Consider the following 72,089-nt stretch of genomic DNA (forward strand, 5'->3'; position numbering starts at 1 on the left):
ATCAACTCTGTGAGGAGGACAATGTACCACTTATGATGGATATGTTTCTATGTTGCGAACAAGACATCACCTGTTAAACTTGAGCTATTTTGGGATACTGTAAAATGGACACACACATTGCATGCTCTGAATTCATTTTTAGAAATGAACTATTGATCAAGTTGGATTGAAACCCTTCAGTGCCTCACTTCCTCATTCTGTGGCTGAACATTGATAAATGGTGCCTGCGAGGGACTTTCTCGGTTTATCTCGGTTAAAAAACAGCTTTCCACTGAAGAGTACATACTGTACGACCAAGCAGCCAGCCATGCAGCCATGCGCGCAGTCAGTCAGTTGACCACTCACAATGTTATTTTTTCTCCCAATAAACATCTGAAGCAAAGTAGCCTATCTAGGATGCCTTTGTCACAATACGACAATGACATCAGAGAACTGCCTAAAAGGTACATTTTCTTGGAGACATGAGATCTGAAGTCTTTCTTTCTCTCTCATAACTACACTCTTAGGTAAAAGGGTTCCAAAAGGGTTATTTGGCTGTCCCCATAGGATAACCCTTTTTGGTTCCAGGTAGAACCCTTTTTGGTTTCAGGTACAGTAGAACCCTTTTGGGCTCCTTGTAGAATCCTCTCTGGAAAGGGTTCTTCATGGAACCCAAAGGTGTTCTACCTGGAACCAAAAATGGTTCTTCAAAGGGTCCTCCTATGGGAACAGCCAAAGAACCATTTTAGGTTCTAGATAGCAAAACCATTTTTTAAGAGTTTATTATGTATCCTAAAGCTTCAAAAGAAAACACAATGAAAGTGGGGAGAAGAACAGCTCATAGGCCAACTAAAGTGAACTACTGTAAGGCCACAATAAATCATTAACTTTAATAATGCAATGATACAACAACACAAATCTAGCATTGTCTGGTTTCAACCAGCAACATTTTAATGTATTACAGAATCATGATACTGCTGATTTACTGGAAACTTCTCACAGGCATGCCAGTTAAATTATAACTTATAAAATAGGTGGGAGGCAGGGGCAGGCATGGCTGGAGTCGGAATCAGGAGCAGGTCTTTGAGTTGAGTTATGTTTTTTTTCAAAGAGCAAAATACCATGGAAATGGGCATGCCCTTTTCAGTAGAAATTCATACTACCACATATAGACAGCATTGGCAAAACTAGGCAACAATAACCCCCAGCAGCACATCTTACCTTGAATACAAACTGCTTTGAATATCCCTTACGAAAAAAAAACACATGAATTTCACATGATCACGTGCTTCACATGATTTTATGTGAAGTTAACGTGGTAACATGTGCAACGTGATAACATGAAACTACACATGACAACATTTGAGCACGTGGAAACATGATCTCATGTGAAATAAATGTGACATGTGGAGGCAATATTTGAACATGTGATACCATGAAAGTACACATATGACAACATTTTTGCACATGTAAAAACCCAGGTGTCAAATGTCATTAAGAATATTTTACTTTACTTTAAAAGGCTTATTTTACATTAATTCATTTAAACAGTGATGGTCCCTGTCTTGTTGTCTTGTTCCCGATTTGTTCCAGGCATGCCCACAATAATGTTTTTAGGACATTCTTAGAACATTGTGTCATGGTCCCCTGGAGGCTTTTGTCTAGTTAAATCTACAAGTTATTGTCGTTTTTAAATTAAGGTGCTAATTTTAAAAGACAGTATGCTGCTGTACACTTGGGAATGCAACTCAGAACCTCTTGGTTGCTAGCTACCTGAAGCTCGTACTGTGCCACCAGGTCTGTGGACATAACTGAGATTGACCATACATATATTGGCAAGAATATATTTTTGCACTTTGCCTAAAGTACATACAACAACTTCAAGGTGTTATTTCTATAAAATGACAGCATGCTGCTGTATTCTGATTTCAATTAGTGTAAAAAAATCTTGCATAATTTTGTAGTGGCCACACTTGGGACATAGCCTTAAATGGGATATTAACTTATAACCTCTTGGTCGCTAGTAACCTGAAATGTCCTGCTACATGTCCTGCTACACCACCAGGTCTGTGAGGATAAAACAGATACGGCCACAGACTTATTGGCAAGAATAAATTTCTGCACTTTGCTAAAAGCTGCCCAGAATCAAGTAAATAATTGTCCAATTATCAACGTAAAACTAGCAGTGCGCAAGGACAAAGAGTATACACAAATGCTTTGCGGATTTTAACTTGCAAACTTTTGGTTGAGTGTATCGATCTTTCTGTAGTGCCATCAGGTTCATACTTGTTGCTTCGAACATATATTATTAACACACCAAAAATAAGGTTATGGTTAGGGTACAGTGTTGTTCACTGGTGTACAAAAACATAAAAGGTACACTTCACAGGTACACATATGGTACAGTTCGGTAAGTTGTAGGTATAATGGAAAATGTTTCCACCCAATAAGGTACGATCATCACTGCACTTTGATAGGTGGGAGCAATGTACTAGTTGACCTCATTAGTATATTTGTGGGCATAGTCAAATATATGTGGGGTGGGGGGACAATGCAAATAGTCCAGGTAACCATGATTAGCTGTACAGGAGTCTTATGGCTTGGGGGTAGAAGCTGTTAAGAAGCCTTTTGGACCTAGACTTGGCGCTCCGGTACCGCTTGCCGTGCGGTAGCAGAGAGAACAGTCTATGACTAGGGTGGCTGGAGTCTTTGACATTTTTTAGAGCCTTCCTCTGACACCGCCTGGTATAGAGGTCCTGGATGGCAGGTAGATTGGCCCCAGTGATGTACTGGGCCGTACGCACTACCCTTTGTAGTGCCTTGCGGTCAGAGGCCGAGCAGTTGCCATACCAGGCAGTGATGCAACCAGTCAGGATGCTCTCGATGGTGCAGCTGTACAACTTCTTGAGGATCTGAGGACCCAAACCTTTTCAGTCTCCTGAGGGGGAATAGGCTTTGTTGTTCCCTCTTCACAACTGTCTTGGTGTGTTTGGACCATGATAGTTTGTTGGTGATGTGGACACCAAGGAACTTGAAGCTCTCAACCTGTTCCACTACAGCCCCGTCAATGAGAATGCTCAGTCCTCTTTTTTCCCCCTGTAGTCCACAATCATCTCCTTTGTCTTGATCACGTTGAGGGAGAGGTTGTTATCCTGGCACCACATGGCCAGGTCTCTGACCTCCTCCCTATAGGCTGTCTCATCGTTGTCGGTGATCAGGCCTACCACTGTTGTGTCGTCGGCAAACTTAATGATGGTGTTGGAGTCGTGGCTGGCCATGCAGTCATGAGTGAACAGGCAGTACAGAGGGGACTGAGCATGCACCCCTGAGGGGCCCCCATGTTGAGGATCAGCGTGGCAGATGTGTTGTTACCTAGCCTTACCACCTGGGGGCGGCAGAGGGAGGTGTTTAGTCCCAGGGTCCTTAGCTTAGTGATAAGCTTTGAGGGCACTATTATGTTTAACGCTGAGCTGTAGTCAATGAATAGCATTTTCATGTAGGTGTTCCTCTTGTCCAGGTGGGAAATGGCAGTGTGGAGTGCAATAGAGATTGCATCATCTGTGGATCTGTTGGGGCAGTATGCAAATTGGAGTGGGTCTAGGGTTTCTGGGATAATGGTGTTGATGTGAGCCATGACCATCCTTTCAAAGCACTTCATGGCTACAGAAGTAGTCATTTAGGCAGATTATCTTAGTGTTCTTGGGCACAGGGACTATGGTGGTCTGCTTAAAACATGTTGGTATTACAGACTCAGTCAGGAACATGTTGAAAATGTCAGTGAAGACACTTGCCAGTTGGTCAGCGCATGCTTGGAGTACGTGTCCTGGTAATCAGTCTCACCCTGCGTTCTTGTGAATGTTGACCTGCTTAAAAGTCTTACTTACATTGGCTACGGAGAGTCATCCGGAGCACATAGTCATCCGGAGCAGCTGATGCGCTCATGCATGCTTCAGTGTTGCTTGCCTCGAAGCGAGCATAGAAGTGATTTAGCTCGTCTTGTAGGCTCGTGTCACTGGGAAGCTCGCGGCTGTGCTTCCCTTTGTAGTCTGTAATACTTTGCAAGCCCTGCTACATTCGACGAGCGTCGGAGCCGGTGTAGTATGATTCAATCTTAGTCCTGTATTGACTCTTTGCATGTTTGATGGTTCGTCGGAGGGCAAAGCGGGATTTCTCCGGGTTAGAGTCCCGCTCCTTGAAAGCGGCAGCTCTACCCATTAGCTCAGTGCGGATGTTGACTGTACTCCATGGCTTCTGGTTGGGGTTTGTACGTACGGTCACTGTGGGGACGACGTAATCGATGCACTTATTGATGAAGCCAGTGACTGATGTGGTGTACTCCTCAATGCCATCGGAAGAATCCCAGAACATATTCTAGTCTATGCTAGTAAAACAGTCCTGTAGGTTAGCGTCTGCGTCATCTGACCACTTCCTTATTAATCGAGTCACTGGTGCTTCCTGCTTTAGTTTTTGCTTACAAGCAGGAATCAGGAGGATAGAACTATGGTCAGATTTGCAAAATGGAGGGCGAGGGAGAGCTTTGTACGGGTCTCTGTGTTTGGAGTAAAGGTGGTCTAGAGTTTTGTTTTCCTCTGGTTGCACATTTAACATGCTGGTAGAAATTAGGTAGAATGGATTTAAGTTTCCCTGCGTTAAAGTCCCCGGCCACTAGGAGTGCTGCCTCTGGATGAGCATTTTCCTGTTTGCTTATGGCCTTATACAGCTCATTGAGAGCAGTCTTAGTGCCAGCATCGGTTTGTGGTGGTAAATAGACAGCTATGAAAAATCTAGATGAAAACTCTCTTGGTAAATAATGTGGTCTACAGCTTATCATGAGATACTCTACCTCAGGCGAGCAAAAACTTGAGACTTCCTTAATAGTAGATTATGTGCACCAGCTGTTGTTACAAATATTCACAGACCGCCACCCCTTGTCTTACCAGAGTCAGCCGTTCTATCCTGCCGATGTAGCGTTAATGTGTTAGTTAATGTGCTCTGCTGTATTCTGTTCATGAACACTAAACCTTGTTAAAGAGATAGCCTGCAGAGCTCTATCATACTATCCAGGTCTGTGCCCAAACAGTTTGAGCTTCTACTTCTAAAAATCCACCTTTCCAGAAATAAGTCTCTCACTGTTGCCGCTTGCTACAGACCCCCCTCAGCCCCCAGCTGTGCCCTGGACACCATATGTGAATTGATTGCCCCCCATTTATCCTCAGAGTTCGTACTGCTTGGTGACCTAAATTGGGATATGCTTAATACCCCGGCCATCCTACAATCCAAACTAGATGCCCTCAACCTCACGCAAATTATCAACGAACCTACCAGGTACAACCCTAAATCCGTAAACATGGGTACCCTCATAGATATCATCCTGACTAACATACCCTCTAAATACACCTCAGCTGTCTTCAACCAGGATCTCAGCGATCACTGCCTTATTGCCTGCGTCCGTAACGGGTCCGCGGTCAAACGACCACCCCTCATCACTGTCAAACGCTCCCTAAAACACTTTAGCGAGCAGGCCTTCCTAATTGACCTGGCCCAGGTATCCTGGATGGATATAGATCTCATTCTGTCAGTAGAGGATGCCTGGTTGTTCCTTAAAAGTAATTCCTCTCAATCTTAAATAAACATGCCCCATTCAAAAAATACAGAACTAAGAACCGATATAGCCCCTGGTTCTCCTCATACTTGACTGCCCTTGACCAGCACAAAAACATCCTGTGGTGTACTGCATTAGCATCAAATAGCCCCCGCGATATGCAACTTTTCAAGGAAGTTAGGAACCAATATACACAAGCAGTCAGGAAAGCAAAGGCTAACTTTTTCAAACAGAAATTTGCATCCTGTAGCACTAACTCCAAAAAGTTTTGGGACACTGTAAAGTCCATGGAGAATAAGAGCACTTCCTCCCAGTTGCCCACTGCACTGAGGCTAGGAAACACTATCACCACCGATAAATCTACAATAATCGAGATTTTCAACAAGCATTTTGCTACAGCTGGCCATGCTTTCCATCTGGCTACAACTACCCCGGCCACCAACTCTGCACCCTCCGCTGCAACTTGCCCATGCCCCCCCCGCTTCTCCTTCACACAAATTCAGACAGCTGATGTTTTGAAAGAGCTGCAAAATCTGGACCCCTACAAATCAGCTGGGCTAGACAATCTGGACCCTTTCTTTCTAAAACTAGCCGCCGAAATTGTCGCAACCCCTATTACTAGTCTGTTCAACCTCTCTTTCATAACGTCTGAGATCCCCAGAGATTGGAAAGCTGCTGCGGTCATCCCCCTCTTCAAAGGGGGTGACACTCTAGATCCAAACTGCTACAGACCTATATCCATCGTGCCCTGCCTTTCGAAAGTATTTGAAAGCCAAGTTAACAAACAGATCACCGACCATTTCGAATACCACCGTACCTTCTCCGCTATGCAATCCGGTTTCCGAGCTGGTCATGGGTGCACTTCAGCCACGCTCAAGGTCCTAAACGATATTATAACCGCGATTGATAATAGACAGTACTGTGCAGCCGTCTTCATCGACCTGGCCAAGGCTTTCGACTCTGTCAACCACCGCATTCTTATTGGCAGACTAAATAGCCTTGGTTTCTCAAATGACTGCCTCGCCTGGTTCACCAACTACTTCTCAGATAGAGTTCAGTGTGTCAAATCGGAGGGCCTGTTGTCTGGACCTATGGCAGTCTCTATGGGGGTGCCACAGGGTTCAATTCTTGGGCCGACACTTTTCTCCGTGTATATCAATGATGTCGCTCTTGCTGCTGGTGACTCTCAGATCCACCTCTACGCAGACGACACCATTTTGTATACATCTGGCCCTTCATTGGACACTGTGTTAACAAACCTCCAAACGAGCTTCAATGCCATACAACACTCCTTCAGTAGCCTCCAACTGCTCTTAAACACTAGTAAAACTAAATGCATGCTTTTCAATCGAACGCTGCTGGCACCCGCCCACCCGACTAGAATCACCACTCTCGACGGGTCTGACCTAGAGTATGTGGACAACTACAAATACCTAGGTGTCTGGTTAGACTGTAAACTCTCCTTCCAGACTCACATAAAGAATCTCCAATCCAAAGTTAAATCTAGAATCGGCTTCCTATTTCGCAACAAAGCCTCCTTCACTCATGCTGCCAAACATGCCCTCGTAAAACTGACTATCCTACCGATCCTTGACTTCGGCGATGTCATTTACAAAATAGCCTCCAACACTCTACTCAGCAAATTGGATGTAGTCTATCACAGTGCCATCCGTTTTGTCTCCAAAGCCCCATACACTACCCACCACTGTGACCTGTACGCTCTTGTTGGCTGGTCCTCACTACATGTTCGTCGTCAAACCCACTGGCTCCAGGCCATCTATAAATCACTGCTAGGCAAATCCCCGCCTTATCTTAGCCCATTGGTCACCATAGCAGCACCCACCCGTAGTCTGCGCTCCAGCAGGTATATCTCACTGGTCATTCCCAAAGACAACACCTCCTTTGGCCGCCATTCCTTCCAGTTCTCTGCTGCCAATGACTGGAACGAATTGCAAAAATCTCTGAAGCTGGAGACTCTTATCTCCCTCACTAACTTTAAGCATCAGTTGTCAGAGCACCTTACCGATCACTGCACCTGTACACAGCCCATCTGAAATTAGCCCACCCAACTACCTCATCCCTATATTGTTATTTATTTTGCTCTTTTGCACTCCAGTATCTCTATTTGCACATAATCTCTTGCACATCTAGCATTCCAGTGTTAATACTATTGTAATTATTTTGCACTATAGCCTATTTATTGCCTTACCTCCATAACTTGCTACATTTGCACACACTGTATATATATTTTCTGTTGTATTTTTGACTTTATGTTTTTTTACCCCATATGTAACTCTGTGTTGTTTTTATCGCACTGCTTTGCTTTATCTTGGCCAGGTCGCAGTTGTAAATGAGAACTTGTTCTCAACTGGCTTACCTGGTTAAATAAAGGTGAAATAAATAAAAAAGTAAAAAAATTAAAGGCTGACATCAAATCAAGCTTTATTTATACAGCACATTTCAGACATGGAATGCAACACAATGTGCTTCACAGGAAAAAACAAAATACAAATAATGAAATATTTACAGCACAACATAAAAGGATAAAAACTAAAGAATAACAATCAAAATTGAACGACTAAAAAGCACCCTAAGGAAAAGCAACGCTAAAAAGCTGTGTTTTAAGATCTCTTTTTAAAATATCCACAGTTTTGGCCCCCCTCAGATTTTCTGGCAGGCTATTTCAGAGGCTGGGGGCATGCCTCTCCTTGCGTCTTGGTCCTAGGCTTTGGGATAGTTAAAAGGCCAGTGCCAGAGGACTCGAGGGACCTACTGGGTACATCACTTAAAAGCATGTATGACATGTATTGGAGTGCACAATCATGGATTGATTTAAAAACCAATAGCTCAGTTGGTAGAGCATGGCGCTTGCAACGCCAGGGTTGTGGGTTCGTTTCCCACGTTGGGCCAGTATGAAAAAATGTATGCACTCATTAACTGTAAGTCGCTCTGGATAAGAGCAAAAATTTAAAAAATAAAAATTTAATATAAAAAATAAAAAAACATCTTAAAATTAACTCTAAAACTCACAGGCAGCCAGTGCAGAGACCTTAAAACCGGTGTAATGTGTGCTCTCCATCTGGTCTTGGTCAGTACCTGTGCTGCAGCATTCTGTATGTTTTGCAGTTGACCAATGGCTTTCTTAAGTAGAGCAGACAGGAGAGCATTACAATAGTCAAGACTGCTCGTAATAAAAGCATGGATGAGTCTCTCTGTATCAGCCTGAGAGAGAAACGGCCGCACCTTGGCAATGTTCCTCAGCTGGTAAAACGCTATTTTAATCGAAATTGAGTTCAGAATCTAAAATAACATCTAGGTTTTTTACCTGGTGTTTTATCTTTATTGCCCGTGAATTAAAATGTGGGGCCAGATTCTCTCTCTATGCTTTGGCTCCAACAATAAGTACCTCGGTCTTGTCTTGATTTAGCTGGAGGAAGTTGTGAGCCATCCAAGTATTTAAATCACTAATACAGTCCAATCAATTATCCATGGAGCTAAAATCCTCTTGTGACACAGAAATGTAAAGTTGTGTATCATCTGTGTAGCAGTGAAAATCTAGATGACCCTTTTTCAGAAGGGGTTTCACCATAGCAGTTTTTATGCAGTGGTGAAAGTGCCTGTGAACAGGGAGTGATTAACAATAGCTTGGACTTCTTCAGATATGCAATTAAAAACTGTTTTGAAGAAGGTGGTGGGGATAGGATCGAGAAGGCAGGTAGAAAGCTTCTGTTGTGATATCACTTTCCTGAGCATGTCTGTGTCAACCAGGGAAAATAAATCCATAGTGCCTTTGCGTGGTAGGCTAGTGCACATATCAAACTTCTCATCAGATCTTGCTTGACTGATACCCAGCCTAATGTTTGTTATCTTATCTCTAAAATATGCCGCAAACTCATCACAATTAGATGTGGAGGAAAGTTTGCATAGGTTTGCGGGGGGTAGGATTTATCAGGCCATCAATGGTTGAGAAGAGCACTCTCTAATTAAGTGATACCAAACAGCTACAGTTGAAGTCAGAAGTTTACATACACTTAGGTTGGAGTAATTAAAACTTGTTTTTCAACCACTCCACAAATTTCTTGTTAACAAACTATAGTTTTGGCAAGTCAGGTTAGGACATTGTGCATGACACAAGTAATTTTTCCAACAATTGTTTACAGACAGATTATTTCACTTATAATTCCAGTGGGTCAGAAGTTGACATACACTAAGTTGACTGTGCCTTTAAACAGCTTGGAAAATTCCAGAAAATGATGTCATGGCTTCAGAAGCTTCTGATAGGCTAATTGACATAATTTGAGTCAATTGGAGTTGTACCTGTGGATGTGTTTCAAGGCCTACCTTCAAACTGCTTAACATCATGGGAAAATCAGAAGAAATCAGCCAAGACCTCAGAAAAAAAATTGTAGACCTCCACAAGCCTGGTTCATCCTTGGGAGCAATTTCCAAACGCCTGAAGGTACCACGTTCATCTGTACAAACAATAGTACGCAAGTGTAAACACCATGGGACCACGCAGCCGTCATACCGCTCAGGAAGGAGACGCGTTCTGTCTCCTAGAGATGAACTTACTTTGGTGCGAAAAGTGCAAATAAATCCCAGAACAACAGCAAAGGATCTTGTGAAGATGCTGGAGGAAACCGGTACAAAGGTATCTATATCCACAGTAAAACAAGTCCTATATCGACATAACCTGAAAGGCCGCTCAGCAAGGAAGAAGCCACTGCTCCAAAACCGCCATAAAACAGCCAGAGTACAGGTTGCAACTGCACATGGGGACAAAGATCTTTTTGGAGAAATGTCCTCTGGTCTGATGAACCAAAAATATAACTGTTTGGCCATAATGACCATCGTTATGTTTGGAGGAAAAAGGGGGTTGCTTGCAAGCCGAAGAACACCATCCCAAACGAGAAGCACGGGGGTGGCAGCATCATGCTGTGGGGGTGCTTTGCTGCAGGAGGGCCTGGTGCACTTCACAAAATAGATGGCATCATGAGGAAGGAAAATTATGTGGATATATTGAAGCAACGTCTCAAGACATCAGTCAGGAAGTTAAAGATTGTTCGCAAATGGGTCTTCCAAATGGACAATGACCCCAAGCATACTTCCAAAGTTGTGGCAAAATGGCTTAAGGACAACAAAGTCAAGGTATTGGAGTGGCCATTACAAAGCCCTGACCTCAATCCTATAGAACATTTGTGGGCAGAACTGAAAAACTGTGTGCGAGCAAGGAGGCCTACAAACCTGACTCAGTTACACCAGCTCTGTCAGGAGGAATGGGCCAAAATTCAGGATTAAATGTCAGGAATTGTGGAAAACTGAGTTTAAATGTATTTGGCAAAGGTGTATGTAAACTTCCGACGTCAACTGTATATAATATTTCATTTATGGCTAGTCACCATGTCATTGTAATATTCAATTCCCTGATACACCATCAGGTCAGTGAGTGTGCAGTTAGCTACAGTAAATTACTGTGAATTCTTCAATAACCCATCTGCAACTGGATGAAAGTAAGGTATTGAAAATGTAACATTAACTTTCTGTAAACCAGCTGCCATTAAGCTACTGGGAAATGCACAGTAATCTCTTAACAGTACAGCTCTTGATTGTCACAAGTTCTTACAAAGATTGCAGAACTGACAGAACTGGAACACTTCAGGTGACATTTCACATGTGAAAACATGATCACTTGAAATTCATGTGTTTTTTCTGTAAGGGTGAGGACTATGATAGGATTTTTGTAAGATGTTCTGAAGACATTTGTTTTACCAGTCGTCAGGACGTCACGTGATGTCCCTGTTGGTCCCAAACCATTATAATTCAAATAATGGTATGGTTGTTTAAAGTGAGTGGTACGCTGTTCAACTAAAATACTTCCCCATCTGGGAATTGAACACACGACCTCTGGATTTAAGGTACGCTGATCTTTATGTTGCACCACAAAGTCTGTAGCATTAATACACTGCTCCAAAAAATAAAGGGAACACTTAAACAACACATCCTAGATCTGAATGAATTAAATAATGTTATTAAATAATTTTTTCTTTACATAGTTGAATGTGCTGACAACAAAATCACACACAAATTATCAATGGAATTCAAATTTATCAACCCATGGAGGTCTGGATTTGGAGTCACCCTCAAAATTAAAGTGGAAAACCACACTACAGGCTGATCCAACTTTGATGTAATGTCCTTAAAACAAGTCAAAATTAGGCTCAGTAGTGTGTGTGGCCTCCACGTGCCTGTATGACCTCCCTACAATGCCTGGGCATGCTCCTGATGAGGTGGCGGATGGTCTCCTGAGGGATCTCCTCCCAGACCTGGACAAAAGCATCCGCCAACTCCTGGACAGTCTGTGGTGCAACGTGGCGTTGGTGGATGGAGCGAGACATGATGTCCCAGATGTGCTCAATTGGATTCAGGTCTGGGGAACGGGCGGGCCAGTCCATAGCATCAATGCCTTCCTCTTGCAGGAACTGCTGACACACTCCAGCCACATGAGGTCTAGCATTGTCTTGCATTAGGAGGAACCCAGGGCCAACCGCACCAGCATATGGTCTCACAAGGGGTCTGAGGATCTCATCTCAGTACCTAATGGCAGTCAGGCTACCTCTGGCGAGCACATGGAGGGCTGTGCGGCCCCCTAAGAAATGCCACCCCACACCATGACTGACCCACCGCCAAACCGGTCATGCTGGAGGATGTTGCAGGCAGCAGAACGTTCTCCACGGTATCTCCAGACTCTGTCACGTCTGTCACATGTGCTCAGTGTGAACCTGCTTTCATCTGTGAAGAGCACAGGGCGCCAGTGGCGAATTTGCCAATCTTGGTGTTCTCTGGCAAATGCCAGACGTCCTGCACGGTGTTGGGCTGTAAGCACAACCCCCACCTGTGGACGTCGGGCCCTCATACCACCCTCATGGAGTCTGTTTCTGACCGTTTGAGCAGACAATTGCACATTTGTGGCCTGCTGGAGGTCATTTTGCAGGGCTCTGACAGTGCTCCTCCTGCTCCTCCTTGCACAAAGGCGGAGGTAGCGGTCCTGCTGCTGGGTTGTTGCCCTCCTACGGCCTCCTCCACATCTCCTGATGTACTGGCCTGTCTCCTGGTAGCGCCTGCATGCTCTGGACACTACGCTGACAGACACAGCAAACCTTCTTGCCACAGCTCGCATTGATGTGCCATCCTGGATGAGCTGCACTACCTGAGCCACTTGTGTGGGTTGTAGACTCCGTCTCATGCTACCACTAGAGTGAAAGCACCGCCAGCATTCAAAAGTGACCAAAACATCAGCCAGGAAGCATAGGAACTGAGAAGTGGTATGTGGTCACCACCTGCAGAACCACTTCTTTATTGGGGGTGTCTTGCTAATTGCCTATAATTTCCACATGTTGTCTATTCCATTTGCACAACAGCATGTGAAATGTATTGTCAATCAGTGTTGCTTCCTAAGTGGACAGTTTGATTTCACAGAAGTGTGATTGACTTGGAGTTACATTGTGTTGTTTAAGTGTTCCCTTTATTTTTTTGAGCATTGTACATCTTTGGACTTAGCAAAAGAGTACCATCTGCACTGCTATTTTAGTTATCATTTTATCTGACTGCTCTCATCATTGATTTAATTTACTTATTTCAGCAATTTGAAGTTTTTCTGTATAGTTGTCTAATGTTGGTGGGGTATATTATTATGTTTCAATGTTATTGCTGAATCACTATGATAGTTTTTCTTGAGTGTATTTTTAACAAAGCTGAGATTTACTGTTATTTACACAGATTTGGTGGTGCAGCAGAAAGATTGGAATGCTGTAAACCAAGCTGTTGAGAGGTCAAATCCCAGGTGCTCTTGTCCTTCTAGACCTGTCTGCTGCCTTTGATACTGTGAACCATCAGATCCTCCTCTCCACCCTCTCCGGCGCGGCTCACTCTTGGATTGCGTCCTACCTGACCGGTCGCTCCTACCAAGTGGCATGGCGAGAATCTGTCTCCGCACCACGTGCTCTCACCACTGGTGTCCCCCAGGGCTCAGTTCTAGGCCCTCTCCTATTCACGCTATACACCAAGTCACTTGGCTCTGTCCTATCCTCACATGGCCTCTCCTGTCATTGCTATGCAGACGACACACAACTAATCTTCTCCTTTCCCCCTTCTGATAACCAGGTGGCGAATCACATCTCTGCATGTCTGGCAGACATATCAGTGTGGATGACGGATCACCACCTCAAGCTGAACCTCGGCAAGACGGAGCTGCTCTTCCTCCCGGGGAAGGACTGCCCGTTCCATGATCTCGCCATCACGGTTGACAACTCCGTTGTGTCCTCCTCCCAGAGTGCAAAGAGCCTTGGCGTGACCCTGGACAACACCCTGTCGTTCTCCGCTAACATCAAGGAGGTGACCCGATCCTGTAGGTTCATGATCTACAACATTCGGAGAGTACGACCCTGCCTTACACAGGAAGCGGCACAGGTCCTAATCCAGGCACTTGTCATCTCCCGTTTGGATTACTGCAACTCGCTGTTGGCTGGGCTCCCTGCCTGTGCCATTAAACCCCTACAACTCATCCAGAATGCTGCAGCCCGTCTGGTGTTCAACCTTCCCAAGTTCTCTCACGTCACCCCGCTCCTCCGCACACTCCACTGGCTTCCAGTTGAAGCTCGCATCTGCTACAAGACCATGGTGCTTGCCTACGGAGCTGTGAGGGGAACGTCACCTCCGTACCTTCAGGCTCTGATCAGTCCCTACACCCAAACGAGGGCATTGCGTTCATCCACCTCTGGCCTGCTGGCCCCCCTACCTCTGCGGAAGCACAGTTCCCGCTCAGCCCAGTCAAAACTGTTCGCTGCTCTGGCACCCCAATGGTGGAACAAGCTCCCTCACGACGCCAGGACAGCGGAGTCACTCACCACCTTCCGGAGACACTTGAAACCCCACATCTTTAAGGAATACCTGGGATAGGATAAAGTAATCATTCTACCCCCCCTTACCCCACCCCAAAGAAGAAGAAAAAACATATTGTAAAGTGGTTATCCCACTGGCTATAAGGTGAATGCACCGATTTGTAAGTCGCTCTGGATAAGAGCGTCTGCTAAATGATGTAAATGTAAATATTGAATAAAAATGACTGTATAAACATATACAATGTAGTCATGTGTGTCAAATATGTAAGTTTAAACACTGTATGTTAACTTTTGCTTTGTTTTCACATGTGAAATGTCACATACAGTGGGGAGAACAAATATTTGATACACTGCCGATTTTCCTACTTACAAAGCATGTAGAGGACCAGGCAAGGAGGGCATTAATCAGAGAGGCAACAAAGAGACCAAAGATAACCCTGAAGGAGCTGCAAAATAAGCAAACACGTTTTGTGTTTGCCAAAAGGCATGTGGGAGAATCCCCAAACATATGGAAGAAGGTACTCTGGTCAGATTAGACTAAAATTTAGCTTTTTGGCCATCAAGGAAAACGCTATGTCTGGCGCAAACCCAACACCTCTCATCACCCACGAGAACACCATCCCCACAGTGAAGCATGGTGGTGGCAGCATCATGCTATGGGGATGTTTTTCATCGGCAGGGACTGGGAAACTGGTAAGAATTGAAGGAATGATGGAGGGCGCTAAATACAGGGAAATTCTTGAGGGAAACCTGTTTCAGTCTTGCAGAGATTTGAGACTGGGACGGAGGTTCACCTTCCAGCAGGACAATGACCCTAAGCATACTGCTAAAGCAACACTCGAGTGGTTTAAGGGGAAACATTTAAATGTCTTGGAATGGCCTAGTCAAAGCCCAGACCTCAACCCAATTGAGAATCTGTGTTATGACATAAAGATTGCTGTACACCAGCGGAACCCATCAAACTTGAAGGAGCTGGAGGAGTTTTGCCTTGAAGAATGGGCAAAAATCCCAGTGGCTAGATGTGCCAAGCTATAGAGACATACCCCAAGAGACTTGCAGCTGTAATTGCTGCAAAAGGTGGCTCTACAAAGTATTGACGTTTGGGGGGGTGAATAGTTATATACGCTCAAGTTTTCAGTTTTTTTGTCTTATATCTTGTTTGTTTCACAAAAAATACGTATTTTGCATCTTCAAAGTGGTAGGCATGTTGTGTAAATCAAATGATACAACCCCCACCAAAATCCATTTTAATTCCAGGTTGTAAGGCAACAAAATAGGCTGAAAAAAACCTTTTAAGTTCTAGGTAGCACATTTTTTTCTAAGAGTGTACTGATTGTCTTTCCTCTCTCTCTCCATCTTTCCCCCTCTCTCTTTCTCTCCATATTTCCCCTCTGTCTATCGCTATCCTTCTCCCTCTTTCTCCCTTTCTCTCTCTCTCTCCATCCCTCTCTCTGTTCTCATCCCTTCCTCCCTCCCTCCCTCTGTTTCTCTCAGTGTCTCCTAATCCCAAAGCCATTTAAAGGGAATAATTCCATCAGGTCTTTTCTTTTTTTTTAAAGATAGAAGGAACGGCAAAGATTAAAGCAACCAGTCAAATCATCTCATCACCATCATCAACACAGAATCACATCAGAGTGAGTGTCACGCTCTGGCTCCGGGACTCTGTAATTTGAGCCAGGGTGTGTTCATTCGTTGGGTGTATTTCTATGTTTGTATTTCTGTTGGGTTTATTTCTATGTTTGGTCAATGACTCCCAATCGGAGGTAACGAGTGTCAGCTGTCGGCTCGTTATCTCTGATTGGGAGCCATATTTAATCTGTATGTTTTCCTGTGGGTGTTGTGGGTTTTTGTTCCGTTTCGGTATGTTTAACCGTTGGACTTCACGAGTCGTGTTTTGGTTTGTTCGTTAATTAAAATAAAGTCATGTTTGTATCACACGCTGCGCCTTGGTCCGCTTCCTGTAACGACGATCGTGACAGTGAGCCAGTAGGAGCAAAGCATTTCAGTGTAGAAATCAGAAGAGACTGCTCTCACTTTCAAATCCCTGTCACATATGAGCTATTTTAAAACCTGCCTGGTTGCAAAACAGGAACACACGATTGGAGTAGCGGTTGGAAAAATATATATACATGCAAAATGGAGAGAGAGAGGCAGAGTGAGAGAAAGATGGAGGGAAGAGGCAGAGAGGGAAGAGGCAGGCAGACAGATATATATATATATACAGTGGGTGTCACGCCCTGGCTCTGGGGACTCTTAAATGTTGAGCCAGGGTGTGGATTTTCTATGTTTAGTTTTCTATGTTTTTTGTTCTAGATCGTTTAGTTCTATGTTGGCCAGGGTGGTTCCCAATCAGAGGCAGCTGTAGCTCGTTGTCTCTGATTGGGGACCATACTTAGGCAGCCTGTTGGCACCAGTTAGTTTGTGGGATCTTGATCCGTAAAGGTTTGGTGTGTGTAACCTCAGGACTTCACGTATCGTTGGTTTGTTGTTTTGGTTTTGTTCGTGTGTTAAGTACTAATTAAAGATGTACGCTTATCAAGCTGCGCCTTGGTTCCACGAGTCATCAGTCAACGTACGTGACAGAAGATCCCACCAAAAAAGGACCAAGCAGCGTGTCCAGGAACAGACAGCCTGGACTTGGGAGGAGATCCTGGACGGGAAGGGATCCTGGACTTGGGAAGAGATTCAGGCCGGAATGGATCGCCGTCCTTGGGAGGAGACTGTGGAGGCGCGCTACAGAGAGGAGCAGCGGCAACGCAGAGGGTACCGGCCGAGGAGGAAGCCCGATAGACAGCCCCAAGAAAATGTTGGGGGGGGGCTAAAAGGGTGGTTGGCGGAGCCTAGAGTTAGAGCAGAGCCAACTCCCCGTACTCAGGCTAGGAAGCGTGAGACTGGGCAGGCTCCATGTTATGCGGAGCCACGTACTGTGCCGCGAGTGTTCCGGCACAGTCCTGTACGTCCGGTGCTAGCACCACGCACGTGTCGTGCTAAGATGGGCATGCAACCAGGACGGGGTGTGCCGGCTCAACGCTCGTGGCATCCAGTACGCCTCCTCGGTCCTTATATCCTGCGCCAGTGCCACGTGCTGTAGCGCCAGTACGAGTGCACAGCCCTGTATGTCCTGTGCTGATGCCTCACACATATTGTGTGGAAATAGGCATTCAGCCAGGACGGGTTGTGTCAGCTCTCCGCTCCAGACCTCCAGTCCGCCTCCACAGTCCGGCCCGGCCCGTTCCGGCTCCCCGCACCAAGCCAGTGGTGCGTGTTCCCAGTCCAGCCCGGCCTGTTCCTTCTCCCAGCACCAAGCCAGTGGTGCGTGTTCCCAGTCCAGCCCGGCCTGTTCCTTCTCCCCGCACCAAGCCAGTGGTGCGTGTTCCCAGTCCAGCCCGGCCTGTTCCTGCTCCCCGCACCAAGCCAGTGGTGCGTGTTCCCAGTCCAGCCCGGCCTGTTCCTGTCCCTCGCACCAAGCCAGTGGCGCGCGTCGCCAGCCCGGTCCGGCCTGTTCCTGTCCCTCGCACCAAGCCAGTGGTGCGCGTCGCCAGCCCGGTCCGGCCTGTTCCTGTCCCTCGCACCAAGCCAGTGGTGCGCGTCGCCAGCCCGGTCCGTTCCTGCTCCCCGCACCAAGCCAGTGGTGCGCGTCGCCAGCCTGGTCCGAGGGACAGGAACCCCCGCTCCACCGGGGTCCGGTCCAACTCCAGTCAGCGGATCCACGCCGGAGCCAGAGCAATCCGCTCCACCGGTGTCCAGTCCAGCTCCGGCCAGCGGCTCCAGTCCGGAGCCAGTAAGGTCTGGTCCACCGTCGTCGGGTCCAGCTCCAGTCAGCGGAGCCAGGTGGTGGTCACGCCCGGAGCCTGTTGGCAGCCTGTTGGCACCAGTTAGTTTGTGGGATCTTGATCCGTAAAGGTTTGGTGTGTGTAACCTCAGGACTTCACGTATCGTTGGTTTGTTGTTTTGGTTTTGTTCGTGTGTTAAGTACTAATTAAAGATGTACGCATATCAAGCTGCGCCTTGGTTCCACGAGTCATCAGTCAACGTGCGTGACAGTGGGGAGAAGAAGTTTTTGATACACTGCCGATTTTGCAGGTTTTCCTACTTACAAAGCATGTAGAGGTCTGTACTTTTTATCATAGGTACACTTCAACTGTGAGAGACGGAATCTAAAAATCCAAAAATCCAGAAAATCACATTGTATGATTTTTAAGTAATTCATTTGCATTTTATTGCATGACATAAGTATTTGATCACCTACCAACCAGTAAGAATTCCGGCTCTCACAGACCTGTTAGTTTTTCTTTAAGAAGCCCTCCTGTTCTCCACTCATTACCTATATTAACTTCACCTGTTTGAACTCGTTACCTGTATAAAAGACACCTGTCCACACACTCAATCAAACAGACTCCAACCTCTCCACAATGGCCAAGACCAGAGAGCTGTGTAAGGACATCAGGGATAAAATTGTAGACCTGCACAAGGCTGGGATGGGCTACAGGACAATAGGCAAGCAGCTTGGTGAGAAGGCAACAACTGTTGATGCAATTATTAGAAAATGGAAGAAGTTCAAGATGACGGTCAATCACCCTCGGTCTGGGGCTCCATGCAATATCTCACCTCGTGGGGCATCAATGATCATGAGGAAGGTGAGGGATCAGCCCAGAACTACACGGCAGGACCTGGTCAATGACCTGAAGAGAGCTGGGACCACAGTCTCAAAGAAAACCATTAGTAACACACTACGCCGTCATGGATTAAAATCCTGCAGCGCACGCAAGGTCCCCCTGCTCAAGCCAGCGCATGTCCAGGCCCGTCTGAAGTTTGCCAATGACCATCTGGATGATCCAGAGGAGGAATGGGAGAAGGTCATGTGGTCTGATGTGACAAAAATATAGCTTTTTGGTCTAAACTCCACTCGCCGTGTTTGGACGAAGAGAAAGGATGAGTACAACGCCAAGAACACCATCCCAACCGTGAAGCATGGAGGTGGAAACATCATTCTTGCTTTTCTGCAAAGGGGACAGAACGACTGCACCGTATTGAGGGGAGGATGGATGGGGCCATGTATCGCAAGATCTTGGCCAACAACCTCCTTCCCTCAGTAAGAGCATTGAAGATGGGTCGTGGCTGGGTCTTCCAGCATGACAACGACCCGAAACACACAGCCAGGGCAACTAAGGAGTGGCTCCGTAAGAAGCATCTCAAGGTCCTGGAGTGGCCTAGCCAGTCTCCAGACCTAAACCCAATAGAAAATCTTTGGAGGGAGCTGAAAGTCCGTATTGCCCAGCGACAGCCCCGAAACCTGAAGGATCTGGAGAAGGTCTGTATGGAGGAGTGGGCCAAAATCCCTGCTGCAGTGTGTGCAAACCTGGTCAAGACCTACAGGAAATGTATGATCTCTGTAATTGCAAACAAAGGTTTCTGTACCAAATATTAAGTTCAGCTTTTCTGATGTATCAAATACTTATATCATGCAATAAAATGCAAATGAATTACTTAAAAATCATACAATGTGATTTTCTGGATTTTTGTTTTAGATTCCGTCTCTCTAAAAATTACAGACCTCTACATGCTTTGTAAGTAGGAAAACCTGCAAAATCGGCAGTGTATCAAATACTTGTTCTCCCCACTGTATGAAGTGTTCCGAAAACACGTTTTCACATGTGTACTATCATGTGGTTTTTCTGTAAGGGTTAACTCAATGACAAACATCTTTAGAAAAGTATGATCCTCGATGAAAGCATATTGGCATGATCTATTGAAACAAATCTAAAGATGACTTACAGCACCAACAGAGCATGTAGAGGCCTGTTTCATACTGCCTATAGAAAGTTACTCTTCCAACCCAATACATTCATGATGCCCCAAGTATCAATAAAACGTGATTCATATCCCTGCTAATGCGAGACAAATGCTAAAGTACATATTTGCTCAAGTCACACAAACTGTAAATCTGAATGTGTTGTTTGAAGGGGAACTTTCAGCAAATTTTGGATGAGTAGTGGTACAGTATGTGCTTAAATATGTCTTGTTAGTTTTGCTTACATTCATAAACAGTTTTCTGGGGAAGTTTGCTGGAGTGATGGGATGATAATTCTGCATTCCTATTGGAAAGGAATACAACCACAGGTTCTGACTAAATGGTCTGAGAACAGTTTATAGGTTACAAATGCAATGCCCTGTTTAAATTCCTGCATAGTAGGTTGTAGTATGAAAGGAAAGCATAACCCCACATAACACCAAGGGCCCCCAAAAGGGTAGGGCCGGCTCTGACTGCATGTGTAGGTATGGATGTGGATACCCAGACCCGTGAGCCACTGCAGCCCCTCATGATAAGTTCAGATGTTTTTTGTGTCCCCCACCCATATCAACGTTGCCCATCCCTAAACTATATCATTGGACGTTGTTCTTATTATACTGTATATCAGCTGAAACAGTAACATAAACTGAACCATTTATTTTCTACTTACTCAGGATTTTACTGTCTGGCAAAGTCTGCTATAAAAGTGTGGTTTGGTCTTCTAAATTCAATACCTTATTCACTAAAATAAAAATGTATGAATTGGTATTCCCCATCCTATTATGCTACATTCCAATACACTATTGCCACCTAGTGTAGATATGGACTAATTACCATAATATTACACACTGTAATACAGTAACTGTAGGGCATGCTATACCGTATCACAAACAGCAGAGGGTGCAAAGGGATTTGAAACAATTATGTAAGTAAAAAAATGTAAAAACACTTACAAATATATACTTACAAAAACACCATAGTAGAACTCAAGTGATGAAGTAGTTTAGTAGGCTAAATGCATTGTAAGCCGGCAAGGAGGACATGAGGAATCAAGGAAATACAATTGAGATTCTCTCAAAGACCCCAGCCTACATTTTCTTGGAGACATGATATCTATAGATTGCTTATTAAAATCCTCTAGATGACAGTGTTTTACTACTATGCACCAAGTGTTTTTCTCAACCCTCTCCTTTCTGAGTCCTATTGAACTCAGTACTTCCCGATTGTGTGTTCTTTTCTGCCCTAAGTATGCACTTGTTTACTTTCCTTCATTGATTTACAGTAAAAGGAAAGGACTGTTATAGTGGAACTTACACAAATCCAATGGTTTGAAATGTGTGGGAGAATGGAAGGAATGCCAGTGCCAGGAGAAAGGTAGGAATTGGGACACAGGGTCTATCACAGTAAAACTCACTCAGGCCCTCTAGGGGTCACCATGTCCCTGATTGAGAATTGGTGTTGTGAAGAAATGTACCAGTTTGCATTGTATAATAGGCCCACATTTACAAGTACAAATATGACAGTTCTTCTGATTGGTTGGTGTCAGTTAGAAAAGCATTATCGACAAAATGTTCAATTTTGTGGCTGTGAAAACAGACTAGGGGGTAACCTGTGTAAAACTATATTTTATTGTAAGTACAAGTAGTTGTTATTTCTGTTTACCAAGAAAATACCAAAAAGAGAGCATCTACTTTGTAAACATTGCATAACCGCTACTTTCTAGCCAGTTACATAGTAATTAGTCCTGACTCAACTTCCTGAGATAATGTAAATGACCTGATGGCCCAAACGGCCTGATGGCGTCAGAAAACACCTCAGATTTGTACAAAATTAGGTCTGATTGGAAGGTCAAACAAGGGACTGCATTCTTTGACAGATGATAGGATGATGCATTGTCTCTGGTCAACTCCTCATCTTCCTGTGCTAGCATAGCACATGGGGATGTGTGAAACTTATTCCTCAGTCATAAGTGTCTCGCTTGCGTCGCCTCATTAGCTAGCTTTTGAGGTGGCGCGATCGGCTAAAACACTTGAGGAGGGTGGACACGTGTGTTTGTAAGGCAGAGGTCCTGAGTTTGAGCCAGGTATGGGCGAAATTAGGAGGAAGTGGTACTTGCTAAGCAAGCAGCATGATGTCCTTTACACTAGGTCCAAACACATTCCTCAGTGTCCACTTCAGTAAAGGTGTTCCCAGACAAAACAGACCCGTTGTGTGACAGGTGTTCCCAATCTCCAGACAGATTAGTGCTTGGGGTTATTGTCTTGCTGGAAGATCCACTTGCGGCCTAGTGTCAGCCGGCAGAGGCAACCAGGTTTTTGGCAAAAATGTCCTGGTAGTTGGTCAAGTTTATGATGCCGTTGACCTTAACAAGGGCCCCAGGACCAGTGGTAATACAATAGCCCCAAAACATCAAAGACCCACCACCATATTCTACAGTAGGTATGAGGTTATTTTCTGCATATGTTTCTGTTTTTCGACGCTAAACCCACTACTTGTGTGCGTGGCCAAAGACCTCTATTTTCATGTCATCTGACAATAGCACACATTCCAATCCAAACTCCACGCGTTTACATTTGTTGGATGACATGAAAATAGAGCTCTTTGGCCACGTACACCAGTGGTGGGATTTGTGTCCCCAAAAAATATACATATGCAGAAAATAACCCCATACCTACTGTAAAATATGGTGGTGGATCTTTGATGTTAAGGGGGCTATTTGGCTTCCACTGGTCCTGGGGCCCTTGTTAAGGTCAACTGCATCATAAACTTTACCCAGTACCAGGACATTTTTGCTAAAAACTGGTTGCCTCTGCCAGGAGGGTGAAACTTGGCCGCAAGACAATAACCCCAAGCTCACATCAAAATCCACAAACAAAATCGATATTTTGCAATGGCCATCCCAGTCCCCGGATTTGGACCCCAAGAGGGTAGTCCATACTCACAGACGAAAGATATCAAGGATCTGGAAAGATCCTATATGGAGGAATGGTCTAAGATCTCTCCCAATGTGTTCTCCAATCTCAAACATTTTAGAAAAAGGCTTTGTCGTTATCCTCGCAAGGGGAGGGTGCTAGAGTACTGAAAACAGGGGAGCCAATAATCTTGACCCCTATCTTTTTATTACTTCTTAAACAAAATACACTATATATACAAAAGTATGTGGACACCCCTTCAAATTAGTGGATTAGTCTATTTCATCCACACCCGTTGCTGGCAGCTGTATAAAATTGAGCACACAGCACTGCATTCTCCATAGACAAAACATTGGCAGTAGAATGGCCTTACTGAGGATCTCAGTGACTTTCAATGTGGCACTGTCATAGGATGTCACCTCTCCGACAAGTCAGTTCGTCAAATCTCTGCCTTGCTAGAGCTTCCCCGGTCAACTGTAAGTGCTGTTATAGTGAAGTGGAAATGTCTAGGAACAACAATGGCTCAGCCACAAAGTGGTAGGCCACACAAGCTCACAGAACGGGACCGCAGAGTGCTGAAGCGCGTAGCGAGTACAAATCGTCTTTCCTCGGTTGCAACACTCACTACCGAGTTCCAAACTGCCTCTGGAAGCAACGTCAGAACTGTTCGTCGGGAGCTTAAATGGGTTTCCATGGCTGAGCAGCCGCACACAAGCCTAAGATCACCATGTGCGATGCCAACCATTGGACTCTGGAGCAGTAGAAACGCGTTCTCTGGAGTGATGAATCACACTTCACCATCTGGCAGTCCAATAGACTAATCTGGTTTTGGCAGTTGCCACGAGAACGCTACCTACCCGAATGCATAGTGGCAGCTGTTAAGTTTGGTGGAGGAGGAATAATGGTGTGGGGCTTTTTTCATGGTTCGGGCTAGCCCCCTTAGTTCCAGTGAAGGGAAATCTTAACGCTACAGCATACAATGACATTGTAGACAATTCTGTGCTTCCACCTTTATGGCAACAGTTTGGGGAAGGCCCTTTCCTGTTTCAGCATGACAATGCCCCCGTGCACAAAGCGTGGTCCATACAGAAATGGTTTGTCGAGATTGGTGTGGAAGAACTGGACTGGCCTGCACAGAGCCCTAACCTCAACCCCATCGAACATCTGTGGGATGAATTGGAACACCGATTGCGAGACAGGCCTAATCGCCCAACATCAGTGCCGATCTCACTAATGCTCTTGTGGCTGAATGGAAGCAAGTCCCCGCAGCAATGTTCCAACATCTAGTGGAAAGCCTTCCCAGAAGAGTTGAGGCTGTTATAGCAGCAAAGGGGGGACCAACTCCATATTAATGCCCATGATTTTGGAATGAGATGTTCGACGAGCAGGTGTCCACATACGTTTGATCATGTAGTGTATCTTTCTATGAGTATTTTTTTTTTTTTTACAATTGCATAAAATATAGCTCAGTATGTCTTATTTATTTTATACAGTCTTTTTTGCTAATCTTCATCAAGGGTGTCAATAATTATGGACCCCACTGTATATAGATAGATATGTAATTAAAGCTCTAAAAGGTCATCCCTAGTGCTTGAAAGTCAGCCTACATTCTGCCCCTGTTAAAGGCAGTTGAACCCTCCAATCTGAATAACTACAGGCCTATTTCTAAACTATCGATTCTAGATAAAATCTTGGAGACCCTAGTGTCTAATCAATTAAATAAATATGTATGTGTCAATTACATTTTATCGAAGTTTCAATCAGGTTTCACATACCAGCATGGTAGCTCATGGTTCAAGAGTTACCTGTCAGATAGAACTCCTTGTGTCCAGTTTGATGGCAAGACACCTGATATGTTAACTCTCCAGAAGGGAGTGCCACAGGGCTCTGTACTTGGACCCCTGTTGTTATGTTGGTAGAAATGTGTCAAATGTGAGTTTTCATTTTTATGCTGATGATACAGTCATTTATTGTTGCGCAGCAACACTGATTAAGGCCTTTGAAGATCTGCAGTCTGCCTTTACGATTGTTTAGGGTCAGCTCTGCCAACTGAAGTTGCTTTTAAATGCTGATAAGACAAAGTTAATGGTTTTTACATTTTATTTACATTTTAGTAATTTAGCATACACCTATCTGTGAGCGACTTACAGTTAGTGCATTCATCTTCAGATAGCTAGGTGGAACAACCACGTATCACAGTCATAGTAATTACATTTCTCCTCAGCAAAGTAGCTATCAGCAAAGTTAGAGCTAGTAAGGGGGAAAAAAGTCAAGTGCGAGTGTTTCTTCACGAAAGGCTGTGTTATTTTTTTAATTTAAAAAAATGAAACCTCAGACTCTTCCAAATAACAAACTATCGCCTATGCTCACGACTGTATTTTGCTGGCTGTGCCTACGGCACTTACAGAGTTGGGTAAAAAAGCGTTCCAAGTTTTCTGGCCCTTCCACTTGGAATGAGCTACAAAAGGACATCAAATTGCAGGAGCTCATCTCTTTGAATGAGTTTTAGCTAGGGTAAAAACTATGGTGGACAATGAAATTGGGGACTGTCAATGTTTTGACCCCTAGATGCACCACACCTCCCCAAAGAACTCTTGCCTGCTCAATGTGTAAATGTATGATTTAAACTGTAGTGCTTTGTGTTTTATTTGTTGTAAATGTGTTTTGAAACTTTGTGTACTGCTATTTTGGCCTGGTCTCTTGAAAATGAGATTTTTAATCTCAATGAGACTAACCTGGTAAAATAAATAAATACTTTGTAAGTCACACACCACCATCTGCATTTTCTTGGCTGAGATTTTGTTTTTATTACCATGTTTTTATTTTACTAGACTGAGAGCAGTGTCTTCTTTTTTATGTTTTGGATCATACTGTAGCTAACCTAATTACTTTCTTACTATGGCTTATTCACCTTCTCTTTGCTAGCCTAACGTACAGTGAGGGAAAAAAGTATTTGATCCCCTGCTGATTTTGTACGTTTGCCCACTGACAAAGAAATGATCAGTCTATAATTTTAAATTGTAGGTTTATTTGAACAGTGATAATCCAGAAAAACGCATGTCAAAAATGTTATAAATTGATTTGCATTTTAATGAGGGAAACAAGTATTTGACCCCTCTGCAAAACATGGCTTAGTACTTGGTGGCAAAACCCTTGTTGGCAATCACAGAGGTCAGACGTTTCTTGTAGTTGGCCACCAGGTTTGCACACATCTCAGGAGGGATTTTGTCCCACTCCTCTTTGCAGATATTCTCCAAGTCATTAAGGTTTCGAGGCTGATGTTTGGCAACTCGAACCTTCAGCTCCCTCCACAGATTTTCTATGGGATTAAGGTCTGGAGACTGGCTAGGCCACTCCTAGACCTTAATGTGCTTCTTCTTGAGCCACTCATTTGTTGCCTTGGCCGTGTGTTTTGGGTCATTGTCATGCTGGAATACCCATCCACTACCCATTTTCAATGCCCTGGCTGAGAGAAGGAGGTTCTCACCCAAGATTTGATGGTACATGGCCCCGTCCATCGTCCCTTTGATGCGGTGAAGTTGTCCTGTCCCCTTAGCAGAAAAACACCCCCAAAGCATAATGTTTCCACCTCCATGTTTGACGGTGGGGATGGTGTTCTTGGGGTCATAGGCAGCATTCCTCTTCCTCCAAACACGGCGAGTTGAGTTGATGCCAAAGAGCTCCATTTTGGTCTCATCTGACCACAACACTTTCACCCAGTTCTCCTCTGAATCATTTAGATGTTCATTGGCAAACTTCAGACGGGCGTGTATATGTGCTTTCTTGAGCAGGGGGACCTTGCGGGCGCTGCAGGATTTCAGTCCTTCACGGCGTAGTGTGTTACCAATTGTTTTCTTGGTGACTATGGTCCCAGCTGCCTTGAGATCATTGACAAGATCCTCCCATGTAGTTCTGGGCTGATTCCTAACCATTCTCATGATCATTACAACTCCACAAGGTGAGATCTTGCATGGAGCCCCAGGCCGAGGGAGATTGACAGTTCTTTTGTGTTTCTTCCATTTGCGAATAATCGCACCAACTGTTGTCACCTTCTCAACAAGCTGCTTGGCGATGGTCTTGTAGCCCATTCCAGCCTTGTGTAGGTCTACAATCTTGTCCCTGACATCCTTGGAGAGCTCTTTGGTCTTTGCCATGGTGGAGAGTTTGGAATCTGATTGATTGATTGCTTCTGTGGACAGGTGTCTTTTATACAGGTAACAAGCTGAGATTAGGAGCATTCCCTTTAAGAGTGTGCTCCTAATCTCAGCTCGTTACCTGTATAAAAGACAACTGGGAGCCAGAAATCTTTCTGATTGAGAGGGGGTCAAATACTTATTTCCCTCATTAAAATGCAAATCAATTTATAACATTTTTGACATGTGTTTTCTGGATTTTGTTGTTGTTATTCTGTCTCTCACTGTTCAAATAAGCCTACCATTAAAATGATAGACTGATCATGTCTTTGTCAGTGGGCAAACGTACAAAATCAGCACGGGATCAAATACTTTTTTCCCTCACTGTATGTACGTGTGTGTGCGTGCGTATGTGCGTATACGCTTGCATGCATGCATGTACAGTTGAAGTCGGAAGTTCACATACACCTTAGCCAAATACATTTAAACTAAGTTTTCCACAATTCCTGACATTTAATCCTAGTACAAATTCCCTGTCTAAGGTCAGTTAGGATCACCACTTTATTTTAAGAATGTGAAATGTCAGAATAATAGTAGCGAGAATGATTTATTTCAGCTTTTATTTCTTTCATCACATTCCCAGTGGGTCAGAAGTTTACATACACTCAATTAGTATTTGGTAGCATTGCCTTTAAATTGTTTAACTTGGGTCAAATGTTTCGTGTAGCCTTCCACAAGCTTCCCACAATAAGTTGGGTGAATTTTGGCCCATTCCTCCTGACAGAGTTGGTGTAACTGAGTCAGGTTTGTAGGCCTCCTTGCTCACACATGCTTTTTCAGTTCTACCCACACATTTTCTATAGGATTGTGGTCAGGGCTTTGTGATGGCCACTCCAAATCCTTGACTTTGTTGTCCTTAAGCCATTTTGCCACAACTTTGGAAGAATGCTTGGGGTCATTGTACATTTGGAAGACCCATTTGCGAACAAGCTTTAACTTCCTGACTGATGTCTTGAGATGTTGCTTCAATATATCCACATAATTTTCCTTCCTCATGATGCCATCTATTTTGTGAAGTGCACCAGTCCCTCCTGCAGGGATATAGGATTTGTTTTACTGTGGATATACAGTGGAGAAAAACAGTATTTAGTCAGCCACCAATTGTGCACGTTCTCCCACTTAAAAAGATGAGAGAGGCCTGTAATTTTCATCATAGGTACACGTCAACTATGACAGACAAATTGAGGAAAAAAATCCAGAAAATCACATTGTAGGATTTTTAATGAATTTTTTTGCAAATTATGGTTGAAAATAAGTATTTGGTCACCTACAAACAAGCAAGATTTCTGGCTCTCACAGACCTGTAACTTCTTCTTTAAGAGGCTCCTCTGTCCTCCACCCGTTACCTGTATTAATGGCACCTGTTTGAACTTGTTATCAGTATAAAAGACACCTGTCCACAACCTCAAACAGTCACACTCCAAACTCCACTATGGCCAAGACCAAAGAGCTGTCAAAGGACAACAGAAACAAAATTGTAGACCTGCACCAGGCTGGGAAGACTGAATCTGCAATAGGTAAGCAGCTTGGTTTGAAGAAATCAACTGTGGGAGCAATTATTAGGAAATGGAAGACCACTGATAATCTCCCTCGATCTGGGGCTCCACGCAAGATCTCACCCCGTGGGGTCAAAATTATCACAAGAACGGTGAGCAAAAATCCCAGAACCACACGGGGGGACCTAGTGAATGACCTGCAGAGAGCTGGGACCAAAGTAACAAAGCCTACCATCAGTAACACACTACGTCGCCAGGGACTCAAATCCTGCAGTGCCAGATGTGTCCCCCTGCTTAAGCCAGTACATGTCCAGGCCCGTCTGAAGTTTGCTAGAGTGCATTTGGATGATCCAGAAGAGGATTGGGAGAATGTCATATGGTCAGATGAAACCAAAATAGAACTTTTTGGTAAAAACTCAACTCGTCGTGTTTGGAGGACAAAGAATGCTGAGTTGCATCCAAAGAACACCATACCTACTGTGAAGCATGGGGGTGGAAACATCATGCTTTGGGGCTGTTTTTCTGCAAAGGGACCAGGACGACTGATCCGTGTAAAGGAAAGAATGAATGGGGCCATGTATCGTGAGATTTTGAGTGAAAACCTCCTTCCATCAGCAAGGGCATTGAAGATGAAACGTGGCTGGGTCTTTCAGCATGACAATGATCCCAAACACACCGCCCGGGCAACGAAGGAGTGGCTTCGTAAGAAGCATTTCAAGGTCCTGGAGTGGCCTAGCCAGTCTCCAGATTTCAACCCCATAGAAAATCTTTGGAGGGAGTTGAAAGTCCGTGTTGCCCAGCGACAGCCCCAAAACATCACTGCTCTAGAGGAGATCTGCATGGAGGAATGGGCCAAAAAACCAGCAACAGTGTGTGAAAACCTTGTGAAGACTTACAGAAAACGTTTGACCTGTGTCATTGCCAACAAAGGGTATATAACAAAGTATTGAGAAACTTTTGTTATTGACCAAATACTTATTTTCCACCATAATTTGCAAATAAATTCATTAAAAATCCTACAATGTGATTTTCTGGATATTTTTTTCTCATTTTGTCTGTCATAGTTGACGTGTACCTATGATGAAAATTACAGGCCTCTCATCTTTTTAAGTGGGAGAACTTGCACAATTGGTGGTTGACTAAATACTTTTTTCCCCCACTGTAGATACCTTTGTACCTGTTTCCTCCAGCATCTTCACAAGGTCTTTTGCTGTTGTTCTGGGATTTATTTGCACTTTTCGCACCAAAGTAGTACGTTCATCTCTAGGAGACAGAACGCGTCTCCTTCCTGAGCGGTATGACGTCTGCGTGGTCCCATGGTGTTTATACTTGCGTACTATAGTTTGTACAGATGAAGGTGGTACCTTCAGGAGTTTGGAAATTGCTCCCAAGGATGAACCAGACTTGTGGAGGTCTTGGCTGATTTCTTTTGATTTTCCCATGATGTCAAGCAAAGAGGCACTGAGTTTGAAGGTACGCCTTGAAAAACATCCACAGGTACACCTCCAATTGACTCAAATGATGTCAATTAGCCTATCAGAAGCTTCTAAAGCCATGACATCATTTTCTGGAATTTTCCAAGCTGTTTAAAGGCACAGTCAACTTAGTGTATGTAAACTTCTGACCCACTGGAATTGTGATACAGTGACTTATAAGTGAAATAATCTGTCTGTAAACAATTGTTGGAAAAATTACTTGTGTCATGCACAAAGTAGATTTCCTAACCGACTTGCCAAAACTATAGTTTGTTAACAAGAAATGTGTGGAGTGGTTGAAAAACGACTTTTAATTACTTTTAATGAGTTTTAAACTTCCGACTTCAACTGTATGTATGTGTGTGTTTATGGTTGTGTTTGTCAGTCTGTGTAAATACCTAGAGGAAATGGGACACCGGATGGCTGGAACCCTATGTTGGGAAGGTGGTGGGGTATGGTTCTAAGAAAAATTGAACATATAGACTAGCTGCTATAGGAAATAAAAAAAAATATTAAAAAGAAAAAGCTCCTTCTCTTCTGAGTAAAAATGATACGCTTTATTCTTCCCCTATCTTTATGATCTATCAACTCTTCATCAACTCTGCATCATTTAGTCCTTCCCTAAATGCAGTTGAATGAAATTATACTGAACAAAAGTATAAACGTAACATGCAGTAATTTCAAAGATTTTAATGAGTTACAGTTTATATAAGGAAATCAGTTATCATGCTGAAACATGAGGTGTTGGCGGCAGATGAATGGCACGACAATGGGCCTCTGGATCTCGTCACGGTAGCTCTGTGCATTCAAATTGCCATCAATAAAATGCAATTGTGTTCATTGTCCGTAGCTTATGCCTGCCCATACCATAACTCCACCGCCACCATGGGGCACTCTGTTCACAACGTTGACATCAGCAAACCGCTCGCCAACATGACACCATACACATGGTCTGCGGTTGTGATGCCGGTTGGACTTCCTGCCAAATTCACTAAAACGAAGTTGGAGGCGGCTTATGGTAGAGAAATTAACATTAAATTATCTGGCAACAGCTCTGGTGGACATGCTGCAGTCAGCACTCCAATTGCACGCTCCCTCAAAACTTGAGACATGGTTGGCATTGTGTTGTGTGACAAAACTGCACATTTTAGAGCTTACTTTTATTGTCCCCAGCACAAGGTGCACCTGTGTAATGATCATGCTGTTTAATCAGCTTCTTGATATGCCACACCTGTCAAGTGGATGGATTATCTTGGCAAATGAGAAATGCTCACTAACAGGGATGTAAACAAATTTGTTCACACAATTTGAGAGAAATAAGCTTTTTGTGCATATGGAACATTTCTGGGATCTTTTATTTCAGCTCATGAAACATGGGACCAAGACTTTAGATGTTGCGTTTATATTTTTGTTCAGTGTAGTTTCAGTGCAATACTGTGTAGTCCTAGGCCTACTGTGTTCAACACAGCTTGGCTGTCTGGAAAGGGAACAGTTGGGTGTAAAAAATAATATCCTAAACATGACATGTTATGCATAAGAAATGTATATCTAGACATGGCTATAGGGATATAGGCTATTAGTTTCCAAATAAAAATTACAAAAATGCCAATAAGAGAAGAGACAGTAGGCCTAGTGCACTTGCGAAAGTGAGGGACAACGTAGGCCAGTACTGAACATTTCTCTCGTCTTTTCTACTTCTTGAAAGGCAGGCTGTAGGGGGTTTCTTGTGGGTAATGCATGTTTACTTAGTCGAAGATCCTCTCCGAGACCTCTCAATGCGCCGGAGGGAAGCAACAACCTATTTGAAGGAGTCGTAGCTGTCTTTATGTTACATACATCCAGTCACGCTCAACCCCTTCAAAAATATGTTTTATGTCATATAAACGCTTTAACTGCTAGGCTGCCTGCCGCCCACTGACGTGAAAAACAGGTGTGGTAAGAACAATTTAGCATTAGCTCCACCAGGTGCTTCGTGTAGGGCAGGCTACTGACCCACTGAGAGATTTCAGACCAAACTAACCTTGAACGCTGGTATTTACAGGCTAGGACTCCCAGGTAAACAGTCCGTCTGTTTCAATATCTTGAGAGCGCTCCTTTTGATTTTGTTTCCAACTAATATATTTCCCTGCTGCTGCAAAGGGGAGCGAGATGCGTGAGAGATATAAAAGTAAGGAGAACGCGGGCAGTGAATGCATCCATACTTTTGAGGGGAATCGGGACATTGGAAACGGGCTGTTTAGGAGTTACGACTCACCTATGCCAGGAGAACCTGCCAGCTACTTGGAGGGACCAAATTCCCCTACTGGAGGTATCCTGACAAGTTTGGACCACTGCCATGGGAATGGGCCTACAACACTGGACTCTTCTTTGACAGGTCAGCACAATTTAGTGACTGCCTTCCTTCTTTAATCAAATGTCATTATCTAACCAAATATGATAATTTAAGGAGTTGACGTCCATAAATGTTTTAACTCACAACCTTACTGAAAATGAGAATGCCCACTTCAATTCATCAACTTGTGTTGAGTAGTCTACATTTAGCCAAAAGGTGCAATACACAAGCTTTCTAATAACGCTTTACATCCCAACCTGGTCTCAGAGCATTTCGTATTATTGTGTATGAAATCCAGGACACTCAATTTAGAATGATATGTTGGGTTTTGTATGGTTTGTATTAATTTGTGGATGTACACTACCGGTCAAAAGTTTCAGAACAACTACTCATTCAAGGGTTTTTCTTTATTTGTACTATTTTCTACATTGTCAAATAATAGTGAAGACATCAAAACTATGAAATAGCACATATGGAATCATGTAGTAACCAAAAAAGTGTTAAAGAAATCAAAATATATTTTATATTTGAGATTCTTCAAATAGCCACCCTTTGCCTTGATGACAGCTTTGCACACTCTTGGCATTCTCTCAACCAGCTTCACCTGGAATGCTTTTCCAACAGTCTTGAAGGAGTTCCCACATATGCTGAGCACTTGTTGACTGCTTTTCCTTCACTCTGCAGTCCGACTCATCCCAAACCATCTCAATTTGGTTGAGGTCGGGGGATTGTGGAGGCCAGGTCATCTGATGCAGCACTCCATCACTCTCCTTCTTGGTCAAATCACCCTTACACAGCCTGGAGGTGTGTTGGGTCATTGTCCTGTTGAAAAACAAATGAGTCCCACTAAGCCCAAACTAGATGGGATGGCGTATATCGCTGCAGAATGCTGTGGAAGCCATGCTGGTTAAGTGTGCCTTGAATTCTAAATAAACCACACAGTGTCACCAGCAAAGCACCCCCAAACCATAACACCTCCTCTTCCATGCTTTATGGTGGGAAATACACATGCAGAGATCATCCGTTCACCCACACCGCGTCTCACAAAGACACGGCGGTTTGAACCAAAAATCTCCAATTTGGACTCCAGACCAAAATACAAATTTCCACCGGTCTAATGTCCATTGCTCATGTTTCTTGGCCCAAGCAAGTCTCTTCTTATTATTGGTGTCCTTTAGTAGTGGTTTCTTTGCAGCAATTTGACCATGAAGGCCTGATTCACACAGTCTCCTCTGAACAGTTGATGTTGAGATGTGTCTGTTACTTGAACTCTGTGAAGCATTTATTTGGGCTGCAATTTCTGAGGCTGGTAACTCTAATGAACTTATCCTCTGCAGCAGAGTTAACTTTGGGTCTTACATTCCTGTGATGGTCCTCATGAGAGCCAGTTTCATCATAGCGCTTGATGGTTTTTGCAACTGCACTTGAAGAAACGTTCAAAGTTCTTGAAATGTTCCGTATTGACTGACCTTCATGTTGTCAAGTAATGATGGACTGTCGTTTCTCTTTGCTTATTTGAGCTGTTCTTGCCATAATATGGACTTGGTATTTTACCAAATAGGGCAATCTTCTGTACATCATTCATTTCGTGTAATATCTTACAAATTTGCAAACGTACAATATGTTACGATTTTGCAAAAGGTAAAATATGTTACGAATTTGCAAGATGTTATGATATGTTACAAATTCAAATTTGTTGTGGCTACCTTTAGCTAGGTGGCTAACGCTACAGTTAGCTAGGCCAAGGGTTAGGGTTAACGTTAGAATTAAAGTTAGGAGTTAGGTTAAAGGGTTAGGGTTAGAGTTAGCTAAAAGGTTTAAGGTTAGGGCAAGGGCTAATGCTAAGTAGTAAGTAGTTGTAAAAAGTTGCAAATGAGCTAAAATGCTAAAGTTGTCCGTGATGAGATTCGAACATGAAGCCTTTGAATTGCTAGAAGTTCGCGTTATACGCCACCCATTCCCCCTCCTTTCGTTTTTGCCTTAAGTAACCTACTGTCTTATGTAACCATACCATACCAAACATAACATAACATACTAATTTGAGTGTTCCGGAAATAAAATACTATGTTACATCTAGTGTATGAGACCAGACTGCACATCCAAGTATACTGATTTATAACTTGTTATAAACATGTATGAGCCTTTATATTGTCTTACAAGCAAGGATAATACTGTTGATTGTTCATATACTATACTGTGCAATCTATATGGTTCATACAGTACATGTGGTTCATTTTTGAAAATTACATTGAGTAATATGTTAGGCCTTGCTATTTGGAATGAGTGATACATTATGATAATCTGATCATCAGTTATCACATTTCTTTTTAGACTATCGGTCTGAATTCACAAATAAATTGCATTCTGTTGCAACATGGTTTTATTCATCAGGTCCAAAACGCTCCAACTATGACGGTGAGAAAAGGTACCTAGGAGTCAGGGTCAAAATGCCTGTGAGAGACATGCTTAATAACATTCGCATAGCGAAGGGAGTGTACACCAAAAATATCCAGGTATGACATTGTGTATTCACTGTGGCTAAATTGCTTGGAAGACAATTTCCACATTCCCCAGTCCGATGTTTTGACATATTCACGATTTATCCTTTACGTCTTTCTACAGGGCAACAGCGGCAAGGCATTGAAAGGTTAGAAAAAAACTCTCATTCTATTATGCTTATGTTGTTGGCCTATAACCAAGATTGAACACTTCTGGCAGCCTCCTCTAAAGTGTGACTTGTTCTGCTCTGGAATTAGGGTTGTTTACCTTTTGCAAACATTAAGAGCATAAAGTGTTTGGTAATGGGTGAGGCTGATCACACGGATAACAGTCATAAAATGTAGTCAAGACGTTACTTAAAGTGTGACGAGTACTGAGGATACGAAGAGGCAGGACGCAGACGTAGGAATCAACAATGTAAAGGTGTACTTAACACTGAGCAAGAGAACAACAAAGAGCGAGTACACAACATGACACTAACAATCACACACAACACAACACTGAACAGTCCAGGGCTATATAGGGGTGGTGATGAGGTGCAGGTGCGCTGGAGGTGATTAGGGTGCGTTGGGTTTCCATTCCAGCGTTGCCTAGGTTGTGCCCTCAGACCGGTGGCTCAGTAGACCGGCGAATCAGAGCGCCGGAGGGGAGCAACGGGAGGAGACGTGACATAAAGCCTATGGATATAATGCATAATGATGTGCACATAAAGTATTAGTAAGACATACGCATATTTGACATCTAAGTACTTTTTCATAATAATACAGTATATCACAGCCATCTTGAAAAGGAGACTCGTAGGATACTGATAACTAACAATACAAGTTAAAACGTGTTACTGAATTTCATCATTACAATATGAACATAAATAACACTGAAAACTGTCACAACAACAATTATGTATTATTACACAAACATTTATGTTGTGGGTAAGGGCATGCAACAACAAAGATTGTGACACTCTGGCTCTATGGACGTTTATATTGAGCCAGGGTTGTTCATTTTCATGTGTTTGGGTGTATTTCATTTGGTGGTGTTGGGGATGGGTGAGTTTCATTTTGTTTGTGTCAGGTGGTGATTGGTCGATGACTCCCAATCGGAGGTAACGAGTGTCAGCTGTCGGCTCGTTATCTCTGATTGGGAGCCATATATATTCTGTGTGTTTTCTCCTTTGTGTTGTGGGTTATTGTTTCTTTGTTGCTGTTAGTAGTATTCAGTATAGAACTTCACGGATCGTCATTTGTTGTTTTCTTCGTGGTTGCTTTAAGTTAATAAAATCATCATGTTCACTCCCAACGCTGCGCTTTGGTCCTATTTCATAGACGGACGTGACAGAATAACCCACCAAAAAAGGACCAAGCAGCGCGTCCAGGAGCAAGGGGTCTGGACACAGGAGTTATGGATGCCTCCTAAGGACTTTTGGACATGGGAGGAGATTCGGGCTGGAAAGGGTCCTTGGGCACAACCGGAGGAACATCATCGCCCTCGTGAAGAGCTGGAGGCAGCTGCAGCCGAGAGGAGGTGGTCTGAGGAGGAATATCACCGCCCTCGTGAAGAGCTGGAGGCAGCTGCAGCCGAGAGGAGGTGGTATGAAGAGGAAGCGCGGAGTCGAGGCTGGAAGCCCGTGGTTACTCCCCAAAACATTTTTGGGGGGGGGCACATGGCTTGGGCGCCTGGGCAGCAGGAGGCTGCCACAGGGAGAAAAGGAGAGAGGGCTATCGGATTACGGGAGCCATTGGCGAGTAGAGGGAGGGAAGTTGTTGTGGCACGGCATGAGAGACTGAAGTGTGTTCCCAGTCTGGTCCGGTCCGTTCTTGATCCCCAGTTAAGGCCAGTGGTGGGTGTTCCCGGTGCACGGTCCGGCCTGTTCCTACTCCACGCACCAGGTCCACGATGTGCGTCGCCAGCCGGCCTGAACTGCCCGTCTGCCCAACGCCGTCTGAACTGCCCGTCTGCCCAACGCCGTCTGAACTGCCCGTCTGCCCAACGGCGCCTGAACTGCCCGTCTGCCCAACGCCGTCTGAACTGCCCGTCTGCCCAACGCCGTCTGAACTGTCCGTCTGCCCAACGCCGTCTGAACTGCCCGTCTGTACTGAGCCTACAAAGCCGCCCGTCTGCCATGAGCCTTCAGAGCCGTCCGCCAGACCGGAGCCGCTAGAGCTCTCCGCCAGACAGGATCAGCCAGAGCCTTCCGCCAGACAGGATCAGCCAGAGCCTTCCGCCAGACAGGATCAGCCAGAGCCTTCCGCCAGACAGGATCAGCCAGAGCCTTCCGCCAGACAGGAGCAGCCAGAGCCTTCCGCCAGACAGGAGCAGCCAGAGCCTTCCGTCAGACAGGAGCAGCCAGAGCCTTCCGCCAGACGGGATCAGCCAGAGCCTTCCGCCAGCCATGAGTGGCCAGATCCGTCAGCCAGCCATGAGCAGCCAGACCCGTCAGCCAGCCGCGAGCAGCCAGATCCGTCAGCCAGCCATGAGCAGCCAGATCCGTCAGCCAGCCGCGAGCAGCCAGACCCGTCAGCCAGCCATGAGCAGCCAGATCCGTCAGCCAGCCATGAGCAGCCAGATCCGTCAGCCAGCCATGAGCAGCCAGACCCGTCAGCCAGCCATGAGCAGCCAGACCCGTCAGCCAGCCATGAGCAGCCAGACCCGTCCAGCCAGCCACGAGCAGCCAGATCCGTCAGCCAGCCATGAGCAGCCAGATCCGTCAGCCAGCCACGAGCAGCCAGATCCGTCAGCCAGCCATGAGCAGCCAGATCCGTCAGCCAGCCGCGAGCAGCCAGATCCGTCAGCCAGCCATGAGCAGCCAGATCCGTCAGCCAGCCATGAGCAGCCAGATCCGTCAGCCAGCCATGAGCAGCCAGATCCGTCAGCCAGCCATGAGCAGCCAGACCCGTCAGCCAGCCATGAGCAGCCAGATCCGTCAGCCAGCCATGAGCAGCCAGATCCGTCAGCCAGCCGTGAGCAGCCAGATCCGTCAGCCAGCCGCGAGCAGCCAGATCCGTCAGCCAGCCACGAGCAGCCAGATCCGTCAGCCAGCCATGAGCAGCCAGATCCGTCAGCCCGCCAGGATCCGCCAGATCCGTCAGCCAGCCAGGATCCGCCAGAGCCGTCTAGCCAGGATCCGCCAGAGCCGTCCCGCCAGGATCCGCCAGAGCCGTCCCGCCAGGATCAGCCAGAGCCGTCCCGCCAGGATCCGCCAGAGCCAGCCAGCCAGGATCCGCCATCTAGTCAGGTACTGCCCCTTAGCCCGGTGCTGCCCCTTAGTCCGGTGCTGCCCTTTAGCCCGGTGCTGCCCCTGAGTCCGGTGCTGCCCCTGAGTCCGGTGCTGCCCCTGAGTCCGGTGCTGCCCCTGAGTCCGGTGCTGCCCCTGAGTCCGGTGCTGCCCCTGAGTCCGGTGCTGCCCCGTAGTCCGGTGCTGCCCCTTAGTCCGGTACTGCCCCGTAGTCCGGTGCTGCCCCGTAGTCCGGTGCTGTCCCTTAGCCCGGTGCTGCCCCTTATCCCGGTGCTGCCCCTTAGGCCGATGCTGCCCCTTAGTCCGGGGTTGCCCCTTAGTCCAGGTGGGGTTAGGTGGAGGGTGGTCATTGGGAGGCTACCGAAGCAGGTTGTGACTGTGGTGGGGTGGGGATCACGACCGGGGCCAGAGCCGCCACCATGGACAGACGCCCACCCAGACCCTCCCCTAGTCCTGATGTTGGTGCGCCCGGAGTTCGCACCTTTAGGGGGGTACTGTGACACTCTGGCTCTATGGACGTTTATATTGAGCCAGGGTTGTTCATTTTCATGTGTTTGGGTGTATTTCATTTGGTGGTGTTGGGGATGGGTGAGTTTCATTTTGTTTGTGTCAGGTGGTGATTGGTCGATGACTCCCAATCGGAGGTAACGAGTGTCAGCTGTCGGCTCGTTATCTCTGATTGGGAGCCATATATATTCTGTGTGTTTTCTCCTTTGTGTTGTGGGTTATTGTTTCTTTGTTGCTGTTAGTAGTATTCAGTATAGAACTTCACGGATCGTCATTTGTTGTTTTCTTCGTGGTTGCTTTAAGTTAATAAAATCATCATGTTCACTCCCAACGCTGCGCTTTGGTCCTATTTCATAGACGGACGTGACAAAGATACTGTCAACTTGAAACATGAAACCTGCTGTCAAAATTCCTTATTATATTCTTCACAGGAGAGAAGAAACGGGTAAATACAAATAGAGATGGCAGAAGTAGCAAGGTGAGTGATTTACAGTGCATTATATGAATAAGCATACATGTCTTTTAACATTTCACCAGGTTTGCCTTGCTCTAACTTGGACGGCTCAGCAATCAACACTGGATACTTATTATGTGTGTCCACTGTGTTTCAGAGAAAACAACCTACAAAGAGCCTGGAGGAACTCGCCATAATAGTGGAGGTTTTGGAGCAGGATCTCAAAGCCAGCAAGTCATACAGCCAGTCTAACAAGACTGAGTCACCCGACTACAGTCTAGAGCCCAACGAGCAACCATGGAATAGTCCAGAGCCACTCCAACATGGTCACTCAATGAAGTGCAGTCAGGAAAACAAGATGCCACAACAAGCCCCAAACTACTGTATGTCAGAGCTCAACCTATCCAGCTCTGCAGACAAACAGAACACTAGTGTCCCTCCGCTTAACTCCCATGGAGGGTATATCAACGACGAATCCGACAATATGATGCCCAGTCCAGATTCATATATGTCTTACTTCCCCAGCTGCACCAGTGAATATCAAGTGCCATCTCCCCAAGATTCAGTCTTCACTAGCCCCCAGTCCTCCAGCTATGAGTTAGGTCAGGATGGAGGAAGTGACTACCAGGATAGCTTTAGCTGTCAGGATAGCTTTAGCCCCCAGTGCCAGGATAGCTTTAGCCCCCAGTGCCAGGATAGCGTTAGCCCACATTGGCCAAGCTACATGGGCCAGGATTGGAACAGCACAGCATACTTCTGGACCCAGCTCCAGAGGGAGGAGAGCTTACTGACGGGGGTCTCTGACACAGAGCTTCTGGCCACAGACAAGAACGGAAGGACGTAAGTTGTAATCACAATTTGTCTTTTACCCTTTTCATATTACTGAGCCTTGCTGAGCTGTTGCCTGGTCTTGTTAGGCATTCACCAGAGGTTGGAACAGTGCTGGAAACTAGCACAGTGCGGTTCGGGTCAGCGCAATAGTGTGAAAAGGGTACTGAATCAGTGCTTGCAGACAGTGCTAGGACAGCATAGCTACACCAACTATTCAGAACTTCATGATAATGGTCTATAGCATTTTCACATCACATGACCAAGGGATTATTGTGTTGTCATTCCTGGGAAAACACTTTATCTTAGCCTGTTGATTTGAAATGGTATACCCCGGGAGGCTATAGCAGTATAATGGGTGGAATGTTATGGATGTTCAGACAGAAATATGAGATGATATCACTCAGTTTGTCATTAAAGGCACTGTACAGAGACTATATGTGACAGTATGGTGAATGGATGCTTTGTAGTAATTTAATGAGATATGTTGTCCTAAGATAAACAATAACCTGTTACAGACATATTCGTTTTCCTACAATAATTCACAAACAACAAATGATGCCAAGGTCATACTGAGGGTATCTAATAGGCAGCAGTTAGGTGTTAGTGTTACGTTCCCCAGCAAGAAAACCAAATATTGTCACTCACACAGAAGGGAGAACTAACAAAGAGTCACTGACAACAACCAAAACGAAACTAATGGGGTTTTAGGAGGGGTTCTGAAAGACACTCATGGGGGTGTCCACTGAAAGTTGACTAGCAACAACAACTGGGACCTAAAAGACACCCAACATGAGCGCCCACCACAGGAGGTTGGTGGCACCTTAATTTGGGAGGACAGGCTCATGTTAATGGCTAGAGTGGAATGGTATCAAATACATGGGTTCCATTTGTTTGATGCCATTCCATTAGCTCCTTTCCAACCACTATTATAAGCCGTCCTCCCCTCAATAGCCTCCACTGGCGCCCACTAAAGTTGCCCAAGAAGAGGCAAACAAAAGAAAAACCCACACCAAACTTAAAGACAGGAAGCAAACCAAAGGTGGAGCAAAATGAAAACAGAGAAGATCAGATAAAGGATTGTTTGTCTAGAACTCAAATAGGGAGCGCCAACTAAAGGTGTTAACCCTCCACATCTCTCAAGACAACTGGAACACTGGGCCAGCCACTTTTAAATATCACCTGGGACAGCACAGGTGAAGCACCTTCCGACTAACAAGATGGACAAGCCAGCGCAGGTGTAACACATACTGACTAACGAGGTGACACCAATCAGTGTACTCCCACGTGCTAACGTGCAAACGTCCAACCTCAAAATATATACTGAACAGAAATATAAATGTAACATGTGAAGTAAAAATAAAATAAAAGATCCCCGAAATTTTCCAGACGCACAACAAGCTTATTTTTCCCAAATGTTATGCACAAATTTCTTTACATCCCTGTTAGTGAGCATTTCTCCTTTGCCAAGATAATACATCCACCTGAAAGGTGTGGCATATAAAGAAGCTGATTCAAACAGCATGATCATTACACAGGTGCACCTTGTGCTGGAGACAATAAAAGGCCACTCTAAAATGTACAGTTTTGTCACACAACACAATGCCACAGATGTCTCAAGTTTTGAGGGAGCGTGCAGTTGGCATGCTGACAGCAGGAATGTCCACCAGATCTGTTGCCAGAGAATTGAATGTTAATTTCTCTACCATAATCTGCCTCCAATGTTGTTTTAGAGAATTTGGCAGTACGTCCAACCGGCCTTACAACCGCAGACCACGTGTAACCACACCAGCCCAGGACCTGCACATCCGGCTTCTTCACCTGTGGAATCGTCTGAGACCAGCCACCCGGACAGCTGATGAAACTGTGGGTTTGCACAACCAAAGACTTTCTGCACAAACTGTCAGAAACTGTCTCAGGGAAGCTCATCTGCGTGCTCGTCGTCCTCACCAGAGTCTTGACCTAACTGCAGTTTGGCGTCGTAACTGACTTCAGTGGGCAAATGCTCACCTTCGATGGCCACTGGCACGCTGGAGAAGTGTGCTCTTCACGAATGAATCCCGGTTTCAACTGTACTGGGCAGATGGCAGACAGCGTGTATGGCGTTGTGTGGGCGAGCGGTTTGCTGATGTCAACTTTGTGACAGAGTGCCCCATGGTGGCGGTGGGGTTATGGTATGGGCAGGCATAAGCTACGGAAAACGAACACAATTGCATTTTATCGATGGCTATTTTAATGCACAGAGATAGCGTGACGAGATCCTGAGGCCCATTGTCGTGTCATTCATCCACCGCCCTCACCTCAAGTTTTAGCGTGATAATGCACAGCCCCATGTCACAAGGATCTGTACACAGCTGAAAATGTCCCAGTTCTTCCATGTCCTGCATACTCACCAGACAATAGACACATAATTGTTTGAATGGTTGATTTTAGTGACAAACACAGGAAGAGATATGTATCTAATATTCATTTTGGAGTGAAATTTCATGTTCTTGACATACTTGATAATGAAAAAACTGGATTATTACTTTCAAGCTACCACTGATTCAAATCATGCTCACATTAATTATCATTGGCCAGCCACAGTACACAACTACATTCCCACATTGTTGATGCAGGATTGCCATGATGCAATGTATCATCCAGTACGTTCATGTCAAACTGCACTTTAATGCATTCATGTTGTTAACCATTCGAACTCACAGTGACATTTATGTGGGTACACTATAAATATGTTCATTGCTTCTTTCTTTAGAGCTCTCCACAGAGTTGTGGGTCAAGGCAAGAGGGCCCTTGGATATGTGATTGCCAAAAGGATGGCAGCTCTGAACAGACTGAATGTCAAAGACTCAGAGGGAAAGGTAAATCAAACATTTTCTGTCTCTAATAAAGCCCTTTTGTGGGAAAAAATTCATTCTGATTGGCTGGGCCCAGTCATGTGAAATCAATAGATCAGGGCCTAATTGATTTATGTAAATTGACTGATTTCCTTATATGAACTGTAACTCTGCAAAATCGTTGAAATTGTTTCATGTTGCGTTTTATATTTTTGTTCAGTATAGTATGACTTCATTTGTTTTCTGGTTGTTCAGATTCATTCAGCCGTTCAGATAACTTTGAAGCAACTGTATACTAGTGCTGAGCGATTAGTGCTTTTTGAGGTCGGTTCAGTTTCGGTTCGATTATCTAAAAAAAATCACGGTTTTTCGGTTTCATTATTTTTTGGAACATTAAATGCACTAGGCATTATGTGGGTTGAATGCTGTAATAACACAGAATAAAACAATTAATAAAGTCCCATGATGGTAGTGACTGCCCATTACTGCTTATCACTTATTATCCATAATTTTTTATTCACATTACTTTATTAAAATATTTGTTTTATTTGATAACTTTATTACTTCATTCCAAGTCATCATCTCTATAGAGCTGCTGCCTATGCTGTCTGAAAAAATCACTATTTTAATAGTTCTTCAAAGTAAATAAGGCATACTTTTATGACTGCTGAATACCAACTATCAATCACTTAGATCATGTATTTTCAGGTAGCGATACCTCACACAGCAACTCTCTCTTCTCTCCGTCGACGAGGTCTCCGTGTCTGCTCCACGCAGACCAGACAAGCTGGCGTGTTACATCTCAGTGATCGCACAGTACGGGCTTGATCTGGGAACTGCACATCGAGCTCACAGAAAAAAACAGAACGAAATGGAATTCAAATAATTGAACCGACGTCGGTCAATTAGTTGTTTAAAAACTGAAAAATTACAGAAATGTAATCACTCAGCACTAATTGCTCAGCACTACTGTATAAAATCAGTGATATAGCTTGAGCTACATCAGGATTGCTCACCAATCAAAACAGGAGACTGTCAAATAGTTGATTAAGCCCCTGACTTCTGTTCCCAGACTGCACTTCACCTGGCTGCACAGAAGAACCAACACCTGATGGTGGCTGATCTGATTCGCCATGGTGCCTTTGTGAACGAGAAGGACAGGTGTGGAAAGACATGCCTGCATCTCAGTGGTGAGAATGGATACACTCCAGTTCTGGAGGTAAATACAGCCAACTAAAATGCAATACTGACAGACAAAATCTGTTGTGTGAGCTGAGCTCTTTGAAGGTTAGCTCCGTGAGTTGACTTGAAATAGAGTATTTGAAGTATTTTTGGGAGGTACTTTTTAAAAGTTTAATTTTAACATGCTACCCTGTCATTATGATTATATAATGTATAGCCTACTGCAGCACCTTCACAACCCAGGAAACATGTTTGTCATGTTACTGTGTACAAAGGTAAACAATGGTTAGTTCCCACAATGAAATTGGTACACTGAACCTGTTTGATCTTTCTAATGGTATACATATTTCTTCTTTTAGGTTCTGAAAAATATGATGAAAGAAGGAATTTATGTAGATGTCGAAGCTACAGATAATGATGGTATGTTTGGCTTCCTTGTTTTCATATCCTATTCAGAGCCTTCCATATTAAAATACTCTTAATGTAAGTCTTATATTTAAAGCTGCAATATGTACGTTTTTGGACGAGTTATAGATCTGTCATTCTCATTGAAAGCAAGTCTAAGAAGTGGTAGATCTGTTCTATGTGGGCTATTTCTATGCTTCCCGTTCTTAAGTTTAGTTTTTGCGTCTTTTACTTATAATATTTCACAGCGGTTTAGATGGTACAATTACTTGTTTTGTCACATATACTGAAATTACAATTTTTGAATTTTAGCAACCAGGAAAATGGCGGAGTGATTTCTGCATATTGCACCTTTAAAGGGATAGTTCACTCCAAAATAAAAGATTGTCATATTACATTTACATTACATTTTAGTCATTTAGCAGACGCTCTTATCCAGAGCGACTTACAGTTAGTGAGTGCATACATTATTTTTCGATTTTTCATACTGGCCCCCTGTGAGAATCGAACCCACAACCCTGGCGTTGCAAACGCCATGCTCTACCAACTGAGCTACATCCCTGCCGGCCATTCCCTCCCCTACCCTGGACGACGCTGGGCCAATTGTGCGCCGCCCCATGGGTCTCCCGGTCGCGGCCGGCTACGACAGAGCCTCATATGATTCAAACCTCAAAGTAGTCAAACGTCAAGATGAATCCACATCCCACGGCATAAGTTGTGAGCTATATGCCTCAACCACAAATTAATGGAAAAGATAAGCACCAAATAAAATCATGAAATTACATATTTTCCATTCATTTGGGATTGAGGCATATACAGTGCATTCGGAAAGTATTCAGATCCCTTAACTTTTTCCACATTTTGTTACGTTAGTCTTATTCTAAAATGGATTAAATTAATGTTTTTCCTCATCAATCTACACACAATACACCATAATGACAAAGTGAACACAGGTTTTTATTATAAAAAATATAAAACAGAAATACCTTATTTATATATTTATTCAGACCCCTTGAAATGAGACACGAAATTGAGCTCGGGTGCATCCTGTTTCCATTGATCATCCTTGAGATGTTTCTACAACTTGATTGGAGTCCACCTGTGGTAAATTCAATATATTGGACATGATTTTGAAAGGCACACACCTGTCTATATAAGGTCCCACAGTTGACAGTGCATGTCAGAGCAAAAACCAAGCCATGAGGTCGATGGAATTGTCCGTAGAGCTCTGAGACAGGATTGTGTCAAGGCACAGATCTGGGGAAGGGTACCAAAAAACTTCTGCAGTATTGAAGGTCCCCAAGAACACAGTGGCCTCCATCATTCTTAAATGGAAGAAGTTTGGAACCACCAACAATCTTCCTAGAGCTGGCCACCCAGCCAAATTGAGCAATCGGGAGAGAAGGGCCTTGGTCAGGGAGATGACCAAGAACCCGATGGTCACTCTGATAGAGCTCCAGAGTTCCTCTGTGGAGATGGGAGAACCTTCCGGAAGGACAACTGTTATGATGAGTTCTCTGGCATCAAGGAATTCAGGATGCAAGAAGATAATTAGACACTTAGATGGAGAGTTTATACAATGTATTTAATAATACGTTACCGGATTCAAAATAACAAGACACAAGTCAATTGCCTCTTGATATTTGAATGGCAGACACAGAGATCTCTCCGTTTATATACTACATTGTAAACCAATTCTAGCCAACAGTTGCCAACCATTATTGGGTGACACTCCCAACTACACTGGTATCATCTTGCACCCCAGTCAGGACATTCCATCACGTACTCAATCTAAGATTAACATCAGTGGTCTCCATAGACCTCCTAGCACCCAGACATTGTGGCGCCAAGAGTGACCTATACTAATGGATTGACCTCATTCCTAAAACACTGTATAAACACGTCATATCAATCCCCCTTTTTCTCTCTTTATCTGTTGTAAGTAAAATTCCCCAGATATAACATTACTTAAACCAAACAATTCACATAAAACTAGATATCCCAAAATAAAATATTCTCCAACAGTGGTATACATATGATTGGAGTCTAAACTATTCCATATAACTGAGAATTCATCCCCCTCTACATTCTATATACTCGAATCCAACCACATTCTCAATATATATAATCAACAAAGGTATAAACTCATCTGGATCATGCATGATCAAACATCTCAAACCTATATGGACTCGGTCTGAGTAAAAGATCAATACATGACTAACTAATATATATATATATATATATATATATATATATATATATTCACGCTAGGTGTCTATATAGTCAAAACCTTACTGATATATAAGGGAAAATCCCACATAGACCATACATATATTGTAAATAACACACTTGTATACATAATTTTCACTTATGCTCATCCTCTTAACCAGGCAAACAAATAAAAACATACATACAAATGAATGATTAGCATCATGACATCATCCAAGAAAATACATTGATTCCTGATTATTTCTAAGTTACATGTAAACTACAATAGAAGTAGATTAATATATTCACTAAAAATAACTTCACTTATTTTCACACTGGGGCGCTCTCTGATCGACTGAGGTAGTCACGTTCCCACATTTCGAATCCTGTAACCTTATAGTCAAAGTTATACAATTCCACTATCACATTCCCAAATCCTCAATCAACATTATCAATGGACTCTACACTTGAATAAGATGATATAGATGAAGAATTTGTACTTTCTCTCCCTACATGAATGTTGACTGATACATCTCTAGCTGTAATCATTGGCATGTTAGTAATCGTTTGTACAGATCCCAAAATCAATCCCCAAAATATGGGAAAACAACACCCTATAACTATGGCTACAATAAGTACTATGGCCACCAGGGGACCTAGAATGCTTGCCATCCATGTGCCTATTGAATTACCACTAAAAAACCTTGAAAAGACTTCAATAACGTTCAAATTGCTATATCCCCCTAATATCTTTATCTCTATTAGTATTTCTAATCCCCTCCTGTATTTCTCTAATATGTCCCATAGCTTTAGTTAAATTCCCAAGACCTTCTGATTCTGATGGTAAGTATGTACAACAGGCATCTCCCCCTATAATCGCACACACTCCCCCTTGAGCTGCTGTAAAAGCATCCAATGCTATGCGATGATCAATTGCATATTGTATAATGAGTGCCATTTCAGACCCACTAGTCTTAAAAACAAACTGAGTACGTGTAAATATTCTAAAATCTTGAGGTATGGCGTTGTATCTAATAGCCAAATCAATCGAATCTGAATTCGTTAAATGTACATAACCCATAAATTCTAAATTCTCCCTTTTAGATCGATGCCCCGCAATGTTTTTATGGACAAATTCAACAGGCTGAACCACGTAAAGAAGGTAGTTTAAAGTACACACTCCACCGATACCCCTGAACAGTGGAGGAAGATTAGTCCATGTATTTTTACCACAACACCAAAAGAACCCTGGAATCAGTAGAATTCCTAGTTTAGAAATGCGATAGTCTCCTCCCATGTTCTCAAACATCATGAGACATTGAGAAGCTCTCAAAAACCCAATATCTATTGCTGAAAACTCGTCCCTCTGTCGCCCCTTTACGCACACATCAACACTGGCAGAATGTACATTTCTATTAACATACAGTATACTTATCCATAATTCTAGTATTAACTTCCTCATCAGGATTATAATTACAGATCAGTATCTCAATGCATTCTTAGTCTAAATTACTATAAATTTAGCAGTGTATAGACCTCCTCCATCAACCTGATACCCCAAATAACAATTTTAGATAAGTCCAAATCAATTACGGGCATAGTTGACCAACCCTTCTTTCCCTGGCACTCAATCTTCTGGCATCTCTTCATTATGTTCTTCAGACTAGCTTCATAGTTCAAAGTTGATGACCCATAATAATGTCACAATTTCAATGTCTCCTCCTGAGTAGCTACCACATCTACCCCCCATTATGTCTTGTCCATTTGCCAACCATTATACCACCAACATGAGAGATGTTTTGTTTGAACGGATCTCTCTCCATGCTCACTCCACGTGGACTCCTGTCACACTCCTGAGAGAAAAGGCATGAGAGAAAAGACAGTTGATAGCTTCGATTGGATGCTGTACACCGATTGCTGTCTCTGACTCAGGTCTCTCGGTAGAAGTTGTGCTGGACAGGACCGTATTCAACGCCGTTGTTGCTCCTCTTCAGCCGGTTAGAGGGGGTTTTGAGGTTCACACCGTTCTTGACCGAATTATCCCTGTTATGCATCAAGACACCATCTGTAGTAACCTCGTGAGAGGACAGAACATAACAGTTTAGTTGAGTTCATTTCTAATCCAAGAAATCCATATAAGCATTGACTATATGACAAATTATTATTTTTTTACCAATTATTCTTAAAACCACTTTCCAATATACTCCCCTTATCACCCTGTTGACTTCACCGCAGAGTCACAGGATCAGGAAGTTAGACCTCAAGCCCATCCAGAGAAATCCCAACACTCCACCAGACCCATTCTGATGAGAGTTACATCGAAACAAAACAGAACAAACACAACAATACACTCCTTCATATATCCCTCAAGGTGTGTACACCTCAATCCAAAAACTTCAGAGGACTGGTAATTGCCATTTGGACACATGACTCATAATGTGAGTACAGTAAAAAACAACACTACTACTGGTTTAAAAAAACTAATCGAATAAGAATCAATACCCTTAATAACTCCAAGAAAGAAATAACTTGTATCCATACAGTCATAAGAAAATAGATTTAAGATATCCTACCCTTATTGAAAGGCAATGCCCTCTCATTCTTCCCATGAACCAAAATAAAAATATGGCTATGAACTATAAACTTTTACATAATTAAAATTATTATAAATGACCACATCCATATTATAAATGACCTTAAATTCATCAGCCAATGTCTCTCGGCATTCCATTGAGGGTGATCAAACCACACTAGAAAGTCAGGACAGAGGTCAGAGGTCATTCAAATCCTTAAAAGAAGTGTTTCATTCCATAGTAGTCTAATCACCAAAAACAGTCAAACATTTCATACATTTCATATCCCAGGTGTACAGTAAGTCCTCAGTACAGTTCTTATCAAAATAAATCATGTTTTGAAATAAAACTCACACAGAAAATAAAAACGTCATAAAATTCCATGTGTATAAGATACCTCGGCACTAACCCGAGACAAACCCCACTAAAACCAAAAAATCCTTACCCAACTAACATTTCATAATAGGTGGGTTGTGTGGTTAATTGCAAACCATATGGTAAAAAACAAACAAAAATGTCCTTATTTAATTTGGTAGCTCCCTTTTACGACCTACTCCGGATATCTTCATACTTAATTTCACTAATCACTCTCCCAAGAAAATAGTCTCGGGAAACATTTCAAAGAGAGAGAAAATCACTACCCCCATTCTCCTGGAAGAAAAAGTATACATGTCGTTAACATTCACTCTTAATCAGCAATCCAAAAATTGTAATTACAAACATTATGAAGATAATTCCACTGTACTCCCTCAAATCATTAATCGTTTGTTTCAATCTAATTCCTTGTGACTACTCCAGCATAAGATTACATATAATCTCTCACAAGATGAAAACGACCCAAGGTTCTCTGAGTTTGCAATGAGTATTTTTAATTGATCACCCTTTAGACTCCATTGTCTGTAACTCTCCAACCCCAAAATCGGCTCTATTTCTTCCCATGTCAAACTATCGTGGTCTCGTTACTGGATCAATGTCCAATGACATAGGTAATAGCTGTTTCACCTCAGATTGTTCCTATTACCCCTCTAAATGTAATATTTTATTCATTCGCAAATATAATCAATTTCTTAACGTAAGGAATCAGTGATATTTGATCCCAAGCATCTATTAAAAATATGGTTGAGACGTGGTCTCCTACGTCTCCCTTAACATGCATACTGTAGGGGACTTCCAACAGTCCTGGAAGAAAGAATCCTACTCAAGACACATCAGATAATACCGTGTTCCATTAAGTGGAAGAGACACCTTCTAAAATAAACAAACCCATAACCCCTTTCCGGTACTCTAATCACTAGTGTTACGCAACTATAGAATTGAGTAATAATAATTAGAAATTGTAAAAAAATTCAACTATTCAGATCTCTTCTTCACATTTCCCCCTGCGTCCTTTACATCTCGATATAGCCCAGCAAGCACGACTTTCTTTCACCCGCGGAGTAAAAACATGGCATTAGTAAAGCCTATCCACAAACCACCAATAACTAATAGCATATTTTCATTCACATTATTAGAAGGCATTATTTTAATTCCAATCTACTTCCACAATTCAATTCTACATTCTCATTTCCCAATTACATTAGCTCCGTAATGATAATTAGTTTGATGGAAACCCTAAATTGGCTTTGTACTATGTTATAAAGGACTATGTGGTCCTCTGTAGCTCAGCTGGTAGAGCACGGTGCTTGTAACGCCAAGGTAGTGGGTTCGATCCCCGGGACCACCCATACACAAAAATTTATGCACGCATGACTGTAAGTCGCTTTGGATAAAAGCGTCTGCTAAATGGCATATTATTATTATTATATTATAAGTTACTTAGTTAATTTCCAGACCTTATGGGCAGTTTTTTTCTTACATGTTGTACCCGGACGGAGAAAATGCCTTAAGCCTTAATAGTTATGTCATTAGGTGAAGTCAATTCCCTATGTTTTCCAAAAAGTGGACATACGCCAATCAGTTTCTGAGACTATTACCTAGAGTTTGTAGACAATCATATAATGTTTAACCTTATCTCTATCAAACGATCCATAAACGGCACCAACTCAGAAAACGTTTATTTATTGTTTCCCACCCCTGACGTACGTCTACGTTTGGGTGCGCAAGTTAGTATATTAATATTATTTCAACTTGATCAAATCTCTAGTAATCAATTACACACATATAAATTCATATTTTTATATATTCACAGAATCCATATAGAACGTTAGAAATTCTTAGGTACCCACATCAACCAATCCATTCTTGTTTTTAACAATTCTCAATCGCCACAAATCAGGTTCTTCAAACATACTCCCAGCAGAACCAAAAAAACAACAACTTTAGTTTCCCGGACACTGCCCGTCCTGTCATGGGATCCTCAACGGTTCTCTAACCTTCCGGAAACCCCGGCAAAGTCAAGCCTCCCATAAAATATAGACTTGCCGCTACTTTCTAAAATAACATCCCACTCTCAATACCACCCCGTGATATTCTATGATGGGCAGTGATGTACGGAACACCAAGATAATGTTATATCAAAGCTTATTATCCAAACTTATATCAAATTATCATACACACTTCTATATCTTATTATTAAAACTTCAGATTGCGACTTATTTTCCACATTTATACCACTCTCATATCACATTCACACAATGCTATTCTCAAACACACTTAATCACTATTTGTATAACCTGCAGGAATATTTTCTTCTATAAAAGGGGACAAACTTGGAATGTCAATTCTATCACATTAACATTTTACTATAACTGATTTTAGGATTACATATTTTATTAGCCTGCCTTCCATAAGAATGTATAAATAACCAATCATATATGTCGCTATCATCTTCAAAGTTATCCTCCGTGCTATAAGCTGGAGGGTGAATAGAGTTCGTTAACTGTGGATAAATTCCTTTCATATTGTCAGATCCTTTTATAGACCATGAGGGCTCACTCTTTTCATAAGGTAGACTATTTTGTTCCATTGCCAAATTACTTAACTTCTTAGCTGATTTTTTTTTCTCTTTCCTGATGATATTTCCAGGCCATTGTGTGCTCATTAAATCCCATGCTTTATACGCCTCTTTCATATAATCTAATCCCATTTTGGGTTGCTTACGGCTGTATTGTCAATTATATATTTTCGCGCTATCTGTAATTTATCCCTTTTAAAACTACCATCTTGAGGATACTCATTATCTATCCATGCTGATAAATCACTGAGATATGGTTCCACATAGAAAAATCAAAATTTACTTAACATCCATTCGCCCGGTGTCTGATTTTCGATAGTTTTAGTAGATACATTTTAAATGCGTATTTGTCTGTCATAATTTCGTCATTTCCTTTCTTTCTCTTCGAGGCAAATCGAGCTCTGAATTATTTTTAATTGTGATTGTCTTGCCAGATTCCGTTCTACTGAGTTGGCTCCCCATTTTTGTATTCATTATTAGTTCATGCAAATTAGTAATTAAATATTTGAATCAAATCTCCAACTTGATATCTATTAAAATTGTGTTTGTCTGTTTAGTCATTGGTGCCATGATTCAATATGTTTAATTGTAGCTGCTCGAGTCTTTATGCCATATGAATTATTGTTGTCTCTCTCTCCTGAACGTTTTGAGTAATTCACAAAGGACTAATTCTGTACTTTTTTTTATGACGATTTAACACACCAAAGGCCTGTAACCTTAATCTTTTACAATGCCTATCAAACATTAAGAGACTCCAAACCCAACTCTTTATAATGCTTTTACCCATTAAGGGATTCCTGCGCCCAATCTTTTATAATGCCTTTAAACATTAAGGGACTCAAACCCACTCGTTTATCCTCTGTTCTCTCTACTCATTTATCTGAACGCACGCTATTCTGAATCATAGCACCATGTCATTGTCTAATTTGATATTTCTCCTTACATCCCATTACATAACTCAATACCACTCATCCTTCCCCCCTCAAAAAATAGTGAATTTTAACATTCTTTTCAGTTCAGCTTTACCACAGATAAGCAAATTTCAACACAATCCGAAAAAAATAAAAGTCTGCTTACCTGTTGGTTCGGTCGTCAACTGTATCCTGTTTGTTGGACGCCAATTGTTTACATTTACATTTTAGTCATTTAGCAGACGCTCTTATCCAGAGCGACTTACAGTTAGTGAATACATATATTTTTATACTGGCCCCCCGTGGGAAACGAACCCACAACCCTGGCGTTGCAAACGCCATGCTCTATCAACTGAGCTACTTCCCTGCCGGCCATTCCCTCCCCTACCCTGGACGACGCTGGGCCAATTGTGCGCCGCCCATGAGTCTCCCGGTCGCGGCCGGCTGCGACAGAGCCTGGATTCGAACCAGGATCTCTAGTGGCACAGTTAGCACTGCGATGCAGTGCCTTAGACCACTGCGCCACTCAGGAGTAGTGTTATGAGTTCTCTGGTATCAAGGAATTCAGGATGCAAGAAGATAATTAAACACTTGGAGAGTTGATACAATGTATTTAATAATACGGTACTGGATTCAACATAACAAGACACAAATCAATTGCCTCTTGCTATTTGAATGGCAGACCTAGAGATCTCTCAGTTTTATACTACATTGTAAACCAATTCAAGCCAACAGTTGCCAACCATTCTTGGGTGACACTCCCAACTACACTGGTATCATCTTGCACCCCAGTCAGGACATTCCATCACATACTCAATCTAAGATTAACATCAGTGGTCTCCATAGACCTTCTAGCACCTACCTACCCTAAGCACACAGCTAAGACAACGTAGGAGTGGCTTTGCGACAAGTCTCTGAATGTCCTTGAGTGGCCCAGCCAGAGCCCGGACTTGAACCCGATCGAACATCTCTGGAGAGACCTGACAATAGCTGTGCAGCGACACTCCCCATCCAACCTGACGGAGCTTGAGAGGATCTGCAGAGAAGAATGGGAGAAACTCCCCAAATACAGGTGTGCCAAGCTTGTAGCGTCATACCCAAGAAGACTCGAGGCTGTAATCGCTGCCAAAGGTGCTTCAACAAAGTACTGAGTAAAGGGTCTGAATAATTATGTAAATGTAATATTTCAGTTTTTGGCAAACATTTCTAAAAAACAGTTTTTGCTTTGTCATTATGGGGTATTGTGTGTAGATTGATGGGGGGGGGAACAATTTAATCCGTTTCAGAATAACGTAACAAAATGTGGAAAAATTCAAGGGGTCTGAGTACTTTCCGAATGCACTGTAGCTGGATCTACACAATGTCCAAGAATATGGACTTATCTCAACATAAGACTACTTTTGAGGCATGAAAACATTTAATTTAGAATTAACCGTCCCTTTAAGAATGCTCATTCAATAGACTACCTGAGGGGTCAACAAAGAAACAATACTGCTAACCTATTCAGCTAGTTCTACTCATATCAAAGAAGTTGATGGTTTTAGATTGATGTACAGTGCCTTCAGAAAGTATTCATCCCCCTTGACTTATTCCACATTTTGTTGTGTTACAGCCTGAATTCGCAATGGATTTAAAATAATAATAATCTCACCCCTCTATACACAATACCCCATAATGACAAAGTGAAAACATGTTTTTAGAATTTATTGCACATTTATTGAACATGAAATACAGAAATAGCTCATTTACATAAGTATTCACACCCCTGAGTCAATACATGTTAGAATCATATTTGGCAGCGATTACAGCTGTGAGTCTTTCTGGTAAGTTTCTAAGAGCTTTGCACACCAGGATTGTACAATATTTGCTCAATGTTATTTTCAAAATTCTTCAAGCTCTGTCAAATTGGTTGTTGATCATTGCTAGACAACCATTTTCAAGTCTTGCCATAGATTTTCAAGCAGATTTAAGTCAAAACTGTAACTCAGCCACTCAGGAGCATTCACTGTCTTCTTGGTAAGCAACTCCAGGGAAGATTTAGCCCAGGTTATCCTCTAGGATTTTGCCTGTGCTTATCTCCATTTGGTTTATTTTTTATCCTGAAACACCCCTCCCAGTCCTTAACTATTAGAAGCATACCCATAACATGATGCAGCCACTATGCTTGAAAATATGGAGAGCAATGTATTGGATTTACTCCAAACATAACACTTTGTATTCAGGACAAAAAGTTAATTGCTTTGCCACATTGTTTGCAGTATTGCTTTAGTGCCTTGTTGCAAACAGGATGCATGTTTTGGAATATTTTTATTCTGTAGAGTCTTCCTTCTTTTCACTCTGTCAGTTAGGATAGTATTATTGAGTAACTACAATGTTGTTGATCCATCCTCAGTTTTCTCCTATCACAGCCATTCAACTCTGTAAATTATTTTGTCACCATTGGCCTCGTGAAATCCCTGAGCGGTTTCCTTCCTCTCCGGCAACTTAGTTAGGAAGGACGCCTTTGTCTTTGTAGTGAATGGGTGTATTGATACACCTTCCAAAGTTTAATTAATAACTTCACCTTGCTGCTTTTTTTTACCCATCTACCAATAGGTGCCCTTCTTTGCAAAGCATTTGAAAACCTCCCTAGTCTTTGTGGTTGAATCTGTGTTTGAAATTCACTGCTTGACTGAAGGACCTTACAGATAATTGTATGTGTGGGGTACAGAGATGAGGTAGTCATTCAAAAATCATGTTAAACACTATTATAGTCCATTCAACTTATTATGTGACTTGTTAACTTTTTACTCCTGAACTTATTTAGGCTTTCCATAACAAAGGGGTTGAATACTTATTGACTCAAGACATTTCAGCTTTTAATTTGTAATTAATTTTTTTAAATGTCCCATAAAATATGTGGTATTGTGTGTAGGCCAGTGACAAAAATCTAAATGTAATCAATATTAAATTCAGGCTGTAACACAACAAAAAGTGGAAAAAGTCAAGGGGTATGAATACTTTCTGAAGGCTCTGTACATTGAAAAATCCATGACCACAATGTCTTTGTCATAACCCATGTTTCGTCCATTGTTAAATTCCCCTTTCCCTTACATACTTTGATAGATTTTGGGTGGTTGGTCTTATTCTACACTGCCTCATGTCTGTGATTGGTGTGTATTGCTGTCAGGGCTCAGTGTGTTTCAGTGTGCAGCAGTGGCTCTGAACGTCACCGTGCGAGAGCTGGAGAGAAGTGTGACCCACAGTCAGATGAGACTCCACACACTGCGCAAGGAGCAGATGATGGAAACACTGGAGTGTCTGCTGCAAATGGGAAGCTACCAACACACTCTGGTCAGTGTCTACGGATGATATGATATAGGCTGCTAAAGTTTGGAATCTGGAAGTCATAATGTGTTCATTTAAGTTACCTGGGGTGGCAGGTAGCTTAGTGGTTAAAAGCGTTGTGCCAGTAACCGAAAGGTTAGGTGAAAAATCTGTCGATGTGCCCTTGAGCAAGGCACTTAACCCTAATTGCTCCTGTAAGTCGCTCTGGATAAGAGCATCTGCTAAATGACAAAAAAATAGAAAAAAATAAAATAATTGATTAAGCTTAGAAAGTATTAACTTTGAATGAATCCACACAAAGATATACAGAAGAATCCTGGAGTATTTAAAGAACCATTCATGCTCTGTTTGCTTGGCAGAGTTAAGCCTTAAAGTGCAGGTGATAAAAATGCTGTCAACTACTCTCTCTCAGGATAATCGCTGTGGGGAGAATGCAAATGAAGTGGGAAGCAAAATGGAGTCCTACATGTTTATGCAAGGAGTGGTCTCCAGACCCAGTAAGGTGAGCTACTTCTAAACTTCAGTATTTTTCATATGCTTGCCACGGGGTTTGTAGACAAAAAAAGAGGCCTTATTTACAGTACTCTACATTTCAGTTTCTTTGTTTCACACTGTTTTATTGAACACACAAATGCAAATGATAATTTCTTGCTGTACTAGAAGAATGGTGTTTTTGATTTTATAGGGTCCTCGATTTAATGAATAGTTTCCAGAATGTATTAGATTTATGGTTCTAATTTGGTGTTCATCTCTTTTTTAGGGGAACTACATGACCTAGATGGTGTGTCCATCCACACAGCTCTTCCTTATGAAATTATGTGTGCATCTGCCAAGCGAGGCATGCCAGAGAACTGACAGTAAATGTTTCTGAGTTGTTACAAGCTTGAACTTGTCTTGGAGAAAGGCCAATGTGGTTTAGAAAGCCTTTCATTTTTTAATACCTTAATCTTTGTTAGGTTGCTTTAAAGTGAGAGGTTTACTTCAAGGCAACGTACAAGTCTTATGTAAAGCATCCAAAGTTTTATGTAAGCTAAAACACGATTGTAAATTGAGTGTTTTTGTGGCTTGCGATAAGACTTTGGTTGCACATTAGCTGGTTTCTGTGAAACTTCCACTGTTTGTTACATTAAAGTAACAAAATGTAAATGCAAGTTAAGCTATATGTTATTTTGTGAATGTGATATTCGTGTTGTATGTAATACACACAAGGGAGTCATATTCTTTCATACTTACAGTGGGGAGAACAAGTATTTGATACACTGCCGATTTTGCAGGTTTTCCTACTTACAAAGCATGTAGAGGTCTGTAATTTTTATCATAGGTACACTTCAACTGTGATAGACGGAATCTAAAACAAAAATCCAGAAAATCACATTGTATGATTTTTAAGTAATTAATTTGCATTTTATTGCATGACATAAGTATTTGATACATCAGAAAAGCAGAACTTAATATTTGGTACAGAAACCTTTGTTTGCAATTACAGAGATCATACGTTTCCTGTAAGTCTTGACCAGTTTTGCACACACTGCAGCAGGGATTTTGGCCCACTCCTCCATACAGACCCTTCAGGTTTCGGGGATGTCGCTGGGCAATACAGACTTTCAGCTCCCTCCAAAGATTTTCTATTGGGTTCAGGTCTGGAGACTGGCTAGGCCACTCCAGGACCTTGAGATGCTTCTTACGGAGCCACTCCTTAGTTGCCCTGGCTGTGTGTTTCGGGTCGTTGTCATGCTGGAAGACCCAGCCACGACCCATCTTCAATGCTCTTACTGAGGGAAGGAGGTTGTTGGCCAAGATCTCGCGATACATGGCCCCATCCATCCTCCCCTCAATACGGTGCAGTCATCCTGTCCCCTTTGCAGAAAAGCATCCCCAAAGAATGATGTTTCCATCTCCATGCTTCACGGTTGGGATGGTGTTCTTGGGGTTGTACTCATCCTTCTTCTTCCTCCAAACACGGCGAGTGGAGTTTAGACCAAAAAGCTCTATTTTTGTCTCATCAGACCACATGACCTCCCATTCCTCCTCTGGATCATCCAGATGGTCATTGGCAAACTTCAGACGGGCCTGGACATGCGCTGGCTTGAGCAGGGGGACCTTGCGTGCGCTGCAGGATTTTTATCCATGACGGCGTAGTGTGTTACTAATGGTTTTCTTTGAGACTGTGGTCCCAGCTCTCTTCAGGTCATTGACCAGGTCGTGTAGTTCTGGGCTGATCCCTCACCTTCCTCATGATCATTGATGCCCCACGAGGTGAGATCTTGCATGGAGCCCCAGACCGAGGGTGATTGACCGTCATCTTGAACTTCTTCCATTTTCTAATAATTGCGCCAACAGTTGTTGCCTTCTTACCAAGCTGCTTGCCTATTGTCCTGTAGCCCATCCCAGCCTTGTGCAGGTCTACAATTTTATCCCTGATGTCCTTACACAGCTCTCTGGTCTTGGCCATTGTGGAGAGGTTGGAGTCTGTTTGATTGAGTGTGTGGACAGGTGTCTTTTATACAGGTAACGAGTTCAAACAGGTGCAGTTAACTACAGGTAATGAGTGGAGAACAGGAGGGCTTCTTAAAGAAAAAACTAACAGGTCTGTGAGAGCCGAATTCTTACTGGTTGGTAGGTGATCAAATACTTATGTCATGCAATAAAATGCAAATTAATTACTTAAAAATCATACAATGTGAGTTTCTGGATTTTTGTTTTAGATTCAGTCTCTCACAGTTGAAGTGTACCTATGATAAAAATTACAGACCTCTACATGCTTTATAAGTAGGAAAACCTGCAAAATCGGCAGTGTATCAAATACTTGTTCTCCCCACTGTATTTCTAGGACAGAAAGTGATAATGTTCAAAGCAGTCAGTTTAGGCTTGAAAGTAGACACCAAGTCGCCAATATGTTGTTACACGGGTGAATACTTTCCTATCATACTTCATTACAGAGGTGTGTGGAGTATGACTTTCATTATACGTGTGTGTCTATGTGCATGTATGTTTTTCTTCTATAATGAATACCAAGGTTATCAACAATGTTCTTTATATGTGTATAGGTCTATATGGTGAATGTACGTTAAAGGTGCAACCCATAAGTTCGTCTCAGCTGATGGAGAGGGTCATTGCAAGTGCAAAACAAAAAAAGTAGTGGAACAGGAACAGTCATTGGCCTAAATCAAACTACATTGTACTTTGTGGCGTTTCCACAGGAGACAAATCATTTACGTATTACACCTTTGTTATACATTTTTGGCTGGTGTCATGTTATATTACCAACGGTCATCTCGTACTAGACACATTCAAGGCATGTGGCATTGTGTGTGGTAACAGGTTTTTGAAATTGTATTGAACTGTTTTAAAAAAAAATTATTAAATAGGCTATATCTCAAAGACATTCACAAAATATGATTTACTGTGAACCAAAAAGGTTGCTCTTTATTTCACACAGTAAGTCATTATTGCTCTTTTTGTATTGATGACAGTACAGTCAGAAGGCAGTCAGGTGAACTAGTCCACTAGTACAACCATGAACGTCTAATCTTTGTTGCTTTGATGGTGGAGCTTGGGTGTTAACGCTGAATTCCTTGACTAAAATCCTTTGGCATTTTATAATCCCATTGTTATGCTGGCTGTATATCGCATACTTTACGATACGATAGCACTTTATTAGTCCCTGAAAGGACCTAATTTCTTCACTTAAAAATATTTGGTGGTTTGCAATGCATTGTTTTTGTAAATAATGGTTGTGATATACAGTTGAAGTCGGAAGTTTACATACACTTAGGTTGGAGTCATTAAAACTAGTTTTTCAACCACTCCACAAATTTCTTGTTAACAAACTATAGTTTTGGCAAGTCAGTTAGGACATCTACTTTGTGCATGACACAAGTCATTTTTCCAACAATTGTTTACAGACAGATTTTTTCACTTATAATTCACTGTATCACAATTCCAGTGGGTCAGAAGTTTACATACACTAAGTTGACTGTGCCTTTTAAACAGCTTGGAAAATTCCAGAAAATGATGTCATGGCTTTAGAAGTTTCTGATAGGCTAATTGACATAATTTGAGTCAATTGGAGGTGTACCTGTGGATGTATTTCAAGGCCTACCTTCAAACTCAGTGCCTCTTTGCTTGACATCATGGGAAATTCAAAAGAAATCAGCCAAGACCTCAGAAAAAAAATTGTAGACCTCCACAAGTCTGGTTCATCCTTGGGAGCAATTTCCAAACGCCTGAAGGTACCACGTTCATCTGTACAAACAATAGTAAGCAAGTATAAACACCATGGGACCACGCAGCCGTCATACCGCTCAGGAAGGAGACGCGTTCTGTCTCCTAGAGATGAACGTACTTTGGTGCGAAAAGTGCAAATCAATCCCAGAACAACAGGAAAGGACCTTGTGAAGATACTGGAGGAAACAGGTACAAAAGTATCTATATCCACAGTAAAACGAGTCCTATATCGACATAACCTGAAAGGCGGCTCAGCAAGGAAGAAGCCACTGCTCCAAAACCGCCATAAAAAAGCCAGACTACGGTTTGCAACTGTACATGGGGACAAAGATCATACTTTTTGGAGAAATGTCCTCTGGTCTGATGAAACAAAAATAGAACTTTTTGGCCATAATGACCATCGTTATGTTTGGAGGAAAAAGGGGGAATTGCAAGCCAAAGAACACCGTCCCAACCGTGAAGCATGGGGGTGGCAGCATCATGCTGTGGGGGTGCTTTGCTGCAGGAGGGACTGGTGCACTTCACAAAATAGATGGCATCATGAGGAAGGAAAATTATATGGATATATTGAAGCAACATCTCAAGACATCAGTCAGGAAGTTCAAGCTTGATCGCAAATGGGTCTTCCAAATGGACAATGACCCCAAGCATATTTCCAAAGTTGTGGCAAAATGGCTTAAGGACAACAAAGTCAAGGTATTGGAGTGGCCATCACAAAGCCTTGACCTCAATCCTATAGAAAATGTATGGGCAGAACTGAAAAAGCGTGTGCGAGCAAGGAGGCCTACAAACCTGACTCAGTTACACCAGCTCTGTCAGGAGGAATGGGCCAAAATTCACCCAACTTATTGTGGGAAGCTTGTGGAAGGCTACCCGAAACGTTTGACCCAAGTTAAACAATTTAAAGGCAATGCTACCAAATACTAATTGAGTGTATGTAAACTTCTGACCCACTGGGAATGTGATGAAATAAATCAAAGCTGAAATAAATCATTCTCTCTACTATTATTCTGACATTTCATATTCTTAAAATATAGTGGTGATCCTAACTGACCTAAGACATGGAATTTTTACTAGGATTAAATGTCAGGAATTGTGAAAAACTGAGTTTAAATGTACTTGGCTAAGGTGTATGTAAACTTCCGACTTCAACTGTAGCTAGCTTCACTTCACCTCCAATTTAAAGCAGTTTTTATGTGCACTTTTGTCTTAGTAGTAGTATAGTTGTTAGTAATTTGTATTACACATATAGTAGTATATAGCTGTAGTGGTGTAGTAATTGTATTTTAAATACATTTTTGTTATAGGTGTAAGGTAGGGCTAGTAGTAATTGTAGTGGTAGTGTTGTGTGGCTGCAGTAGCAATGTAGCTGTGACTGCAACAGCATTCATAGGAGTAGTGGTTGAAGTAGTGAAAGATGTGGTGCAAAGAGAGTAGGAGCAGGACTGGCTGGGATAGTACTTTAGTAGGAGTTGTATGGCCTTGGGGTTCACAGCATTCATATGAAGTGCATGAAAACCCTTTTTGTTTTTCTATTACGGTTTTATTATTGTTATTGTTTCGTATATGTATCACTTTCCATATGCGCTTAAACAGGGGCTGAATTGGGACTTTGTAGGTGGTGGAAATGTCCCTGATTTCTATGGAATATATTCAATTTTGACTCTATCCTGTCTACCAACATATGGTGATAGAGCTCAACAATCCCAAATTCAACCCCTGGCATGAATATACAGATGTAGGATCTTTTTAATTTGAGCCAGTTTGCTACAGCAGGAAAATAAACCTGCATCAAAAGGAAATGGGAATTACAATGTGGATTATAATTAATGCACATCTTTGTAGGGATACATTGTTCGTAAGGGAAAATCAAGTGGAATTGACAAACTTCAGAAGCCTTTTTAAACCTTAATACACTACACATTTAAAATTTCCTGCATTGCAGGAAAGTTCTCCTGCAACAGGGTGATGAAATTAAGATCCTACATCTGTAAAGCAACTATTTCTCCCACTATAAAGAGACCATTATCTGTATTCTGGTGTTTGGTATGTAATGTTTTTATATATATTTGTATACATTTTATCAATATAATGGAAATATTTAATTTTTTGGCAGAAGGAGCTAAATGAGATATATGCACAACTCAGACTTTTGGAATTGATTGGATTGGATTTTCAAACAAAAATAATCAAGTTAAGCACAGATCTCAGGTTAGGATTCAGCTAACTTCGTCCCCAGGCTCAATTGCTACCGGTTCGACAGAGAGAGAGCCGGCTGGGGATGAGATTAGGATTCAGCCCATGGTAACAATAGAGTCACGCTAAGATAGTCATCCATGTTCTTTATTTCTATATTTGTGTGCAATTCTAATATAGACTGGTTGTCTCGAGGCTTTGTTGATCAACGAATAAACTGAAAACTGATAGGAGCGCAAGCAGCTATAAGTTTGTTTTAGTCTTGCGGGAGGAGGGTTGTTGAACGAATGATGGGCTGTCACTCACATCTTTGAGGTTATTGATGCCTGAGTATATAAGATGTTACTGGTGGCACACTGTTCCTGTATGGCTACATAGATGGTGCATAGCCCCTTATTAAGTTGATTCATTTATACCACTTTCCATTACCTTTATTAAAGATTAAAGCATTTTTACCTGATGGCCTTTGCCTTGTTTCAGTCTGATGATTACAGTGTTGGTGCCATTCTCACACAGTTCAGCTCTCCATATTGTAAGGGATTCCATAATGTACAATTTGCAGAGTCTTGCTAGCCTGATCCACCATGATCTCACAAGCTTACATTTTCATTCACGCAACCTGGTCTCAGCATTTCGTATTATTCTGTACATAAATCCGAGACACTCCATTTGTGACTCGTTCCAGGAAACTAGGCATATGTCGCACGCTACTACTTCACAGGAGAGGCATTTGAATGTTTATTTTATTATCAAAATGTGTTTTTTTGCAGAAATGCCTTCTGGAACGTGAACTTTCATGTGCCTTAATAACAAACGTGTATGCCATCTGTAAATACGAATAAAGTTGTTAAATTACGAGCCTAGTTGGTTTAGCCACGGAAAAAGACAGGAACCTTCCCGCTAGCCATGATTGGCTGAGATAATGAATGGACTGGACATGCCAAAAGATGAGTTCGGATTGGTCTGCCATATAGCACCTTCTGTCTATAACATGAGCTGCTCAATATGTGCAGGTAATCCTTTCTACTCCAGCTTTTTTGAAAGATATCATGGAAACTTCAAAAGTGTTTCTCTGGATTACATCTTCAAACTAAGGGCAACCATGGCATTCGTGACAGAGAGGGAGAAAGATCTGATGATTCTTATGGCATTGCACACGGTCAGTGTGAACCAGAGTGACTTGACACAATGAGCCAAGCAAGCTGTACAAACAAAACGGAAACGACACAAGACATCGTATTTAATGAAAGGGGTTGCAGTCTGTCGTGAAGCGTTCATCCATGTATACGGGTAAGAGTCTAGCTACATTTTCAGATATTATACGTTTCTAATGTTGTCAGAAAGCCATTTGCATTGCTAGTTATAGCCTAATGTTAGCTAGCTAACTAACATTGAATCTAGTTGGTTAGCTTTAGCTAGCTATGACAATCGGTTTGTATTGCTAGTACTCTATGGATTGGGATTATGGTTTATTGTTTAGCTAGCTACATGGCTAAACAAATGATTCCAAGTTAAAGCGTACTGTTAGCTAGCTAGCTAACATTAGCTGGCTGGCTCACTAGTTAACGTTAAGTGTATGATCTGTGTAGTAATATTATTTGTATCTCAGAAAGCCATTTTCATTGCTAGTTATAGCCTAATGTTAGCTAGCTAACTAACGTTGAACCTAGTTGGTTAGCTTTAGCTAGCTATGACAATCAGTTTGTATTGCTAGTACTCTAAGGGTTCGGATTATGGTTCATTGTTTAGCTAGCTAGTTAGCTACATGTGACAAAAGCAGCTGTGTGGAAGGAATCAATGACAACACTTGGTATGTAAAGCATAAACAGCACTTATTTTTGATTATTTAATTTACATCCAACATGATTGGCACTGCTTTTATTGATCTCACATTATTTGTGTATTTTTCAGAGGTACATGTAGTCGGACTGTCTTCCTTCAGGAATCTGTGGAGAGATTGCTGGTGTGGTGAAGGACAGCACTGTGACGGGTCAACATACCACAGCTGGTTGGACTGGAGGATGGTATGGTGCTGGTGGAAACACCTGACTCCGAATATCATTTTCATTGCATTGTATGAGGTTATTCTTATTATCTAAACTTGGGAGGTCAATTGATGTAATGCAAGTTTGTAATGTCTTCAATTTTTTTGGTCTATCTTCGATGCACTGGAGCCTGGTGTTGTTGTCGCCAAGGAGCGTTCGGACTAAGTCTGGACCAGGTTTTAGCTGCTGTGCAAAGCTGACATTACTCCTTCCTCCCATTGATGGTCTGCCTGTACAAGCACCACCTGGACTGGACACAACTAGACAAACGTATACTTTTGAGAAGATCAGGGAGTTTTGTGACGAAGAGGCCATGGACATCACATGCCCTGCACCAAAGTCAAGGGCAGGACAGAAACAGGCTCTCCGACTATACAATGAGGGAAAAAAGTATTTGATCCCCTGCTGATTTTGTACGTTTGCCCACTGACAAAGAAATGATCAGTCTATAATTTTAATGGTAGGTTTATTTGAACAGTGAGAGACAGAATAACAACAAAAAAATCCAGAAAAACGAATGTCAAAAATGTTATAAATTGATTTGCATTTTAATTAGGGAAATAAGTATTTGACCCCCTCTCAATCAGAAAGATTTCTGGCTCCCAGGTGTCTTTTATACAGGTAACGAGCTGAGATTAGGAGCACACTCTTAAAGGGAGACCTGACACCTGTCCACAGAAGCAATCAATCAATCAGATTCCAAACTCTCCACCATAGCCAAGACCAAAGAGCTCTCCAAGGATGTCAGGGACAAGATTGTAGACCTACACAAGGCTGGAATGGGCTACAAGACCATCGCCAAGCAGCTTGGTGAGAAGGTGACAACAGTTGGTGCGATTATTCGCAAATGGAAGAAACACAAAATAACTGTCAATCTCCCACGGCCTGCGGCTCCATGCAAGATCTCACCTCGTGGAGTTGCAATGATCATGAGAACGGTGAGGAATCAGCCCAGAACTACACGGGAGGATCTTGTCAATGATCTCAAGGCAGCTGGGACCAAAGTCACCAAGAAAACAATTGGTAACACACTACGCCGTGAAGGACTGAAATCCTGCAGCGCCCGCAAGGTCCCCCTGCTCAAGAAAGCACATATACAGGACCGCTGAAGTTTGCCAATGAACATCTGAATGATTCAGAGGAGAACTGGGTGAAAGTGCTGTGGTCAGATGAGACCAAAATCGAGCTCTTTGGTATCAACTCAACTCGCCGTGTTTGGAGGAGGAGGAATGCTGCCTATGACCCCAAGAACATCATCCCCACCGTCAAACATGGAGGTGGAAACATTATGCTTTGGGGGTGTTTTTCTGCTAAGGGGACAGGACAACTTCACCGCATCAAAGGGACGATGGACGGGGCCATGTACCGTCAAATCTTGGGTGAGAACCTCCTTCCCTCAGCCAGGGCATTGAAAATGGGTCGTGGATGGGTATTCCAGCATGATAATGACCCAAAACACATGGCCAAGGCAACAAAGGAGTGGCTCAAGAAGAAGCACATTATGGTCCTGGAGTGGCCTAGCCAGTCTCCAGACCTTAATCCCATAGAAAATCTGTGGAGGGAGCTGAAGGTTCGAGTTGCCAAACGTCAGCCGCGAAACCTTAATGACTTGGAGAAGATCTGCAAAGAGGAGTGGGACAAAATCCCTCCTGAGATGTGTGCAAATCTGGTGGCCAACTACAAGAAACATCTGACCTCTGTGATTGCCAACAAGGGTTTTGCCACCAAGTACTAAGTCATGTTTTGCAGATGGGTCAAATACTTATTTCCCTCATTAAAATGCAAATCAATTTATTACATTTTTGACATGCGTTTTTTTGGATTATTTTGTTGTTATTCTGTCTCTCACTGTTCAAATAAACCTACCATTAAAATTATAGACTGATCATGTCTTTGTCAGTGGGCAAACGTACAAAATCAGCAGGGGATCAAATACTTTTTTCCCTCACTGTAGATTCCCTTGTTCATGCGTGGTGTGGACGGACCAGTTCATCCCTGTGGGCAAATGCCCAGTCATCCGGACTATCTGCAGTGCCCCTATGCACATTCACCTGACTCTCTCCTAACATACACACACACATGCCATATGTTGCTGATACTATTTTTTTATCCTGCTGCTCAGCCACTTATTGTATGCATATAACTACCTTGTCTATCACCAGAATCACTGATATCGTTATTGATATTGTTCTTGTACATACTGTATATTATTTTGTTATTTCTCTACTGGCATTGACACTTAAAAAGTTTTATATTGACACTTTCAATTTTTTATATTGCTACTATGCAAATATGCAAGTAACCATTTCACTGTACCGTTTACACCTTCTGTAAAGAACCATCCACAAGATGTGGCTGGGGGTTATAGCATTTATTTCACATGACCCATCAATTTAGACAAGTGTGTCTGGGTAAGCGTCATCTAATATTTATACAATATTTTTATCTGGACACTTTCTGTTTTTGATATTGCTACTATGCAAATATGCAAGTAACCATTTCACTGTACCGTTGACACCTTCTGTATCCTGTGCATGTGACAATTAAACTTTGATTTTATTTGATATAGTATGCGTTTACCAGAGACGGTAATGTGAAGAACAACATGACCTGCACCAAAGTCAGATTAGGATATAGGCCAAGGACTAGATAAACTGTGTTTTTACCTGGAGTTTTTTCTTATTGAAGGCTACTACTTTTACCACTTTTACTCTTGAAATCTTTGGTTGTTTACTACACTACTCACTCTGTTTAGCAAATGGCCTCACGTGAATCCTTAAAGAGATGGGTGGGGCTAAGGCTTAAGAGGGTGTGAACGATGCTGAATGGGTGTAGACAAAGAAGAGCTCTCCAGTAGGTGGACCAAAACATTCAAATACCATTTTCTCAAAAGTGGGGTTACAAGTTAATCAACTTTCAAAGCAGAATTACTTTCCCATTGTTCCTCAACTGCAGTTTATGATATACCATTTTCTAGCTCTGAGTCTCTACTTTTATCCCGGGGAAGGACTGCCCGTTCCATGATCTCGCCATCACGGTTGACAACTCCGTTGTGTCCTCCTCCCAGAGTGCGAAGAGCCTTGGTGTGACCCTGGACAACACCCTGTCGTTCTCAGCTAACATCAAGGCGGTGACCCGATCCTGTAGGTTCATGCTCTACAACATTCGGAGAGTACGACCCTGCCTTACACAGGAAGCGGCACAGGTCCTAATCCAGGCACTTGTCATCTCCCGTCTGGATTACTGCAACTCGCTGTTGGCTGGGCTCCCTGACTGTGCCATTAAACCCCTACAACTCATCCAGAATGCCGCAGCCCGTCTGGTGTTCAACCTTCCCAAGTTCTCTCATGTCACCCCGCTCCTCCGCACACTCCACTGGCTTCCAGTTGAAGCTCGCATCTGCTACAAGACCATGGTGCTTGCCTCACGGAGCTGTGAGGGAACGGCACCTCCGTACCTTCAGGCTCTGATCAGTCCCTACACCCAAACGAGGGCATTGCGTTCATCCACCTCTGGCCTGCTGGCCCCCCTACCTCGCGGAAGCCACAGTTCCCGCTCAGCCCAGTCAAAACTGTTCGCTGCTCTGGCACCCCAATGGTAGAACAAGCTCCCTCACGACGCCAGGACAGCGGAGTCACTCACCACCTTCCGGAGACACTTGAAACCCCACCTCTTTAAGGAATACCTGGGATAGGATAAAGTAATCCTTCTACCCCCCGTTACCCCACCCCCCCAAAAAAAATAAAAAAAATAACATATTGTAAAGTGGTTATCCCACTGGCTATAAGGTGAATGCACCAATTTGTAAGTCGCTCTGGATAAGAGCGTCTGCTAAATGACGTAAATGTAAAATGTAAAAAACACATTTTCAAATGTTGCTACATAAGACCAAATCGAGGCGGTGAGTCACATTTAGTATGATATATGATGTTTCGTATTGTATGTATTAATATGTGAACGTCCATCACCCATTTCGTATGATATGTTACAAATTTCCTAAATGTACAGTATGTTACAAATTTGCAAAACATGTTATATGTTACAAATGTGCAAATTGTACAATATGTTGCGAATTTGCAAAACATACAATATGTAACGTTAACTAGGCTAGGAGTTGAGGTTAGGGTTACGTTTAGGAGTTGGGTTAAGGTTAGGGGAATGGTTAGCTAAAAGGGTTAAGGCTTAGCTAACATGCTAATTAGTTGAAAAGTTGCTAAAGTGGTCCGTGATGAGATTCCAACTCACAACCTTTGGGTTACTAGACGTTCGCGTTATACACCTACCCATCCATCCACCCTACTTAAACTTTTGCCTTAAGTAAGCATCTGTCTTATGTAACCATACGAAACGTAACATATCATACTAAATGGATTGTCAAGGATTGCCGTAAAGAATATTACGAAATGCTCTGAGACCAGGTTGATTCACTATACATATCATGGATCAGAATGTGAGCTCACGAGATCAGGATGATTGATCAGGCTAGAGTCTTGGATTATCTTGGATAATTAAAAACATGTTTTTAAGTATAAGTTTAAATCAACAATCCTCTATTAGCCAGTTTGTTAATAATTGTGTAGTCATTTGTATGACAAAATGGAATTCTGATGAATATTCCGACTTTATACTAGACTTGGTTTTCTGAGCATATTAAACATGAAGACGCCATAGTATATTTCTGTAATAAGTAGAAAACAAATATCATTACATGAACTTCATTACACTCTTACTAAAGAGTAGAACTGTGCTTCTCTGGAACTATTACTACTGCTCCTGATGATGTCACATGCCTTGTGACTGAGATACAAGTATGTCAGAACCTGCTTGCTTCTCACAAGCATTCTCTAAAGGATTTTTGGAACGAGATGAAATAGATTGTTCGGAGGCCTGTGGTCAAACATCAGGTCTCAGAGTGGTTTGGTAGGATTGCTATAGACTTCAGTATCAGCCATAACTCAACTCTGTTTTTCCTAAGGTAAAATTAACGACATGCACTTTTGCTTAAAGCCAACATGTGTTGATCATGCTGCATTTTCAAATAGAATGGTATATCAGTGAATTAATAATGTCACATATTTCACTTTAATATTATAGCCCCCTTCAGATGCCTCTAAACTGAAGTTTACATTCAATAGCTTATTGCTGTATCGGATCAATCTTTGTGGCAGAATGAACATGTGTGACAATATAACTTCACTATAAAAAAAAAAAAGACAAATGTTAATCTTGATGGACATTTGACAGAATCCAGGATATTTTCCAACAGTTTTGTGTAACTTTGAATACTGTTATTAGTTTAGACTTGAGTTCAGCTTTGATTCCTTTAATTATTTGCTTACAGAAATTGGTGTAAGCAGGATGGCTTAGAATAACATACAATGGTATGTTGTATGGTGAAGTTGTTTTCAAGTACCTTTTGGAGAAAGCTTTAAAAACAAAGGTTATTAAAATCGTCTTTGCTGTAATTAACAGATTACTTGCTGTAACAAGCAGATGACCTCAGTTTTGACCCAGTGTAAACATAACACTACGAATCACATGCTGTTACTGTGACCATGTATGGTGTTATTTAGGGCTTTCCTTATCACAAACAAAGATTAATCTTTATAGATTAGTGCTTTAAGGAAAAACAAGTTTCATCTTTCCATTAGTAGTGGAATTACTGTTAACAAAATAATCTAGGGCCTGGGTGCCTTGACATTATTCACAATGTAGCTGTCTGTCAGGCACTTAAACAGGCCCAGTATCTCCTGTAGGATTTGTCGGAGCATATCTGTACCAGAATACCTGTATTTACTCAATGCAGTCATCTGAGAATTAGACTTCGAATATTTTCCAGTGTACCACCGTAAATCTGGAAAATATATTATCTGGAATATGACTTGTTCGTAATCAGATTTGTGAAATCCCCTCTTCCAGGGTGTCACGTTCGTTGAGAGACGGGTCAGACCAAGGTGCAGCATGAAAAGCGTACATGTTAATTAACTCAATAAACATAAAACAAAACAAGAAACAACGTAACGTGACGTCCTCAGGCTAAACACATACAAGCCTAAACGTAACAAGATCCCACAACTAAGGTAGGCAACCAGGCTACTTAAGTATGATCCCCAATCAGAGACAACGATCGACAGCTGCCTCTGATTGGGAACCACACCCGGCCAACATAGAAATTCCCCCACATAGATATTCACACCCTGACTACCAACTAGCCAACTCTATGTCAGGGCGTGACACAGGGATAGGCTACAATACGGCCAATGTTAGTCACCGCTTTTCTCAGAATCTGATAGACCTTTTATTACTGTGAATATCCAACAATCTAAAAAATGATCTATCAAATGAGTAATAAAGGCAATACCAGCAAGCAACCACATGAACAGCTCTCAGAGAGTTGAAAGAGAGTTGATCTATGCTGTTTCTACACTCTGTCTACCACTGTCTACCATAAGTGTTCAAACTGTCCAATGTGTCCCTGTCTACAGTACTGTACTGGTTGGTTAACTACAGCTATGATAGGATAATTGGAGGGGTGAGCTTTACAATGGCACGCTATAGGATTAGTGTCAAGACATTATAGGTAGACATAAAAGACAATATAAAACTCTAAAAACACACGTACTGTATGTTCAAGGCCTCTTGAATACTTTCCAAGCAAAGCATATAGATTGTGGTCTTAGAAAGTTTGATGTTTGTTTGACGTTTCTAAACCCACGTGGCTCATCGAAACGGTGATTGACACCTGCAGAAACATTACAGAGAAGACATAGGATGCTTTAATACGGGATTATTTAAATTACACTTTTCCAGATGTTCAAAGCACTTTACATTGTATGGGGCTTAACTCATCTCTACCATTACCAATGTGTAGCACCCACCTGGGTGACCATAGAGAATCAGGATTTTATCTTAATATCTTATCTGATGGATGGTAGCCTGTACAGAGCAGTGCCCCCCAACCCTCACTGCCCCCTATTGTCCCTTCAACATCACCTCCAGCAGCAGAATTACTTTCGCATTGTTCCCCA

General features: G+C 42.7%; 1 protein-coding gene across 1 annotated transcript; it reads left to right on the forward strand.

Moving 5' to 3' along the window:
- Positions 1-32,493: 32,493 nt before the first annotated feature.
- LOC121557317 (NF-kappa-B inhibitor zeta-like) lies at positions 32,494-57,371 on the forward strand. The gene is made up of 12 exons (XM_041871104.2): positions 32,494-32,719; positions 35,069-35,190; positions 35,300-35,324; positions 39,347-39,393; positions 39,527-39,951; positions 40,027-40,209; positions 42,953-43,058; positions 44,107-44,253; positions 44,576-44,636; positions 56,436-56,599; positions 57,006-57,095; positions 57,354-57,371. Exons 1-12 carry the CDS (start codon positions 32,494-32,496, stop codon positions 57,369-57,371), a joined length of 1,614 nt encoding a protein of 537 aa, XP_041727038.2.
- Positions 57,372-72,089: the final 14,718 nt, after the last annotated feature.

Source organism: Coregonus clupeaformis, chromosome 5, assembly GCF_020615455.1.
Source record: "Coregonus clupeaformis isolate EN_2021a chromosome 5, ASM2061545v1, whole genome shotgun sequence".
In the NCBI taxonomy this organism is placed as follows: domain Eukaryota; kingdom Metazoa; phylum Chordata; class Actinopteri; order Salmoniformes; family Salmonidae; genus Coregonus; species Coregonus clupeaformis.

Coding starts and splice junctions, on each gene's coding strand:
- LOC121557317 (XM_041871104.2), top strand. CDS start 32,494: ATGCGTGAGAGATATAAAAGTAAGGAGAACGCGGGCAGTGAATGCATC. Junction 39,394..39,526: donor GAGATGGCAGAAGTAGCAAG/GTGAGTGATTTA, acceptor ACTGTGTTTCAG/AGAAAACAACCTACAAAGAG. Junction 43,059..44,106: donor TCAAAGACTCAGAGGGAAAG/GTAAATCAAACA, acceptor TTCTGTTCCCAG/ACTGCACTTCACCTGGCTGC.